This window comes from Gossypium raimondii, chromosome 6, assembly GCF_025698545.1.
Source record: "Gossypium raimondii isolate GPD5lz chromosome 6, ASM2569854v1, whole genome shotgun sequence".
In the NCBI taxonomy this organism is placed as follows: Eukaryota; Viridiplantae; Streptophyta; class Magnoliopsida; order Malvales; family Malvaceae; genus Gossypium; species Gossypium raimondii.
The window spans coordinates 2,565,045-2,637,133 of record NC_068570.1 but is presented as its reverse complement, the minus strand read 5'-3'; the positions used below and the strand labels follow the sequence as shown (position 1 = coordinate 2,637,133).

Below are 72,089 nucleotides of genomic sequence, written 5' to 3'. Positions count from 1 at the left end.
TCGTTGTACGTTAGATCTAAAGAGCAAATTGATCATTCTGTTAAATTTTTCATTCATTTCTACTACTAAAAACTGGTCTTTGCAAGTCAACATGCGGTATACGTGGCACACTACATGTCACTATCTTGCTATGCTGTCAGCCACGCTAATTTTTAATAATATAAATGGATGAATTTTTAACAGGAAAATATTAGTTTGTACAGAGACTAATTTACCCAATTTTTAAGTAAATGAGATAAAATGTAATTCGACTTACTAATGAACCTCCGTGATACTTTTACCTTGTCTTTCTTTTCAATTCTACATATTCTAATTTTTCACATGTCTAGTTTTAATATGATCTCTACGTTAAATCAGAGTTGACGTTTATAATTGGACCCGAAGTAACAATTAAGTTGATGGATGAAAATGATTAATAAGATCTTAATATATATATATTTTATTTCTCAGGGTATTTACTGGAGCGAGTTTAGTAACTAATCATCCGCATTTTATAGGCTCATTAAGGGTATAAATGCTGATTACGAGTTTTAAAACTATTTTATACCCAAAGCGAAGATCAAACCCTCGACTACTTATTAAAATAGGAAGATATTGATATTTGTAACATTCGAGTTAAAACACTTTATTTGAAGAATTTGGTACCACCATTATTTACTTTTTGGTTGTACCAAATTATTGATGATTCATTGTCAGTATTATAAAATCAATTCCTAAAATTGGCCTTTTCCTTTTAGTAAAAAGCCTTTTCTATTATATCATAAAAACGTCATTCCTTAGCTAAGATTTGAAATTTTGGCCTTTAATTTAACTTTTATAATTTTTTGAATTTTAAAATTTTAATTATGATTAAATAATATTCATTAAATTCATTAAAAATTTTATTCTCAAAATTTGATTAAAAAAACATATTATCGGATATATATAATGTTATGATAACTTACTATTTTTACATATTATTTACAAAAAATCGCTTAATGAATTTAACGATTATTGTTTCGCATTAAGATTAAAAGTTTGAAATTCGAGAAGTATAGGGTTTAAGAATAGGGCAAACCAAAAATAAATTGGTATTGAAATTTACATGTTTTTATGAGTTAAAATATAATTTCAACATTTGATTAGCTTATATCTTTATGCTTTTTAAAAGATTAAATTAAAATTTTATTATTTTTGAGATAAAGTATAATTCTACTATATATTAACTTATAATTTTATAAATTTTAAAGGATCAAATTGTAATTTCTCATTTGGAAGCCAAGAGCCTTGCTAACCTCCACCATCAGCCTTCTAAGGACTAAATCTAGAAATTTACACATAATATCGAAATTTAACTAAATTGATTTAACTGCTATCGTATAAATTAGAATTGAAGTTTCGAAATTTAAAAAGTAGATGGACTAATAGTAAGATTTAACCAAAATTTAACACAGAATTCATTTCATGCAATGTGAGTGTATAAACGACAAACACCCCCCCAAATAAGAAAACAAAACTGTACGATTACTATAATATTATTATTCAAGAACTGAATTTTGTTTTTTCAGTTGTGCAATATTATCGATTCATTGATTTAAAAATTGAAAGAAATGGTCAAAGAAAACCAAAAGCCGACAAAAGAATCTTACGTCACTTTGAAGTGAAAAAACAGAGCAGCTGCCGTGGCAAATTTGCTTGCCAGTGTGCCCTTCTGCCGGTCTGGTCTGTCACTGTGCCTGCCCTGTGCTATGTGGGGGCACTGTGTGACTCACTGGTTTCTCTCATTGTTTATCACTATCAGTTCATCAAAAGAGATCCCTTTTTTCATCGTGAATTTTATAGAAAAAAAAAGGGGGTTATTTGGGGTGTCTTTGAAAGAAAATTTAAAAAAAGAAAGGTACGAAAAAAGAAACGATTTTGAGGGACAAAAGGGTGAGTCTTTAAAGAAAGAAGAATATGATAAAAAGTTGAAACTTTGCAAATGGCTTTTCAGCTTTCACTCCCCAAAAAAAAGATGGTTGCTTTTTATTTACACCATTAGAATTCCCATTTTGGAAATGAATAGCCATTTTCTTTTCCTTCATCATCTACCCATGTTTTTTTGGCTTTAAAAAAAAACCAGACAACCTTAAACCCAGAAAGCAAAAAAAAAACCTTAAACCCATTACTGTAATGGCTGTTGATAGCTGTAATGTCCAACCTACCCTCGGTCTTCTTCACACCTTTTGTAAATCGAAGGTCGTTTTCGTGTTTTCACAGATTAGACTTGAGTACTGTATAGCTCTGTTTCTTCCTGTGTAAAAAAAAAATTCACTCCTTTCTCTTATTGCTTGCAAAAAGGCAGACAGGATGAAGCCAGGCAAATATAAACATATATTTTCTATATATAATTTCCTTTTTCGTTTTCCTTTTAATGAGATTCTAAAGGTGAAGGAGGAGGAGCAATGGAGCATATGGTTCATCCATCATCAATCATGGTCATTCATCATCATACATTGAAATGCAGTGGGAATGGATTGAAGAAGCATTTTTAATGATGTTATTATAATGCTACGCTTTATTTTAACTTGTATTAATGGCTATGATGATGGTGATGATGATGTATTTTCCCAACTTCCCATGGATTAACACTTTGCTTTCTATAAATATAAAGAGATGGTTGCTTTATCTTCATGCATTTTATGTATGTACTCCAATGCACTTTTAAAGCTCTGAAATGTTGAAGCCAATTGTCAGAATGGAATGATTCCATTTTGCCTTTAATGGAACTTAGAACTTTGTTTGTATATTTAGCTTCATTGTTGCATTTTGGCCCATGGAAAAGAATCATTTCATTTGTATGTGGTCCATGTAAGTAATAAGCCTAGTTTTTTTTTTTTTTTTTTTATGTATGCCAACTATGATGTTTAAGGATGCTAATTTGGTTGACTTTAAGCATTATTAGGATTTGAAACTTTGACTACCTTATTGTTCTACATTGCAACAATGATTTGAGTACCTTAATGAATGTTAATGTCTTAAGGTTTATGTATGCTATCTGTTTTGCTTATCCTTTGTTATATTGTATCATAATTCATACATTATGTCGTTTACGTCGATTCGATATATGCCTTACATGTTCATTGCAAGACAGAATCTGTTCCCCGTTTACTATTCGGTTTTGTTTGAAACATATTTGTACCATGGGGTTGCAACGAAGATTCTATTTTCGTGTTTAAACCGTTTGCAACAATGCTTTCATTAGAGCAAGTTTTCATGTCTGCTGATAGAGAACAATTTGTAATGCTTTCACTTGATGACTTGTTTACACCGTTGCTCGTACAAATCGTATATCGGTTTTATCTTATCATCTAGTATAGGTTTCAGCTTCTTCTATTGCAGCTTTCAGTTGCATGACCTTAGTCTAGGCCTATAGGGTTCTCACTTTTGTGGCATATTAGGCATGTTTTTTTCAATAGGCTGTTAATTTTCGAACCCGGATGAAGTTGGAAGCTATGAAGCTTTCTACATGTTCACTATGACACTGCACTATGGTCAGTTAGAACCCAATTCTGCTTCTTTGCTTGCTTTATATGCAGCTTGAAATCGCAATCAAGATTTTGCCGTAAAGTTGCACCATGGTCATTCTTGTAGAATCAAACCTCTGTTCAATAGGCCTAGATGATTATCCTTTGTTGCAATGTTAGTGTCTCAAGGTTTATGTATGCTATCTGGTTTGCTTATCCCATGCAAAAACATGGTCTTATTACATTTAGCAGCATGGGATTCACATTCTGTTGCTTGTTCATGGATTATACTACCTGTTTTTCAACCCTATTCTTATCATTTTTGTTCTTGCATCAATAATCAAATCAGTCTGTTAACATGCTCAGAACCCTTTCAATGCCACACTATGGGGTTGAAGCTAATGCATAGATATCTTAGCTTTTTGGCCAATTGGATGACATTTTCATATATAGAAGATGCATGTACACTAGAGAAGGCGGCATGGTGTATATTGTTTGTTCGTATACGGACCAACCAAGTAGATATTGTAGGAAACCGGAAAGTGATAGTGACATTTACGAGAAATCGATTTGTTGGAGCGGTAAGGGTCTGGCCTCGTTTATTCTGTAACTGCAGTTTAGAACCCATGGTGCTTTGGTCTTTGCTTGAACCTTTCTCTATATGGGAGGAGTTTATATTCATATTAATTTCTCATTAATAAATGGATCAATTTAATCCCTATACAAATAAAAAGAATCAAATAGGTCCAAATTATAATAGAGTTAGCATTTTCTATATAAAAAATGTCTTGAAACAATTGCATTTCAATTCTAAACAAAAGATTTCATTTATAGAACTATAAAAGCTTTAAAAATATAAACTCTATTAAGCAGTAAATATTAACTTTCTTCCAATTTGACTCATTTGAATAGCACAAGGACTAAATTGAACCATTTAATAATAAAGTAACTAAAAGGACCTCTTAACTACATTCATCATAAATATTCACTCAAGTATAAGATGTTAACTGAAAATATATCTATTATGCATCAATCATTTGTTGAATTCATTCCCATCACATACATACATCATTTCTCTATGGAGTTAAATTCCCTACTGGATTTCACATTGTTGCTAGTTTTACAGAGAATACATTCTACTGTATAAAAAGCTTGGCCCTCCTAACTCACCATTTTAGAAGTACACGCTTGGCGAACCGACATCGGTCCTCATTTTTAAGGGAGCTTTTTGGAAGATTCATCTTAAACCTGATAATATACAGCGGCTACCATCTTGATGCTCGGAATGTGTACCAGACAAGTATACAACTTAAAAACGATGGTTGGGAACTAGGAACGGAAATCACCGGCTCCCATAATAATTATTGAAATAGATCTGGAAATGACCACATTATGAACCGAGCAAAAATATCCGATTCCAAGAACTCTATATGAGCAGCTCTTCCAATTAATGTGTTCAAGTTCCTGCCATGAGAGGATGTGTCGAAGTTGATATCACAACGCACAAACACCCTATTCTCAGCTGTAGGAGCGCGTATCTGGTCCAAGCAGTTATTCAACATCTCTAGAAATGCTTTTCCCTTTTTGGAGTTGTCCATTGACGCTGCCCGGCATGACTCGATTCTGGCGGAATGATACGGAACATAACCATCCTGAGAGAGATGCTATCTGTCAATGGCCTTACGGTAGAAGGGAAAACATGAACAGCTAATCAACTTTTTAATGGGTAAACTGCACAGATAGTCGCCCAACTATAAGAAATTTTCATTTTAACCACCTAAAATAAAAGGCTTGCAATTTAAACACCCGGATTACAGTTCAATCATTTTGGTCACTCTTGTTAAAATCATAAACAGCAAGCTGATGTGAAAATAAAAAAAATAACAACAAATTTAGCCCTCAATTTTTATATATTATATCGATTTAGTCATAATTTTAAAAAATTAACCTTCAAAATTTACAAATATTTGATCCTAACTTTAAAAATTCAAAGAAATGTATAAAAGTACATAAATATTTTCAAAAGAATATAATTATAAATTTGAAAATATTTATGTATTTTTATATATTGAATTTTAGAATTAAGATCAAATTGAAAACATTGTAAATTTGAAGGTTAATTTTTAAAATTATGACTAAATCAATATAATATATCAAAGTTGAGAGCTAAATTTGTTATTATACTAATTTTTTAAATTGTCACGTCAGCTTACGAGAGTGACCAAAACGATCAAACTAAATAATGTGAATGCTTAAATTGTACATTTTTTATTTTGGGTGCCTAAAATGAAATTTTTCTATAATTGGGTGATGATCTTTGTAGTTTACCCTTTTTAATTATAACTTTAACGTCTTAATCACATAAAACTTCTAAATTAATTTTCATTAACCTTACTGCTTACAAACAAACAGCCGGATGATCCTAACAAGTTCGAGAAGAAAAAAATAATAATCAGCAAGGGCTGTGGTGGAATACCTGGGGTGAAGAAAGGAGGATTATATGCTTGAAATTTTCCAGAGATCTTTGCTGAAAGAAGGAAAGGAAAAGCATTATATGTTTCTGCCATGTCTTAAGCAAAACAGAGGGCACCAGATACGAAGAATGGCAGTAAAAGTACCATACAAGTCTGTATTAGGAGGCAAATTGCATTTTGCCTCCTTTACTAAAAAAAATAATAAGCAAATTAATCTTTGTACATTGGATCGAAAAGCAAAATTGGTATTGCTAAAATTTAATTCATTTCTATTGTTAAAAATTGAGCCCTGTACGTCAAAATGAGACTGTCCAGATGAAATTTTTAACAAAAAAAAAATTACTTTTTAATCTAACGTATAGGGACTAATTTGCCCTTTTTTTGAGTAAAATGGGAAAAATGTAATCTGACTCCTAGTACAGGAGCCCACATGATACTTTTACCGAACAACAGCAAACTCGAGACCATTTTGCATCTTTGTTCTCAATACCTCGCAAAGTTTGTAGAAGAATGTGTTACGAATATCAGGGTCGTCAGCAAAAGTGAGCTGATGAATGCATTGTGTCCCCTTGAGCTTCTTCAAAAGCCACAGTCCAGAATTGAATAAAGAATTTGAACTGTATAGATATCCCAAATGTGGACCAGATAGAGACACAAATGTATGGAGGAATCTCAGGTAAGGTTCCATAGCACTCTCTGCAAAATGAAATGAACATCTCTAACAGACATTTCAAAGTGGTGAAAATGGAAACACGGCTTTAAACAAAGATAACCGACCTGCTAATGCTGTTCTTATTATAACGTTTCCGATAGAATGCCCGACAAAACTAAGTTTGATATCTCTCAAGTGTCCAGATCTCGAAGCTTTATCCATTTTCTTTTTAACAAAAGAAATGACTTCATGCGCCAACCTTAGTCCCATTTCTCTAAAGTCTCCAGATGTTTTCTCTTCGTTTACTTCGGACATAAGAAACTCTATCTTGGGATCTATCAAAAGCCATTGGTTCCGAACAAGCCGCAAATCCAAATGATGCCCCTATCATGTTCAAGATAGGATCAGACACATTAACTCACGTGACAAACTGTCCGTAGCACAACACCAAAACCTAACAAGGCAACAAAAATTTAACCCAAGAAACAAGTGTGGGAGAGAAGAAACTTGCCTGAAAACCATGTACAAAGATGACAATCTTTAAATCACGGCCACTTTGCGCAGCACTTGCACTTGATAGCTTTTTCACAGCTTCAGAACTAGGAACAGTGCTTGTGGTAATTGAATCTCTTATGACCAAGTTCCTCATGTACAAGTTATCACTAGAAGTACGTTGAGGTGCATTCATTACATGCTCTATAATTACAATAGGAATTCCTGAAGGATCTCCAAATATTTGCATGTCTTGGATTGATCGGCTGTTCATCTGTGTGCAAACAATCATTAGCGGTAAACTAAGGCATATGTAAATAAAAACAATAAGCATTAAATATAAGGACTTACCCTCATTTGTGCAATACTTCGCCGATGAAGCTCAGCCCGCATAGCTGCCATCTGTGCAGGCTGCATTCCACAAGATGAATTTGAAATTGAAAAAAATTATTGTTGTTCATAGCCGATTATGTCAGCCAAGAAATAAAAACATAAATGAGTAATTACATCATCTGTTAATTTCCACAAACTTGAACCCCTCTTATGCACGATTTGGTGGGAAGACTCATCAAAACTGCCATTTATGTAACGATGAGGCATGTCAACTTTGGAGTACACCATCCATATTGACCATTCAGCTCTTCGATCTTTAGCCCATTCATCACGAAGGAAGTCCAATATCCGTGTTTTACTATCCCTGGAAAGAGACTTAAGTTTTAATAAGAGGGATACTGAACATAACAAGCCTACATTTAGGGGAGAAAATGTCTAACAGCAAGAACAGGAAGTGAAGATGTATGTGCTAACCTGTGGAAATTGAGGAAAGTGTTCCATAAATAAAACACTTGATCACCCGATAGATTAAATATTTTAAGTACATCATCCTTCGATAAATTATGGAGCAATCTATCACTTAGAAACTCTAATCTGCCATTTACTCTCTGTTAAGAGACAAAGGTGTTATAATTTTAATATATTAAAACAAAAAAATAAGAATAAGAGTACACTGTTCAATAACATAAAGCAAGGACCTCAAGACCATTTTGTGGCTTGCCTTGTGCTGAATCGTCAGCATCAGCAGCAGCCGGTTCTTGCAGAAAGGAATCAAATAACTTCATATCATTCATTTTGGAGGTAAATTCAGTCAAATCAACAGCATGGTTAATGGCATCACTAAGTTTTTGCAGCTCCGCAAGCAGTGTGTCACGAGCATTTAATAATGCCTTAACAAGCATGACCTGTTTCAGATCAGTAGAAGCCACTTGATCCAGTGCCTAGTCAACCATGTAGTCGAACTATTAGTGCATTAATATTGATTATCAAGGATAACACGAAGCTGCATTAAAGCAATACAAAATTTCCCTTATAACCCACATAACCCACAAGAAAAAGTTCCATAAACCCATACCACTTAAATTAAGAATTGGAAATGGATATATTAAACTCTTACAGCTTAAATAATCAAGCCTCATGAAATTCATACATTCTACTAACCATAACCCACAATTTCCACCAGTCCAATGAATAGACTAGATCCACAATAAGGTAATAAACTTTGTTCTCATGCACACACCTTGCACACTAGATTCTGAGATTATATTACAGCCATAGAACATTTATCCATGCCACATTCCAGTGGTGACACCAAAAATCTATTGAATGTAATGCCACAATCAAGCAGAAGCACAAATGGGAAAGCTATGGTTAAGGGTAGTTATTGCATTTCAATTTTAAAAGTTTAGAACAAACCTGAGTAGATCCATCAATGCTTTCACCAGAAACATCATTAGTTGTAGAATAAGCAATGCTGAAATGATTCAACAGGTCAAGTTACTTCAACATATCATCAAAGCACAATTTTACTTTAATAAATGAAACCACCCCTCTCCGTTTATCTCATTCCCCCCAAACAACCACCCCCGCCACCACCCTGAAAAAGGGTTCGGAAGAGGAGATGAGAGGAATATGGTTGGTGAGAAGGTTAGTCATCATTGTTTCTAGATCTGAGACAAACCTGGGTACCTTCGTGTGGACCTTGCAAGAAACAGTTTTTAGCAGAGTCGTGTGAACACTTACATCCACAAGAACAGCATGAAATGCATCAAAGTAAACAGGGCAATAAGAATGAAGTCCTAAAAGAGCTTTAGGAGGGATTCGGAATTCATGGATGGCAGCCGGGCAATAATCAGGAGAAGCCTGAAAATCAGAACTGATTGAATGCATCCCAATCAATTATGGGCAGTTTTAACTTAGAAAAATAATTGATGAGAGAAATGAAACACATTAGCACAAGGAATATAAGTATAAACTTTAAATTTTAACCATTCATACATAAATAGGAGTTCTCAACTTACCCATTCACCAATACAGGAGCATATAGAAGCTCAAACTTCAAGATGACAGCTGATGAGGGAAGACCCTGTCGGATAATGCTACATCAGTGCCAAAATGAGAAACAAAAATTGACTTTCATGGCTAGACAATAGCCAAACAGAATCAAAGAAGAAAGACTTCTATACATTTCCTTTCTGAGTAGCAAAATTAGATTGAAAGAAAACCCTGTTGACTTTCAGGAAGATCCAATATCATTTCTATTTTCATATGGTTGGAGTAGAGATTTTAGCATCTGTTAGCTTAGAGGCATCAGAAGGCAGAGAAAGGTTTCTGGTTGGTAACGTATTTGGTGTGCTTCCCTGTTCAAGGGAATGCAGAGATACACAAGAAAGAGATTGGCTACCTCATTTTCAGGAATAGGTAGATCAAAGGCAACCATGATAGATAGATAAACATCCTGTCTCGCATATTTGATTCGAAAAGGCTGTGTTGCAAAACTGTTGTCCGTATCATCAATCCTCCATACTCCAAATACTTCATCAGAAACAAGACTTGGGGCTGCAACATTTTCTAATCTTATTAACAAAGAACTGCTCTCTAAAACACTACTGCATTAAGCTTTCAGAGTGAAGTATAAAACTCATTAAATAAGTAGGAGAAAACAACAAATAGTTCAAAAAATAATTCACCATTCAACAAAATGAAAACCAATTGTCAGTTTTAATTAAGAATATAAAGGACATTATAACTATTTGCTTCAACTGCATCAAAATCAGTCGATCAGCTAATATAGCATATTTAAATATAAGTTCAAAATAACTTGATTTCTAATCTTATGACGAAGTGGAAGCATTAGAAGAAAAAACAACAATTTCACCAAATTACCTTCGTATTGGACGACTCTCGCAGGTGTTCCTACAGGAGCATACTCATCATTGTCCCATCTAACAGTTAGCTTCAGTTGATACCATCTAAGCCACACAAGAACCAGAAGGCAATTCATATGTATAAAACTCGAAAATAAACAGAAAAATGCAAAAAAAAAAAGAAGAAGCCATACCCTTGCTGGAAAAGATCAAGGTTATGAAACCTATGGATGTAAATTGCAATCTCCTGGACACTATCCAACATTACCACCGGCTGTACTTCAGCCGGGTGAGGCTTTGCATCTGGTAACTTCTTTGCTTGTACACTTCTATTATTCAAACCGATTAACCACCCAAGACGTCGTAACATATGTAATCAAGTATCCACAAATCTCGCATTCCCTCTTCGTTTCTCACTCTTGCATCATCCTCAAAACTGAATCGATACGTGTCTCATAGAAATCATCAAAAGAACAAAGCAACCACACAAACACTTTATTGATCCGTGTCTTCAATTCTCTTGGTACCAAACAAATGCAAACAGCTGCAAACAAGGAACTATAGTCTAAATAACATAGTTTTTAAAAGGGAAACAACCATTCCAAAAATAGTAAAGGCATAGTCTCTCATCATAACTTCAAAGTAGAATTGCAATATGATAATGCTAAAACTGCTACTAAAACACAATTATTTGCTCTAAAGGCTGCTATTTACTAACAACATTAGCATTCAAAGTTCAAATCCTATGAAAAAGAACAAAGAAACAACATATTTGAAATTATAAACAAAATCAAACTACTTTGTCCGGTATAAAACTGTGCAATTGATGATCAAAAGACAATCATGAGCAAAAAGAAAAGCAAGTACAAGAAACAAAACAGAAGAAGGACAAAACCTGGAGGGTCAGATCTGCAAGGTTTTGCTACATTTTTTGTGAGACAAAACCCATAGCTAGGGTTTGCAGCAATTTTTTGGGTGTTGAAAATTATTAAAAATAATAAATGGCAAATGAAAATAATGGAGATCTCTCGTGGAATACTATGCAGTAATGTTTTTACTTTTTAGTGACTTTTTATGGTCTGGTTGTGGAATTTTACGATGATGTCCTTCCTCTATCTGCGCGCCTGTCTTCTCCTGTCTTTTTTTTTTTTTTTTTTGCGCCAAAATCTGTCGAACTAGTCCGGTCGATTATAATGAAAAACCGGATCAACGGCCCCTCTCGAGTCTCGCCGACCAATCCGGTTCGGTCTTGGTTCGGGTCTCCTATCCACCCATTTACCCGCCTTTGAGATTAGGAAGTTGGGCTTAAGGCCCATTATTAATGGGTTAACTAATTTATAAGTTGATTAATTGATAAGATATAATTTTTTAAATATTAATATTTATATATTTTACAGTTAAATTTAAATATTTTCATTTTAAAATTAAGTTTCAGTTTTTTTAAGTTTTATAATTTGAAAAAATTTAGATTCAGTTATTGTGTGTATAATACCATATATGATTTGATTGAAAATAAAGATGATAAATTGATAATTTTGATAGAAAATACTAATAATATAGATGATTGAATTATGATTTTAAATTATAAACAAACATATTTTTTTCTTTTAAAATTTTTAATCATTTTATTTTTCTCATAAGTTAATATCTTTTATTTTTATGCAACTAATTTTTTTAAAGTTTCTAGGTAGTGGATTTTTTTCTTTTCAATTTCAATTTATTTTTATTTCATATTATATATTTTTAAAAGTAAAATTATATTGCATTGAATATTCAACAACAAGAATTCTGTAAAAAAATTGAAGAAAGAATTGTGTAAATTTTAAAGTTTCTATGTTATTTATTTTTTAATTACTTATTATTTTAAAAAATTAGAGTTGGAGAATTAGTTGAATATCGATGGATATATGATAATAATTATGTGTCTTTAAAATTTGATGAGGTGCCAAAATTTTATTGGAGCCTAAAACCTAATTTTGAAGATCATCCTAATTTAAGGTTTCTCATAATATATTATTCAAGAACTGAAATTTGTTTTTCAATTATACAATATTTTAGTTAAGCAAATATGTCGATTTTAAAAGGAAATTAGGGTTTTAGGCTATTCTTTCCCAAAATTTAGGAAATAGTATTTTATATATAAAACATTAAAAAATAAAAATTTATAAAAATTCATAGAAAATCATAAAATGCATTTTTAATGATTTTATATATATAATATTTGTTTTTTCCACATGGAACCATCCTAGTGTGCCATGGGGTAAAACCTACCTAGAAAAAACCTGCACCCTTGGCTTGCGTTCAAAGATTCTAAAAATATAAAGAAATTTTTTAACATAAAAAAGAGTGAGTTGAAATATAAGTGTCAACGGAATAGGTCTAGCAAGTTTACATATATTAAAAGATATTTTGTAAAAATATTGCCCGTATTTGGGCTAGAAAAACGGATAGAAATAGCTATAAAAACATTTACAAAAAAAACCCGATTAAATGTTTGTTCATTACGGGTAAGGGTTCCAATTGTCGAGTAAAATTTTTACCCAATTTAGATGCACTAGAGAGCAATATGGATGACTACATTGAAGAGCTTATAAAATTGATCCACGTCATCATCAATTACCCATTCGGATTTGATGTGCCAAATTATAATCGTGCCAAATTGTTTGTTGAACTGAAAGTTTTTCTTCATTATCTCGATTCTATTTTTTTGTTAATTATTTGATTTTTCGCATCTTTATTTTAATTTCATAGTTTTTTAGGTTTATGTACATGTTTATATCCACACTAACATGAAATACATGAGTCCCATTTATTTGGGAAGACACTGATAAGTGTTGTTTGCTTATAAATTTAGATTATCTCATAAATAGATGCATGTTTAATTTTGATTATTTTGATCGTGATTTATCTAGAGTTACTAATTTGGGTGGGTGAGTAAATGTTTTGTGTCACAATTAGGTGCTTTGTAATGTATATAAGTATAATCGAAATAGTTACGATCACTTGGCTACTTCTGTTGTAGGATACTGCTCGGATGTTTTCCGCCAATTTAGTAAAGCATAAAACTAATCATGCTTAGTTTATGTAATGGTGGAAGATGAAAATGGGAAGTAACTTGGAAACAATTCAGCCAAAATATTGAGATGGAAATAAAAGTTCTAAAAACATATATTTCACTCAATCCAAAAATGAATTGAATACTTGGAAGGACTGATTGATCCAGATTACAAGGATGTTGTGGGCAATATTGTTATCTACTGCTTCTGAAACCATCCTTTTTTGCTTAATTTATGGAAACACACCTAATAAGGAAGGGATGATTTCTGGAACTTTAGTAACTTTATCAAGAATGTTGTCACATTGTGTACCGGATCCGGTGATGCATGTTGCAAGGCAGGTGTGATCGTGGTGAGAAATCATCATCCCTTTTTGATTTGGTTTAGCACTGTTGTGTTCGCTCATTGAAGATTGCAGACTCGTTTTCTCCTTAGCTTATTTCTGAAATTTTGACTTATGTAATACAAATCATAAAGTGCATCTTGATTTGTTTTTACCAATTGTATACATTTAATGTTGGATTTTGTAAGTATCTAAATCTGGTTTCGGTGGTGAAAATGGTAAAGGATTGTTTTCACCACTAAGTACTGAAATTTGTTTTCAATATTTGGAGTAAAAAAATTATATCAAATTGAATATCAAAATCAAGTACTTAATTGAGATAAAACAAAACTTGAGTATCAAATTGAAACCTGAACATTTAAAATTCAAAGGAATCCAATCCAAAATTCAAAACATAGATTGAAATAAATCCAGATTTTCTTGTGGGGAGGCTAAGTTGAGAGGCAGCGACTCTACCTAGAACTGAGAGATGATTAGGAAACCTAAGCCACTTGGAGAGCTAGGTATGATAATCTACCAAGCCCACATCATCAAAAATTAGGCTAAACCACCTACCCACTATTTACATGAAATAAAATATTAGATTTTCCTTTCTAAATATAATTTTTACAAAATCAAAAACCTAATCAACCCTTAAATGTCTCTAAATTTCTAATTCGACCCCTCTTCTATTGCTCATGCTCCAATTTAATCATTTTCTACTTGTCTTTGAATTAATGCATCCGAATTTCGTTCCTGACAAGATTTAAACATAAAATTCACCAATTAACAAGAATTAATTCAAGAATAAATTGATTTGAACACGTAAAATATACCAAATAAACATGCTATCAGAAGTAAATATCAAAATCCTTTGTTTAAATGTAAAAGTGAGAAAACAATAACAACATTATGAATAGAAGACCCAAACTGATCCAAAGACTTCAAAAAAAAAAAAGAGAGAGAGAGAGCAAACACCAGAGATCTATATAAACAGAAATTACATCAATAAAATTACATCAATAACATGACAAGAAACGACCAATAATCCAAAGCAACTAACATTACACTACAAATTAAATTCATAGGCTCCAACAAGAATTTCATTATGCATTTAGGCACAATAAAACATATTTGCGATTTGGGTATAAACCAAAACTTTAAAAAACAAAACAAACAAGAAGTCAGTCATATATATTGACAAAATTCATACAAAAACAAAACAAACAATAGGTCAGAATTCTCCCCCACTTTCATATTTTCGTATGTATACATTGAGAATCGGAAAAAAAAAGAGACAAGGAACAGAAGTAGAGGTGCCCATGGGTCGAGCGGCCTGGCTCGGCCCGACGGCTCGCCCGAAATATGGGAGTGTTCGGGTAAAAATATAGGCCCAAAATATAGGTTTGGCCAAAAAAACTAGGCCCGTTTAGAAAACGGGCCGGGCCTCGGGCACCACTTTTTTGGCCCGGCCCGAATATAACAAATATATTTTTAAATTTTTTAATTTTAAAATATTTTAAAATACTTTTTTTAATTTTTTTAAAAATAAATTTTTGGTGTTTATTAAAAAATGGGCTAGGTCGAGCCGGGCTCGGGCTTAGGATTTTTTTTGGGCGGGCCGAAATTTTTTTTGAGCCCGACTCAAACCCAGCCCATGGACACCTCTAAACAGAAGTCAAAGCAGAATTCTTCTAAATCGGTCTACCTAACAGTGAAAACATAATCATGCACTGCATATGCATACAACGTGATAACACCTTGTACCATAAATGTGAAATTGTACATGCACACTATGTATGAGCTTACACAATATTGAGGCATCTTTAAAACTTGTACATTTTGTAGTTTTAACTTACTTTTCTCTGCTTTGTCAATGTGTCAGTATCGATATTCAGAAGCCAAAGGTTTGCGAAAAGCTCGTTTCTTATGTCAAAATATTAATATAACATTATTCATTCAATATGAATTACAAAAATAAATTTACAATAATTATAAAAAGTTTATATATTCCTTAGTACACTGCTTCATGCACGTTGGGTTTATATAACTCTTCCAAACAGTATGCATGATTGACACAACCGTCAAATAGATCCACAAAAAAATTTGGTAGGGCCTCGCTCAACTTTCTCACGATCCTAATCTTGCCAATCTACAAAAATAAACAATTTAAGTAGAATTTAGTAACAAAACTAAATAGAATATTATCAGAAATATCGAAATCTTACTTTTATTTCCCCGCATTCATTTGCATATTCATTGTAATGCCGGAGAACATTTGAGCAGAATCGTACAACAGCAGCAGCGCTCAAGAGTTCGTAACTCTTTCGGCTATAGTCATATACTTTATACAGCATCGGTTTGCCATACAAAGAATGTACCCAGTTACTCAAATTTCTATCTAAACTCATCTAAAGAATAATTAAAATTGTTAAGCTCAAATACTCCTCTCTTTAGGAGATAATCCAGATTGATAAGAAACCGACACTTATCAACGTCTTCCCAAATAAAAGGCGAATCAAGTAAGCACCTAGGGCTCATGTAATCCCTGTCAATGTGGACATAAACATGCAAGTAAACCCCAAAAAAACTATGAAATTAAAATAAAAATACAATAATCAATCAACTTACAAAAATTTAGACTTAAGATAACGAAAAAAAACTCAGTTCAAAAGACAAATTGAAACAATCATAATCTGGCTTATCTGACCCAAACGGGTAATTTATGATGTCGTCCATCAATTTTTTAAGTTCTTCACTGTCATCATCCATCTTGCTCCTTGGTCCATCTAAATTAGGTAAAACTTTTACCCGACATTCAAAACCATTCCTCGTAATAAACAAACATTTAATTGGGTTTTCCGTACAAATGCTTTTACATCTACTTTTATCAGTTTTTCTAGCCCAAATACGGGCAGCATCTAGAAATATATTTACAAAATCCCTCCTAATATAACTAAACCAGCTAGCCCTATTCCTCTGTGAACGCCTATGTTTCCAGTCACTCTTCTGTTTTTCAAAAAATTCCATTATATTTAAATAATATTCAAACGCAAGCAGATATTTCTTTTCATGACATACGATTTGATAACAACTGAGTAAGTCGTCATCATTGGCATGTTTAACCAAGAACTTGTACATTCTAAGAGCTCTGTCTTATCTTCATAAGTCAGAAAAGTTGAAGGAATTTCTTTATTTAAAAATTTTAAGACACCCTTATACGTATCTAAATTATAATCATTGATAACACAATGTGGTACATCCATAGCTGTGGGCCTACAGCAAACTAGAAACAAAAATGACTATAGAGAAGTGGAGAAGCTATGTTCAATGGAATTGTTTTCAACCAGGAAAAAAAGAAAGGGTATCAAAGCAAGTTGGCCATTTATATAAGAATCAAAATATAAACATCAGGCACAAAAAAATCAGTATATATATTCATTCAAATCAATACATGAACTGTTCTAAAAAATTTAGATTCTAAAAGAGTAAAAAGTACCTACTGATGAATTTTTTTACTGAATCATATAGTTTACCAACAAGAACATACTAATTAGCAAGCAATAAAACTGTTTGACTGAATAAATAAAATGTATCATAGATGCTCAATTGATTATGTTATAATCAATATATGAGTATGACATTACGACGAGACTATAATGTAAATAGATGTAACCATCTAAATTAAAATAAAACTAAGTCCTGATTAAAATAAAACAAAGATTGTACTGATTAACAAGAAAGAAGGTTTTGCAATAGGCCTGGGCGTGCTCATGGGTAGTGCAAATAGGGACGGAGATGTGAGTGTCAAAAATAATTATTGAGGGCGATACATAATCGGTAATAAAGAAAAGCAACAAAGAAAAACCAAATAAATCAGAGATTGGAGTGTATTTGGGATATCAAGCCACATATAAACAGATTCAGACTCTTGAGATACAAATATACGAGTCTACCGGCAAATCAACTCACCCATTTCCTAGCTACTGAAAGTTTTAAATGAAGGGAAACGGTTTACTTGGAAGATTCGATTCTAACTTCGTTGTGCAAAAAATGAAGAAGTTGGCGAGGAAGCCGAACTGAGTGAGACGACGATACTCTAGAAGAAAGAACGACAATGGGAATTTCTTAAGGTTTTTGAATTTTTTCGGAGATTGGGTATCAGGCTTTGACTGTCTGGGCTCTTTCAGTGAGTTTCTTGGTTTAATTTTTATTATCTATGCGCAGCCCGTTTTGACTTTTTTGGGCTGACCTTTATTTGTTTTCTTTAGTTTATTTCTTAATAAAGCCCAGTTGGTTTATTAAAAAAAATCAAGATAATTAAAAAAGTAAAAAAGACATAAAATATTTTTAAATTTCAATATAATTAAAAATTTAAATTTAAATTAAATATATAAATTATTTAAATGCATGATCAGTTTTTGAATATTAACTTCTTTATACAATATTATCTTGATTTACATAAAATAATTTACAAAGATTGATGTAAATTTGAATATTTTCTCGATTAAAATTTATTACTTTTAATCATAACTTTTTATTATTAAGAAAAAAAGTATTTAAAGAAAAAATATATAAACATTTAGAAACCAAAATCAATTCTATTAATTAATGGATGTAAGTCGATTGAGTATTATTGTCAATGCAGGGAGCATGATCGGGAATAGACATCCATATGAGGTGACTTTTTTTTAAGAAAATATTATTATTAATAGTAATTATGGACAATGATAGAACGAAGACATAATATATAGTACAAACAATAAATAAATCACCACAAACCAATATCCAATTACATAAACAAGATCAAAGTTTCAACAAAGATAATTGACAGTGTCTTCAAAGTTTTTCCTTCACCATCAACATGGATTATAACTCAACTCTATACCCCGATGTGTTCCAGCTAAAGCTTAAGGGAAAATTACCAATAAAAGCCCCTTTTATTTTTAAATCTATCGAAATGGGCTAGGTCCTAAATTAATTACCGAAATTTGCCAATTTCTCCCAAAACGCGTCCACGTCAGCGCGTTACCAGGGGATAAAACAGGAAAACCCTTCCTCAAGGAAGTGTTTTTCCCGTGTCTGCTACAGTACCAACGGGTTAACTCCCCAACGGTAAAAAAAACTATAAAACCCCCATTTTATTTTTTTTACATTTAAATCCTTTCCATCTTCTTTCAAAGCTCTCTTTAATTTTTTTCGAAAAAGCTCTAATTTTATTTTTTGATAGTGTTAGCAATGGCTAGAGAATTAATTCGTCTCGATAATAAACACATATTCATCGAATAAATTAAAATGGTAAATGTTAAATTTAATTTTTAAATATTATTTAAGATTTTTTTCATTTATGAAATTTTTAATAATTTTTATTTCTTATAAAAGTCTTTAGATCGGATATTGTAATGCTATATCCGTAATATGCCTGGTCCTCCATCACCGTTGATAGAAAATTACCTGCAGGAAGCGGGTTTTTGGCACGTGGCGACGATAGGCCGGGGATGAAAATTGGACCCGAAACTCATTAGTGCGTTGATAGAGAGGTGGAGACCCGAGATGCACACATTTCATCTTCCATGTGAAAAGTGTACTATCACTTTGGAAGACGTGAATTTGCAATTGGGATTATCGGTGGACGGGTACGCAGTCACCGGGTCCGTTCAATCTGGTGATTAGGGAACGGTATGCTACGAGCTTTTGGGTGCTATTCCGAATAATATTAACGGAGGTCGAATCGAGATGAGCTGGTTATTAGACACATTCCCAGAGCTGGATGATTATTCTACTAAACTAACAAGAATACGATATGCTCGGGCATATATTCTTAAGATAATTAGAGGTTATCTAATGCCGGACTTGTCACGAAACCTTGTACATTTGAGATAGCTACTGAAACTCGTTGATTTTAGAGCAACTAGTGAATTTAGAGGGATCTACCGTGTTGGCAACATTGTACCGGGAGATGTGCGGGGCGACACGAACGAACAAATCGAAAATCAAAGGTTGCCTATCATTACTGCAATCATGGGCACGGTTTCGCTTTTCATTTTTACGTAATGGAGTGGACCACCCATATACATTCCCACTAGTAATCATGGCCACGTCGTTCGGGTTAGAGAAGCCAGAGTATGATCGTTTCAATTTGTCTCCTGAACTGAGATGTTTCCTTTGTTATCTCAAGTCTAAATTTTTGTAAGTTGATTGATTTTTTGTATCTTCATTTTAAGTTCATAGTTTTTTTTAGGCTTACTTACATGTTTATGTCCACATTGACAGGGATTACATGAGCCCCAGGTGCTTACTTGATTCGCCTTTTATTTAGGGAGACGATAATAAATGTCGTTTTCTTATCAATCTGGATTATATCCTGAAAAGAGGAGTATTTGAGCTTAACAATTTTAATTATTCTTTAGATAAGTGTTTAGATGGAAATTTAAGTAACTGGGTACATAATTTGTTTACTTACATGTTTAGACGTTGATAACTGGATTACATTGTACCGCATGTCCAAATGGAACGACGCAGCCATGGTTATGAGTGGAAATGTATATGGGTGGTCCACTCGAGAACGTAAAAATGAAAAGTGAAATCTTGCCCATGATTGCAGTAGTGATAGGCAACCTCTAATTTTCGCTTTATTCGGTCGCGTCGTCCCGCAAATCTCCCGGTACAATGTTGACAACACGGCAGACCCCTAACTAAATTTACCAGCTGCTCTAAAATCAACGAGTTTCAACAGTCACCTCAGATGTATAAAGTTTCGTGCCAAGTCTGGTATCAAATAACCTACAATTATCTCAAAGAATGTATGCCCGAGCATATCATATTCTTTCTAATTCAGTAGAATCATCATCCGGCTCTGGGAATGTGTCTCGTAACCAGCTCATATCGATCTGACCTCTATTAATATTATCCGGTATAGCACCCAAAAGCTCATAGCATACCGCTCCCCAATCACCAAATTGAATGGACTCGGTGATTACGTACCCGTCCACCGGCAATTCCAATTGCAAATTCACGTCTTCTAAAGTGATAGTACACTCTCCACATGGAAGATAGAATGTGTGCGTCTCGAGTCTCCACCTCTTTATCAATGCACTAATGAGTTTTGGGTCCAACTTGCACCCCCGGCCTCTCGTCGCCACGTGCCAAAAACCTACTTCTCGCAGGTAATTCTCTATCAACGGTGATGGAGGACCAGGTATATTACGGATATAATATTACAATATCCGATCTACATACTTTTATAAGAAATAATAAAATAAAAATTATTTAAAATTACATAAATGAAAAAAATCTTAAATAGTATTTAAAAATTAAATTTAACACTTACCATTTTCAGTTGTTCGACGAAAATGTGTTTATCATCGAGACGAATTAATTCTCCGGCCATTGTTAACACAATCAATTTTTTTGATTTAAAAAAATAAATTCAAAAAAATAAAATTAGAGCTTTTTCGAAAAAAATTAAAGAGAGCTTTGAGAGAAATTTGAGAGAATATTGAAAGATTGAAGATGAAAATGATTTAAGTGTGAAAAAAATGAAAGGGACATTTTATAGTTTTTTTACCGTTGAAGGGTTACCAGCGGTAAAAAAATAGCCGTTGGTACTGTAGTAGACACGGGAAAAATGCTTCCTCAAGGAAGCATTTTTCTGCTTTATCCCCTGACAACGCGCTAAGGTGGACGCATTTTGAGAGAAATTGGTCCATTCCGATAATTAATTTAAGAACTGACTCATTTTGATAATTTTGAAAATAAAAAGGAGCTTTTATTGATAATTTCCCCTTAAGCTTCAATCGGAACGCATTGGGGTATAGAGTTGAGTTATAACCCATGTTGATGGTGAAGGAAAAACTTTGAAGACACTGTCTATTATCATTGTTGAAACTTTGAACTTGTTTATGTAATTGGATATTGGTTTGTGGTGATTTATTTATTGTTTGTGCTATATCATATGTCTTCGTTCTATCGTTGTCTATGATTACTATTAATAATAATATTTTCTTAAAAAAAATTAACCTTATATGGATGTATGTTCCGATCATGCTCCTGCATTGACAATAATACTCAATCGACTTACATCCATTAATTAATAGAATTGATTTTGGTTTCTAAATGTTTATATTTTTTTCTTTAAACACTTTTTTCTTAATAATAAAAAGTTATAAATAAAAGTAATAAATTTTAATCGAGAAAATATTCAAATTTACATCAATCTTTATAAATTATTTTATGTAAATCAAGATAATATAGCATAAAGAAGTCAATATTCAAAACCGGTCATGCATTTATTATATAAATATTGAATTGATTATATTTTATTTGTAGAACTTCCACTTTCTAATACTAACAACTTTAAATAATTTATATATTTAATTAAAATTTAAATTTTAATTATATTAAAATTTAAAACATTTTATCTTTTTTTACTTTCTTAATTATCTTGATTTTTTTTAATAAACCAACTGGGCTTTATTAAGAAATAAACTAAAGAAAACAAATAAATGACAACCCAAAAAAGTCAAAACGGGCTGCGCATAGACAATAAAAATTAAACCAATAAACCCACTGAAAAAGCCCAGTCAGTCACAGCCTGACACCCACTCTCCGAAAAAATCCAAAAACCTTAAGAAATTCCCCTTGTCGTTCTTTCTTCCAGAGTATTGTCGTCTTACTCAGTTCGGCTTCCATGCCAACTTCTCCATTTTTTGCACAACGAAGTTAGAATCGAATCTTCCGGGTAAAACGTTTCTTTTCGCTGAAAACTTTCAGTAGCTAAGAAATGGGTGAGTTGATTTGACGATAGACTCGTATATTTGTATCTCAAGAGTCTAAATCTGTTTATATATGGCTTGATATCCCAAATACACTCCAATCTCTGATTTATTTGGTTTTTCTATGTTGCATTTCTTTATTACCGATTATGTATCGCCCTCAATAATCATTTTTGACACTCACATCTCTATCCCTATTTGCACTGCCCATGAGCATGCTCAGGCCTGTTGCAAAACCTTCTTTCTTGTTGATTAGTACAATATTTGTTTTATTTTAATCAGGACTTAATTTTATTTTGATTTAGATGGTTACATCTATTTACATTGTGATCTCATTTATTGAGTCGTATTGTCATACTCATATATTAATTATAACATTATCAATTGAGCATCTTTGGTATATTTTATTTATTCAGTCAAACAGTTTTATTGCTTGCTAATTAGTACGTTCTTGCTGATAAACTATCTGATTCAGTAAAATATTTCACTATTAGGTACTTTTTACTCTTTTAAAATCTAGGCTTTTTAGAACAGTTCGTGTACGAATTTGAATGAATATATATACTTTTTTTTGTGCCTGATGTTTATCTTTTGATTATTATATAAATGGCCAAGCTTGCTTTGTTACCTTTTCTTTTTTTTTTCTTGGTTGAAAATAATTCCATTGAACATAGCTTCTCCACTTCTCTATAGTCATTTTTGTTTCTGGTTTGCTGTAGGCCCACAGCTATGGATGTACCACATTGTGTTATCAATTATTATAATTCAGATACGTATAAGGGTGTCTTAAAGTTTTTAAATAAAGAAATTCCTTCAACTTTTCTGACTTATGAAGATAAGACAGCAGCTCTTAGATTGTACAAGTTCTTAGTTAAACATGCCAATGATGATAACTTACTCAGGTGTCATCAAATCGTATGTCATGAAAAGAAATGCCTGCTTGCGTTTGAATATTGTTTAAATATAATGGAATTTTTTGAAAAACAGAAGAGTGACTGGAAACATAGGCGTTCACAGAGGAGTAGAGTTAGCTGGTTTAGTTATATTATGAGGGATTTTGTAAAGATATTTCAAGATACTGCCCGTATTTGGGCTAGAAAAACTGATAAAAGTATATGTAAAAGCATTTATACGAAAAAACCCAATTAAATGTTTATTTATTACGAGGAATGATTTTGAATGTCAGGTAAAAGTTTTACCTAATTTAGATGGACCAAAGAGCAAGATGAATTATGTCATTGAAGAACTTAAAAAATTGATGGATGTCATTATAAATTACCCGTTTGGGTCAGATAAGCAAGATTATGATCGTTTCAATTTGTCTCCTGAACTGAGATATTTTCTTCGTTATCTCAAGTCTGAATTTTTGTAAGTTGATTGATTTTTTATATCTTTATTTTAATTTCTTAGTTTTTTTGGGGTTTACTTGCATATTTATGTCCCCTGACAACGAGCTGACGTAGATGCATTTTAAGGAAATTGGCCCATTCCGATAATTAATTTAGGACCTGGCCCATTTCAATAATTTTGAAAATAAAGAGGTTTTTATTAGTAATTTCCCCAAACCTTAAGAAAAGAGAAAGTCAGCTCTGATACCAAGCGGGGGTGGAAGGAAGGGTTTATAGAGTATGAGTGGAAGGGAATATAAACTCTTTGATTACAAAAGGAAAGTTTACAAAAGAGAAAACTAAAAAGTAAGGTAGTTAGAAATTTATAAGATGTTATACAATTGAGCTTTCCTCCCTATTTATAGAGGAATTCTAAAAATTCTATACAATTGTATTTTGAATCCCGTACAGTGTTTCTGATAAGGACTCGGCTTCTTTGTGGATGTGGTTGCTTCCACGTCTCCATCTTTTTGCATGGCTATTTTTTATCTTCCATAATTAACTATTCCTAAAAATTGTGAAAGATGTTTTTTATCTTCTATTTTTTCAGGAAATTCTTTTATTTTTACAAATCGAGTGTCAGTTTAAAGATAAAACTTGTGATCATATTACGCATATAGACTCTAGAAATGAAACAACATTTCATCTCTGAGTAAGGGTATTAATAGTCTTGTTCATATAACTTCTTTTTATTTTGGTAGGTTATTTAGTAAAGTACATTCTGTAGAAGAAAAATAAATAACTTAGGAAATATAAAAGATTTAGACTTAAATCATGAGTCTAAAGAAATATTAACTAGTGTTAATAATAAATTAGATCAAGTTTTAATAATAACAATAAAGAAATATTTTATTATTGTAAAAATAAAAGAATTTCTGAAAAATAGAAGATAAAAACATCTTTCATAATTTTTAGGAATAGTTAATTATGGAAGAACCTTTTTCCAAAATTAGCTGAAAAATAGGAGGATTATATGATAAATTAAAAAGAATATTTGTTTTTGTTGGACTAAACAAGACGAAGAAGTTGCAAAAATATAAAATGAAATTACTTATAACCCAAAGGTTTATTTACCTAAAAAGGAGATAAACTAATTTTAGAAACCGATGCATCACAATATTATTGGGGATGTATTCGAAAGCCAAAATAGCTAATAATAATGAAGAACTAATATGTGGATATAGCTCAGAAAATTTAAACCTAATGAGGTTAATTATATTATTTATGAAAAAGAATTGCTAGCTATTAAAAAAGGGATAAAAACTTTCCTTATTTATTTAGCACCTGAAAAGTTTATTATAAGAACTGATAATCAGACAGTCAAACAGTTTTTAACTAACAATAGTTTAGAAACTGTTCCTAGAAGAATTAGGTGGTATAATGATTTATGTACTTTTAATTTTGAAGTTTTTTATATTAAAAGTGATGAAAATCTACTTGCTGATTTTTTGAGCAGGCCTTATGGATAGAGGTAAACAACCTCTAATAGTTGGTGAATGGACAACCGTTCACAAAAAACCCAATAAAGGGAAAGCAGAATCAAACTCCAAAAAAGGATTTGTACCTGCACAAAAACTATTTTATCCTAACCAAGGATATTATGTGTCTTATCCAATGGTAAACCAACCACTTGGAACAAATATTTTAAATTACCCTATGGTAAATCAACCAATGAGAAATACTTTTTCATTAACCCCAAACACGGTGAGTCAATTAAATTGGTCCCAAAATCCGAATTCAGTATCACAAACAAGTTATGCTGAAGTCATTAAGGGAGCTGAAAATTTGTTGAATCAACAACAAATTCAAGATTTAAAAGATCTTTCAAAAATTAAAGATTTTTATAATCCTGGTTTATCACCAGAATTTTATGATTTTATAAATGAGATATGGAAAACTCATATTTCAAACCAAAGAGCTGATTTCCGAAGAGCTCTTACCAAATTTTCATCTTTCTTAGTTGAAAAAATAACTAAAGAAAATGAAGCTGAAGATTTATTATTAAAATCTATTTTATATACAGAATGGGATGAATTCCAGTTAGAATTCATTGATATTAAGGAGATAAACAATCTTCTTGATATTATTCAATATTTTATTCATAAAGGAAAAACAATTCTATTATGAATAAAGTATTTAGAATATGTATGTATAATAAAGCTAGGAAATTATTACCAGAGAAATATTCATAAAATAAATAAAGAAATTTGCGACAACAAATTCAATTTCAAAAGCTTTTTTCGAATATTTTCTACAAGCATATGTTTTTACCGATTATTTAGATAATGAATTTCCTACTTTAAAATACGACTTGATCATGAACCATTTGATATAACCAATATTGAATGGGGTTTTACTAAAGAAATAGTTGTGCAAAATCTCTCTTTTCATCTCTTAAAAGATTTTCCAGCCATTGTAAAGTCTGTCTTACAAAACATCATAAACAATGATGATTTTTATTACTATTTTCATATTGAAATTAGTAGTCTAATTGGTATAGCTGAACAAGAAAAATTTTATCAGCCATATCAAATTTGGATAATTAAAAAGATGGTTGGAACACCCCAATTATCTCTTTCAGAATGAAGATAAAAACATTTGTCAAAAACAATTGATAAATGTTATACTAAATTTGAAGATTATCAAGTCCAAACAGGATTAGATTTATTATCACAAGCCCATTATCTTCTCCATGATGAAATCTACAAACTATGGACGGATGGCAGAAGAATATTGGCATTTCCAAATGGAAACATCCAGGAGGAAAGAAACGAAGAATCTGTGAAGCTGTTAAAAAAGATTGCTGAAATGGAGATAGAAGAATTTCCATCTCACATCACAGAAAAAGTCAAATATACATGGGAGACGTGGAACTCACCACCAAGACTCTCATCAGATTCTTTACATTTAGATGAAATTGAAGAAATGAATCTCAATAATATGCAAGAAGGTTGATGTCAACAAAGATAGCAACATAGATTGATGATGCAAGCAAGATGGAAGTAGCCATTAATGCTTGATGAAGACATCTAGATTAAGACATCTAGATATTATAATTTTTCTTTTTATGTCTATGATGAGTATTAGGTTTTACTCCTAACCATCCTAGTGAATTTTTATTAGTATAATTTCTTATATTTTTAGAGTTTTTCTCATCAATAGTTAGATTTTTTATATTACTATTTAACATACTGATTATACATTGAACTTTATTTAAATTATTAATCAAATAATTATCTGTTTGACTATCTGACTCTATTTTTCTTTTCCTATATGGATCTGGTGGTTCAGTATCCATGGGTTCTGGAACATCTATATTTTCATCTTCAGATGAAGTGGTTTCTTCATCGGAATTATAAGTTGAGACTTTTATATCTTCATCCCGATCATTGAAGTTTTTATTCATCGATTATTTCTTATATAATTCTTTTTTTCGAATTACTTGAACTACTACTATCATCATATTTTAACATATAATGATAATTGAACATCTTGAAAAGATCTTTATGTTTTCATAAAGTTCTTCTATTAATTTTAAATATTCAACTCTTTCAAGTTGATCATTACTATTAGTAAATTTTTCTTTCCAATGTTCTATAAGTGTTTTATAGGATTGGAAATCATATTCTTTTGTTTTCCATCTTTTTACGTTTTTTATAATTTTTAACATAGATGACGACTCATCGATGAAGTGTTTTCTTCATCGATAAAACAAAAATATGATCTTGACCATTACCATAATATAAAGGACCTAAAGTACTCTTATTGGGGAGGAAGGGTCTATTAAGAAGATAATAGAAATTTACATCACAATAAGAGTACTTATTTGAATATAGAAATAATAGAAAAAGTCATCGTTTTTATGATGGTTTGTAATAAAGATTTTACTACATTGAAAAATCTTTTAAAAGATGAAAAGAAAAATTTTTACTACTATTTCTCTAACAAAACCCCATTCGATACTTGTTATATCAAGCGGTTCATGATCTAGTCTAAATTTTATAGTTGGGTATTCTTTGCTTATAAAATTTTTAAAAACATAAGATTGTAGAAAATATTAGAAAATGATTTTGAAATTGAATTATCTGCTGATTTGAGATAGTTCCATTAATATTGTTGAATATTTCCATAGGTAAAATCTGTCTAGATTTGTTATATAAATGATTCTAAATACTTTATTCATAATAAAATTGTTTTTCCTTTTGAATAAAATATTGAATTATATCAAGAAGATTGTTTATCTCCTTAATATCCATGAATTCTAACTGAATTCATCCCATTCTCTATATAAAATAGATTTTAATAAGAAATTTTCAGCTTCATCTTCTTTAGTTGTTTTTTCAACTAAGAATGATGAAAATCTAGTAAGAGCTCTTCGGAAATTAGCTCTTTGATTTGAAATATGGGCTTTCCATATTTCGTTTATAAAATCATAAAATTCTGGTGATAAACCAGGGTTATAAAAATCTTTAATTTTTGAAAGATGTTTTAATTCTTGAATTTGTTGTTGATTCAACAAATTTTCAACTCCCTTGATGACTTCAGCATAACTTGTTTGTGATACTGAATTCGGATTTTGGGACCATTGTAATTGACTCACCGTGTTTGGGGTCAATGAAAAAGTATTTCCCATTGGTTGGTTTACCATAGGGTAATTTAAAGCATTTGATCCAAATGGTTGGTTTACCATTGGATAAGACACATAATATTCTTGGTTAGAATAAAATGGTTTTTGTGCAGGTACAAATCCTTTTTTGGAGTTTGATTCTGCTTTCCCTTTATTGGGTTTTTTGTGAACGGTTGTTCATTCACCAACTATTAGAGGTTGTTTACCTCTATCCATGAGGCCTGCTCAAGAAATCAGCAAATATTAGTAATAAATTATAGATATTAACTAATTGAGTTTAATAGGTGTAAATTTTTTATTACACATTCTTTTATTATTATCTTCAAGTGGTATTTCCACAAAATCCTCTTTTATTGATAACCAAATAGATTGTTTATCAATAGTAAAGGGTAAATATTTACATATAAAATTATTTCCTAATAATAAATCAGTCTTCATTTTTGGAAAACAAACTATTTTAGGAATCATAAATTTAACATTGTTTATGTAAATTGGTATATTTTTAGCTTTGTATTTTATAACATTTTTACTTCCATCTATTCCTAATATTTTTATGGGTTTTTTCATTAATAAAGGTAAACAACCTCTAATAGTTGGTGAATGGATAACCGTTCACAAAAAACCCAATAAAGGGAAAGCAGAATCAAACTCCAAAAAAGGATTTGTACCTGCACAAAAACCATTTTATCCTAACCAAGGATATTATGTGTCTTATCCAATGGTAAACCAACCACTTGGAACAAATATTTTAAATTACCCTATGGTAAATCAACCAATGGGAAATACTTTTTCATTAACCCCAAACACGGTGAGTCAATTAAATTGGTCCTAAAATCCGAATTCAGTATCACAAACAAGTTATGCTGAAGTCATTAAGGGAGCTGAAAATTTGTTGAATCAACAACAAATTCAAGATTTAAAAGATCTTTCAAAAATTAAAGATTTTTATAATCCTGGTTTATCACCAGAATTTTATGATTTTATAAATGAGATATGGAAAACCCATATTTCAAACCAAAGAGCTAATTTCCGAAGAGCTCTTACCAGATTTTCATATTTCTTAGTTGAAAAAATAACAAAAGAAAATGAAGCTGAATATTTATTATTAAAATCTATTTTATATAGAGAATGAGATGAATTCCAAATGGAATTTATGGAAAAGAGGAGATAAACAATCTTCTTAATATTTTCAATATCTTATTTATAAAGGAAAAATACTCCTATTATAAATAAAATATTTAGAATTTGTTTATATAATAAATCTAGACAAATTTTACCAAGAGAAATATTCAACAAAATTAATGAAACTATCTGTAACCAGCAGATAATTCAATTTCAAAAATCATTTTCTGAACATTTTCTACAATCTTATGTTTTTACAAATTTTATAAGCAAAGAATATCCAGCTATAAAATTTAGACTGGATCATGAACCGTTTGATATAACAAGTATCAAATGGGGTTTTGTTAGAGAAATAGTAGTACAAAATTTTTCTTTTCATCTTTTAAAAGATTTTCCAGCTGTAGTAAAATCTTTATTACAAACCATCGTAAAAAACGATGACTTTTTCTATTATTTCTATATTCAAATAAGTACTCTTATTGGTATTTCTGAAAAAGAAAATTTTTTTCAGCCATATTAAATATGGAAAATCCACAGAATGCTCGGAAGCCCCCGACTATCTGCTGTAGATGAAGACAAAGATTACTTGGCAAAAACAATTGACAAGTGTCAAGATAATTTAAGCTATTATCAAATCCAAGCCGGTTTTGATTTAATGGCTAAGGCTAAATATCTTCTTCAAGAAAGAAATTATCAATTCAGAACTGATGGAAGAAGAATATTAGCATATCATTCATATCTCATTAAAGAAAATAATGATGGTATCAATCTGCTACAAAAAAATAGCAGCCATGGACATTGAAGATTTTCCATCCAACATTCTGCAACAAATCAGAAGTGCATGGGAAATTGTCATCAAGACATATCTACTATCCATCATTTTGAAGGATAAATAAATAAGACAAAAAGTCTTAATCAAGTCTTAATCATCATTAAAACAATGATGATGTAAGAGATGACATAAAGCAGCTGTGACACAAGCAGTGACAACAGCGGTCATAAATGCAAGCATGACACATGGAAGCAACCATAGCCATACAAAAAGATGGAGACGTGGAAGCAACCATATCCGCAAAGAAGCCGAGTCCTTATCAGAAACACTGTACGAGATTCAAAATACAATTCTATAGAAGCAACATTGACAGATGCATAATCAATCACTTTCCAAGGATAGAAATAATTAAGATGTGAACGGGGCTCTAACCTTTATTTAGGGCAACAATATTATAAAAATAAAAGTAACTATTTGGGGTAAAGCAAGCCTTTGCTTAAAATTCTCGTCCTAAAGCTAACGGAACTTGAGTTCTAGTTCCCTAAAGGTGCTAGAAGCCTCGTACCAATTCAAAACAAGAAGCAAAGCACGCCACATAGTCCTAACAAAACTAAGTCCACTCATTCATCTAGGAAAAAGGAACACATTTTCACACAACACAAATAAGATGCCTGATTCGACTTTTGCACCTTAGAATTACCCAAAAGTTCAATGCTCATTATCAGCTTCTTAATGAAAACAAGAGCCAACAAGAGCAAACAAAATGCAATGACAAGCAGTACTGGCAAATGAAAAATCAGTCAATTTACAAGGATAGGATTAATTATGAGGGCACCAACCTTCATTCAGAGCAAACCAAATATAATGACAGAGCAAATGCTTAATCAGTCACTTTCCAATGATAGAAATAATTATGATGTGAAGGGGGCTTTAACATTCATTTAGGGCAACAATATATCATCAAAATAGAACCCAAAGCTAATGGATCTTGAGTTCTAGTTCCCTAAAGGTGCTAGGAGCCTCGTACCCATTCAAAACAACAAGAAGAGCACGTCACATAGTCCTAACAAAACTGAGTCCACTCATTCATCTTGGAAAAAAAAAGACATTTTCACACATCGACCCGACTTCTTTGTACCCTACCACTACTCAAGTTTTATACAGGAGGCTCTAACCTTCATTTAGGGCAACAATATATCATCAAAATAGAAGCAACTATTTGGGGTAAAACAAGCCTTTGGTTAAAATTCTCTGCCCAAAGCTAACGAACTTCAGTTCTAGTTCCCTAAAGGTGCTAGGAGCCTCATACCCATTCAAAACAACAAGAAAAGCACGACACATAGTCCTAACAAAACTGAGTCCACTCATTCATCTTGGAAAAAGGAAGACATTTTCACACAACGACTTGACTTCTTTGTACCTTAGCATTACTCAAGTTTTATACAGGTAGTTCAAGGCTCATTATCAGCTTCTTAGTGACAACAAGAGCAAACAAAATGCAATGACAAGCATTACTGGCAAATGAAAAATCAGTGAATTTACAAGGATAGGAATAATTATGATGGCACTAACCTTCATTTAGAGCAAACCAAATATAATGACAAGCAACATTGGCAAATGCATAATCAGTCACTTTCCAAGGATAAAATAATTACCATGTGAAGGGGGCTCTAACCTTCATTTAGGGCAACAATATATCATCAAAATAGAAGCAACTATTTGGGGTAAAGCAAGCCTTTGGTTAAAATTCTCTGCCCAAAGCTAACAAACTTCAATTCTAGTTCCCTAAAGGTGCTAGGAGATTCGTACCCATTCAAAACAACAAGCAGAGCACGACACACAGTCCTAACAAAACTGAGTCCACTCATTCATCTTGGAAAAAGGAAGACATTTACACATGACTCGACTTCTTTGTACCTTAGCATTACTCAAGTTCTATACAAGAAGTTCAAGGCTCATTATCAGCTTCTTAGTGACAACAAGAGCAAACAAAATGCAATGACAACCAGTACAAGCAAATGAAAAGTAAGTCAATTTACAAGGGTAGGAATAATTATGATAGCACTAACCTTCATTTAGAGCAAACCAAATATAATGACAAGCAGCATTGGAAAATGCATAATCAGTCACTTTCCAAGGATAGAAATAATTATGATGTGAAGGGGGGTTCTAACCTTCATTTAGGGCATCAATATTGTAGGATTAACAGATCCAAATGAAGCAGAGGTTCTATATCCACCCAATGCAGCTGCATAAATCCCTTCATGCCCGTTGCGCCACATTCTGAATATAAGGTACTCAAAACAATTAAGCGTACAGCTGTGCCAAACCATACACCACTTGTCATTGCCCAAATGAATTAGAGGGGGACCCACAGGAGCAGTGAAGAATAGGAAGTGAAGTTGTATGTGCTAACCTGCGGAAATTCAGGAAAGTGTTCCATAAATAAAACACTTGATCTCCCGATAGATTAAATATTTTAAGTACATCATCCTTCGATAAATTATGGACCAATCTATCACTTTGAAACTCTAATCTGCCATTTACTCTCTGTTAAGAGACAAAGGTGTTATCATTTTAATATATTAAAACACAAAAATAAGAATAAGAGTACACTGTTCGATAACATAAAGCAAGGACCTCAAGACCATTTCGTGCCTTGCCTTGTGCTGAATCTTCAGCATCAGCACCAACCGGTTCTTGCAGAAAGGAATCAAATAACTTCATATCGTTCATTTTGGAGGTCAATTCAGTCAAATCAACAGCATGGTTAATGGCATCACTAAGTTTTTGCAGCTCCGCAAGCAGTGTGTCATGAGCATTTAATAATGCCTTAACAAGCATGACCTGTTTCATATCAGTAGAAACCACTTGATCCAGTGCCTGGTCAACCACATAGGCAAACTATTAGTGCATTAATATTGATTATCAAGGATAACAAGAAGCTGAATTAAAGCAATACAATGAATTTCCCTTATTACCCACATAACCCACAAGAAAAGTTCCATTAAACCCATACCACTTAAATTAAGAATTGGAAATGGATATATTAAACTCTTACAGCTTAAATAATCAAGCCTCATGAAATTCATACATTCTACTAACCATAACCTACAATTTCCACCAGTCCAATGAATAGACTAGTTCCACAATAAGGTAATAAACTTTTTTCTCATGCACACACCTTGCACACTAGATTCTGAGATTATATTACAGCCATAAAACATTTATCCATGCCACATTCCAGTAGTGGCACCAAAAATCTATTGAATGTAATGACACAATCAAGCAGAAGCACAAATGGGAAAGCTATGGTTAAGGGTAGTTATTGCATTTCAATTTTAAAAGTTTAGAACAAACCTGAGTAGATCCGTCAATGCTTTCACCAGAAACATCATTAGTTGTAGAATATGCAATGCTGAAATGATTCAACAGGTCAAGTTACTTCAACATATCATCAAAGCACAATTTTACTTTAATAAATAAAACCACCCCTCTCCCTTTATCTCATTTCTATCCAAATGTATTGGATTTTTTTAAAATAATAAATAAATAAATAACATAAAACTAATGTCTTCACTATTTGCTAATTAATACAATCTGGAAGCACATAATACTATTTAAGATGCACAACTTTGCTTTAGAGCTAATCCTATTCTACTAAATTTCTCACTCATAATAATTTACTTTAACATATATAAATTTATAAATAAAGCTCACAAACGTTATGAGTAACTTCATAATAAGTATTAGACATGCGCACATGTATTAAACGTACCTAAGTTAAGCCTAGAAAATAAAGTTATGGAATAACATAATACAAGATTTAATAATTAGTTATTTTCTTTTTGGTTCTGGGGTCTGTAAGTACTAAATTTAAAATGCTTCATACTCAAAATGAAAATTGACCTTAAAAAAGTGATCCGTCCATTAGGGGAAGATAATGACAAATTTGTTTATCTTGTGGACTATTCTGTAAAAAGACCACAATCCCTTAAAGTCCAAAACCTATCTCAAACATTTCCACCATCTCCTCCAAAAGCAGACCCCGATCAAAAATGGTTAGCTAAGCCTCTAAAGCAGCCATGTTACAAACGAATCAATAAGTGGGTCCAGAAAAATAGTCAGTTTATGACATGCAGCCAAGAACAAGAAACGAAAGTTCCAGTCCCCGTTCAGGCATCTCCAGAAGTTCACATGTACACAGCAACTTCTTCTTATGATCAAGAATTTCCTCCACTTGAAGAATTCACAAAAAAATGAATATCTTCATATGCCAAAAATCTCTTCAAAACTTCAGACAGATGCAGAAGGAAAACAAATCAAGATAGCAGCAGTAGAAGCCACCCTGAACTGGCAGTCAAAAAATGCTGTAGCCCAGAATGCTGCAATCAAAAAGATTGATCATAAAGTCTGTCAGATTGATAATAAAGTCTCAAAGATCGAGAAAACGACAGATGAAAATTCAGAAATGAGCAAGAATCTTATAAAGCTTTTTCAAAAAAGGCTTAAAGAAGTTGCTTATGAGCCAGCAGCCCCAGGCAAGGATTTATTCTCTCATCTTGCACAAAGAGAAAAAGAAATCCAGAACCTTAAAGAGCAGATAAAGTATCTGAAAGAAAATGGAAAGCTGCCACCACGACAACCGGAGAAAAATGGGATTGAACTTTTCCCATCCATAAGACAGACAGATAGTCCTCGACAAAGGCGAACACACCAATCATTTTTCCTCCACTAGAGCCAAAAAAGAAGGCCACAGTCTATGAATTGTGTCAACAAATCAAGGCACAAAAGGAGGAAGAAAAAAGAAAAACTGCAGAAGGAAAAAGAAAAAGAGAAAAGGCTAGAGGCAAAAGACCAGTGGAGAAACAGGAAGATGAAGAAAGCCAATTCTCTTCACCACCAACATCTCCACCACCAAAACTGATGTCAAAGTCTCTTATGATGCAAAATGATAAAAATCATTCTAATCCCTTAACAGGGCTTTTAAAGGATTACAGTCATAAGATACTACCAAAGATATCTGTAGCTGAACGACATAAATCAGAAACAACCCCAGTTCCAGATTGGGAACAAATCCCAAAAGAAGATGATTCAGTATCTTTTTCAGGGGAATCAGAAAGATCAGCAAATCCTTATGATTCAGAATCAATTGGAGAAACCAATAATTCCTCAGAAGAAGGAATTGAGGATTTGCCAGAAGTAATGGCCACACCTGGTGTGAAAGTTGAAGAACCATCAGATGAAGAGATGACTGAAGCCGGATCAATTTACTATGAAAGGACATATTATTTACTAAGAATTGTGTCAACAAATCAAGGCACAAAAGGAGGAAGAAAAAAGAAAAGCTGCAGAAGAAAAAAGAAAAAGAGAAAAGGCTAGAGGCAAAAGACCAGTGGAGAAACAAGAAGATGAAGAAAGCTAATTCTCTTCACCACCAACATCTCTACCACCAAAACTGATGTTAAAGTCTCTTATGATGCAAAATTATAAAATCCTTCTAATCCCTTAACAAGGTTTTAAAGGATTACATCATAAGATACTACCAAAGATATCTCAGAATGAACGACATGAATCAGAAACAACCCCAATTCCAGATTTGGAACAAATCCTAGAATAAGATGATTCAGTATCATTTTCAGGGAAATCAGAAAGATCAGCAAATTCTTATGATTCAGAATCAATTGGAGAAACCAATAATTTCTCAGAAGAAGGAATTGAGGATTTGCCAGAAGTAATGGCCACACCTGGTGTGAAAGTTGAAGAACCATCAGATGAAGAGATGACTGAAGCCGGAGAACCATCAAATGCAAGATCAGCACCACATGTCTCTACAACAAAGATGGTCTTCACGTTGGATGATATTCCAATCAACAGATGGCCTGAAAGATTACAAGAGTTCCATGCGTGGCTCGACACTAGAAGGCTAATAGAAGAAAGCCATTATAACATCCTGTATGAATTTGTTTCAAGATTCACAAGAATGTTGAAAGATTGGTGGAACTCGCCACTCAAAGGATCAATTACAATTTTGGTGTTAATGATTTTGCTCAAGCCATAAGGATTATCCATAGTTATTTTATTGGTAATCCTGATGATCTCCTGACACTCAAAAGACGAGAATTCTTCAAAAGGAAATGTTGCTCTTATCAGAAAAAAGATTTATCTAAGCATTTTTATGCTATGATGAAGCTTTTCTATGCTCTTGGATCAGAACTAAGTCTGAAGCAAGCTGTTGTTGTGTCTCTTCCAGACCCTATTCAAGTCGCGATTAATCAAAATCTTTACAGGCAAAACAAGAATATCCTTAATTTAACCATGGGGGAAATCCAGCAAGAAACGAATGTTCCAGTCCCCATTTAGGCATTTCCAGAAGTTCACATGTACACGGCAACTTCTTCTTATGATTAAGAATTTCCTCCGCTGGAAGAATTCACAAAAAAATGAATATCTTCATATGCCAAAAATCTCTTCAAAACTTCGATGATGCGTAGGAAAACAAATCAAGATAGCAAAGAAGAAGCCACCTGAACCGGCAAATGAAAATGTCAGAGCCAGATTGTCGCAATCAAAAGATTGATCATAAAGTCTGTCAGATTGATAATAAAGTCTCAAAGATCGAGAAAACGACAGATGAAAATTCAAAAATGAGCAAGAATCTTATAAAACTTTTTCAAAAAAGGCTTAAAGAAGTTGCTTATGAGCCAGCAGCCCCAGGCAAGGATTTATTCTCTCATCTTGCACAAAGAGAAAAAGAAATCCAGAACCTTAAAGAGCAGATAAAGTATCTGAAAGAAAATGGAAAGCTGCCACCACGACAACCGGAGAAAAATGGGATTGAACTTTTCCCATCCATAAGACAGACAGATAGTCCTCGACAAGGCGGAACACAGCCAATCATTTTTCCTCCACTAGAGCCAAAAAAGAAGGCCACAGTCTATGAATTGTGTCAACAAATCAAGGCACAAAAGGAGGAAGAAAAAAGAAAAACTGCAGAAGGAAAAAGAAAAAGAGAAAAGGCTAGAGGCAAAAGACCAGTGGAGAAACAGGAAGATGAAGAAAGCCAATTCTCTTCACCACCAACATCTCCACCACCAAAACTGATGTCAAAGTCTCTTATGATGTAAAATGATAAAAATCATTCTAATCCCTTAACAGGGCTTTTAAAGGATTACAGTCATAAGATACTACCAAAGATATCTGTAGCTGAACGACATAAATCAGAAACAACCCCAGTTCCAGATTGGGAACAAATCCCAAAAGAAGATGATTCAAGATCTTTTCGGGAATCAGAAAGATCAGCAAATCCTTATGATTCAGAATCAATTGGAGAAACCAATAATTCCTCGTAAGAAGGAATTGAGGATTTGCCAGAAGTAATGGCCACACCTGGTGTGAAAGTTGAAGAACCATCAGATGAAGAGATGACTGAAGCCGGATCAATTTACTATGAAAGGACATATTATTTACTAAGAATTGTGTCAACAAATCAAGGCACAAAAGGAGGAAGAAAAAAGAAAAGCTGCAGAAGAAAAAAGAAAAAGAGAAAAGGTTAGAGGCAAAAGACCAGTGGAGAAACAAGAAGATGAAGAAAGCTAATTCTCTTCACCACCAACATCTCTACCACCAAAACTGATGTTAAAGTCTCTTATGATGCAAAATTATAAAAATCCTTCTAATCCCTTAACAAGGTTTTTAAAGGATTACAGTCATAAGATACTACCAAAGATATCTGTAGCTGAACGACATGAATCAGAAACAACCCCAATTCCAGATTTGGAACAAATCCCAGAATAAGATGATTCAGTATCATTTTCAGGGAAATCAGAAAGATCAGCAAATTCTTATGATTCAGAATCAATTGGAGAAACCAATAATTTCTCAGAAGAAGGAATTGAGGATTTGCCAGAAGTAATGGCCACACCTGGTGTGAAAGTTGAAGAACCATCAGATGAAGAGATGACTGAAGCCGGAGAACCATCAAATGCAAGATCAGCACCACATGTCTCTACAACAAAGATGGTCTTCACGTTGGATGATATTCCAATCAACAGATGGCCTGAAAGATTACAAGAGTTCCATGCGTGGCTCGACACTAGAAGGCTAACAGAAGAAAGCCATTATAACATCCTGTATGAATTTGTTTCAAGATTCACAGAATGTTGAAAGATTGGTGGAACTCAGTTACTCAGGCGGATCAATTACAATTTTTGGTGTTAACAGATTTTGCTCAAGCCATAAGGATTATCCATAGTTATTTTATTGGTAATCCTGATGATCTGCTGACACTCAAAAGACGAGAATTCTTCAAAAGGAAATGTTGCTCTTATCAGAAAAAAGATTTATCTAAGCATTTTTATGCTATGATGAAGCTTTGCTATGCTCTTGGATCAGAACTAAGTCTGAAGCAAGCTGTTGTTGTGTCTCTTCCAGACCCTATTCAAGTCGCGATTAATCAAAATCTTTACAGGCAAAACAAGAATATCCTTAATTTAACCATGGGGGAAATCCAGCAAGAAACGAATGTTCCAGTCCCCATTTAGGCATTTCCAGAAGTTCACATGTACACGGCAACTTCTTCTTATGATTAAGAATTTCCTCCGCTTGAAGAATTCACAAAAAAATGAATATCTTCATATGCCAAAAATCTCTTCAAAACTTCGATGATGATGCGTAGGAAAATAAATCAAGATAGCAAGAAGAAAGCCACCCCGAATCGGCAATGAAAAATGTCAGTAGTCCGAATGTCGCAATAAAAAGATTGATCATAAAGTCTGTCAGATTGATAATAAAGTCTTAAAGATCGAGAAAACGATGATGAAAATTCGAAATGAGCAAGAATCTTATAAAGCTTTTTCAAAAAGGCTTAAAGAAGTTGCTCATGAGCCAAGAAATTCAGTGCCGGGATTTATTCTCTCATCTTGCACAAAGAGAAAAAGAAATCCAGAACCTTAAAGAGCAGATAAAGTATCTGAAAGAAAATGGGAAGCTGCCACCACGACAACCGGAGAAAAATGGGATTGAACTTTTCCCATCCATAAGACAGACAGATAGTCCTCGACAAGGCGGAACACAGCCAATCATTTTTCCTCCACCAGAGCCAAAAAACAAGGATATCATCAATGTAGATCAAGGCTTGATCCATGATAGGTTAGAAGATTCTGACCATGGCCTTTTGAAATTTTGAAGGGCCGTTTTGAGTCCAAAAGGCATTACAGTCCACTGGTAATGTTTGTTTGGAATACAAAAACCAGTTTTGGGCCTGTCTTCAGGATCTATACCCAATTGCCAAAATCCTGCTTTTAAGTCAAATTTTGAAAAAATCTGAGCTTTCGCAAGACTTGAAAATAGGCAATTTCTATTGGGTAAAGGGAATTTATCATCTTGGAGAAAATGATTGAGAGGTTGGTAATTAATTACCAATCTTAGCTTTCCACGAACTTACTCAGATCTCTTGTTGACATAGAATGCTTCACATGCCCATTGTGAATCTGAGGCTTCTATCAATCCTTCTGTCTGTAATTGTTGAAATTATTGTTCAGCTAATTTGAGATGATCTGGATTCATCCCAACATGACTAGCATTAGTAGGATTGATATCTTCATTTTTCTTGAAAGGAAGTTTGATGAAGAATTCTAAATTTTTCCATAAAGGATGGTTGCATTTTTTAGAAAATCTGAATAAAAGTCTGCACATGCCTTTTGTCTCAGTTCTTCAACAGCTTCTTGGATTTTGTCAGCATCAATTGAGAATAACCTGGGAATTGATACATAAGGCTTGAACATTTGCTTGTACCTTATAACATCTGGGAGAATTCTTAATTGTTTGGCTTTAAGATATAAATCAAAACCAACAATAAGATCTTTTCCAGGAAGCTTCGATCCCAGTATTGTAGTGGTAATGGAACAAGTGGGAAAGAACTGGATCTTGACAGGCTTGCTTCTCAGGTTTGTTGTGAAAACCTTTCTTAATGCTGAGCTAAAATATCTGGTATGGGGCTCCCAGTATTCTTCTGGCAGAATTTCTGGATTCATGATGGATTCTGCAGCTCCAGTATTAATGAAGGCAATTACAGTAATAGGTTTACTGTATTTGTTCATATAGATGGAAATTGGAATGTGAGGAGCTGTAATCTCTGTGGCGGCAACAACTTGAGGGATGACGGAGAGGGAGTAACAATTCCTTGATGGTTGTATCATCAATGATGAATCTGATAAAGAGAAATTACAGTCTTCTGAATCGCTGAATGCAAAACTTTGAATAGCACATATTGACTGATCATTTGGCTCATCATCAATAGAAAATAAGGACTCTATATCATCTTCATCAGTTATCTTGATTCCTGATCTTTGTTGGATTTGTCTGATCATCTTTGCTCCTTTCTTGTTCTTGGCTGCATGTCATAAACTGACTGTTTTTCTGGACCCACTTATTGATTCGTTTGTAACATGGCTGCTTTAGAGGCTTAGCTAACCATTTTTTATCGGGGTCTGCTTTTGGAGGAGATGGTAGAGATGTTTGAGATAGGTTTTGGACTTTAGGGGATTGTGGTCTTTTTACAGAATAGTCCACAAGATAAAACAGATTTGCCATTATCTTCCCCTAATAGACCAATATCTAGATCTCCATTCATCCATTTTTCATAAAAGCTTGATTGTGTTAATTTTCTACCAGACTTCTTTTTTCTGGTGCGTTTAATATCTTCATCAAGTTCTTCAAAGACAGCATCTCTGCACCCTTTACAGGAACAATTGATATCCCAAGGACAATGTCTTGAGGGATCTTTGAAGTAATATAAGGGCATTCCATCAGTCTGGAAGCTCTGAATTAATGTTGCTTCTGGTCCTGGTACTGTTTCTTCAGGAATTACCGGTTGTAACATCATCTGTGTTGTAAAAACAGGAGGAGTTGGGAGTTGTTTCAAGTGACTGTGATCAAATCTGATCTCACTGGTTCCATCAGCCTTGGTGATAATCTGGCTTTTGGTAAATTTGATCGGCTGGTTGTGTTGATAGATCTGCTCATAATTTGTTACCCATTTTTCTAGAAGAAGCTTCAAAAGTTCTTGTTTGAGTATCTGTTTGGGCACATAAATACAATAAGGTTCTTATCTTGTATTGACAGAGATTAAAAGAGAATCATCAGATCCTTGATTGGCTAGTTTGAAAGCATGATCTTGAACTCTATACACTATTTGATAGTGTAGAGTTGCTGTAACTGCAGATTCAACCATTTTAGTGCCAACGATCTAGATTTGTACCTTTAGGGCATCCATCAGATTGGGGTCTTGCAAGGACATGGTGAAATTTAGAAATAAAGTTACCATTGCCATACCCGAGCTTAGTGTTGCTTCAACAGTTCCAATACAAGCATCTTGATAACGCTTGTATCTAGAATCTAAAAGGGCTATCCTGGAAACAACAGGTTTCCCTGATGTTCCATGATAATTGAGCGCCAAATGAACTGCTCCAAAATGGATATGAGAATATCCATGTTGACACCATTCTTGAGGAAAATGAGACGGGATTTCTAACGTAACAAACTGTTCTTCTTGTTCTCCATAGATAAGATGTTTATCAAATTTAGAGGACTGGACATTCTTTGACGGCTTTTCTTCTGGTAGTAATAAGAGACTTAATACTTTTTATGGGAGAGAATGAAGGTTTTTGATAGGTAGAATATGGATTTACAAGAGGAAGATTAGTAGCTTGTACTTTCTCTTCTTCAGTAAAATATTCTACTTCATAAAGAGAAATCTTTCTAGCAGAGTGAGAGCGAAACGTGGATTCAGGTAATGAGAGAGGTGCTTTTGTGGTGGATAATCTAGAGGATTCCATGATTCTAAACTCTCTTCTTACTAGATTGTAGTATTTCTAATGAAAGAAAATCTGGAGTTAATACTTTTTATGGGAGAGAATGAAGGTTTTTGATAGGTAGAATATGGATTTACAAGAGGAAGATTAGTAGCTTGTACTTTCTCTTCTTCAGTAAAATATTCTTCATAAAGAGAAGAAATCTTTCTAGCAGAGTGAGAGCAAAATGGGGATTCAGGTAATGAGAGAGGTACTTTTGTGGTAGATAATCTAGAGGATTCCATGATTCTAAACTCTCTTCTTACTAGATCGTAGTCTTTCTAATGAAAGAAAATTTAGAGTTACTAGCTCTGATACCAATGGAGGGCAGGTGAGTAAGACGTAAGAGATCAGCAATTAACGATTTATAACAGCAGGTATGCTATGACAAAACAGAGGCCTTTCATCTCTTTTTTGGCCATCAACAAGGCACTGCCTTTTAGCTGTTAATCATCTTTAATCATTGAACTCCTTCTTCAAACTCAACTGAACTTAATAGTATCTTTTATCATGTTTAATTTCTGATGTGCAAGATCCATAAGTATGGCAAGCACAGAGCATACTTTTAAACTCATGAGAGATTTTCTTCCATAGAAATTTTATTTTCAAGTAAGAAGAGATGAGAGAGGTTTAGAAAGCCATAGATTTACAAAACTAGTCTGGATTTTATTTCAAAGCTGGTTCTTATTTTACAACTGACACTTCTCCATCCTTATATAGAGGAGGAGGATTGAGATAAGCAGATAAGGAGGAATCTACTTTTACACCACTCATTAAAGCAAACAACATGACTCAGCATATTTTACAAAAGTAAAGAGACACAATAATTTTAAGCAGATAAGAAGGAATCTGCTTTTACACTATTGACACGTCTATATCTGTGTCAATATTAGATGTAATATTTAATTCTTCTATCTTCTGTCTTTTCTTTTCACGGGCTTTGTAACATCTGAGTTCTAGCCTTTCAATCCTTCTTTCCAGGTCATCTGGTGGTATCACATCATCATTGTTGCTTCTAGGGAGTAGTGGGGCTTTTGAAACACTTGGTCCCTCTTCATGTATATCCTTCCAGATATGTGTGTCTTGAATTATCTGGCTGCAATGCATGGGATAATCTTGAGACCATTCTTTTGGATCTGGTATGTTGGACCAATATTCATTCAGGGCTTCTTTCAACTGGTTTTGATAAGGTGTCGGTGGATTCCTTTGAACATCCCAAGGTGCTGATGACTCTCTCGAAGGCTATATTTCTGAAGGAATTATCTTATTGATCTGACACAAGTATTTCTGTAGCTTTTTGAGACCAAAAAGATTCTCATAAACCTCTTCAAAATATGTTTTATGGATCCAGGAGCTAGGAAGGGAGGCTAATTGTGTTGCTGGTCCATTTTGTATGAAGTATTGAGGTTTATAAAAGATGATTACTATCTATTGGACACGGGTATTTTTGAGAAATTCAAACATGAGCATATCTACCTAATATTCTAAAGGATAGAACCATTTTAAAAATGTGGCCAAGTTTTTCATCTCAGGAGTTTCTTCATTGCGGACTGCCATTGTTAGGAAGTGTTGAAGATCAGGCATAAAAAACTCAATCCCTATATGAAAGAGATGGGTTAAATACCAGAACATCCATTTCAATTCTTCAGGAAACTCACCAAACTGGAACTTGATTGGGTTTATAAATGGGTAAACAGGATGAAGACCTAAGGGCTTAAGACATAATCCTCCAAAATTCCTAAAGACATCTAACTGATAAGAGAGCATCATGTTCATGGCTTCTTTATGGAATTTTTTTCTCTAGGATTAGGCTTAAGACTTCTGGAGGGTGATCTAGATGGGATTTTGGTTTACAGGGAAGGGAAAAAGGTGAGGTGTTTGTTGAAATTGTTTCTTTTTTCCTTTTGAGGAAGAAGGTTGAAACATGAAAACTTCAATGGGTTTTGGAGTTTGGATTTGGGTTGCATTTTCAGGTAATCTAGTAAGGATATCTGCAAGAACATTATCCTTGCCTTTAATGTGTACAACATCAAAGGAAAATCTGGAAAACCATTCTGCCCATTTGAGAAGTTGAGAATGTGGAACTCCTTCTGTTTGAATTTAAAATTTTTTGGAAAAGATGACATATCCATCTCACCAAGGAAATGATATCCTGTTAAATGAAACTGGAATTTAGTGATTCCATATTTCACAGCAAGAATTTCCTTGAAGGTAGAGTGGTAATGAATTTCTGCATCTGTGAATCTCCCACTCTTATATCCACAAAATCGCCTTTTCCCATTTTTTTCTTCAAAGAGTATTGCTCCCCAATATTTATCACTTGTATCAGTCTGCAAAATTCTTTTGTCACTGAACGGGATCTGTAGTGGTGGCAAACATGTTATTTTCTCCTTAATCTGTTGGACAGCTTTGGTTTGTTTGGACTTCCAAGGAGGTGGATCTTTTTTTAGCATCTTTCTCAAAGGATTTGTTAATTTGGCTATTTTGGGAACAAAATCCCTAAGATAATTAACTATCTCGAGAAATTGTTGAACTTGTTTCTGAGTGAGGTTTTTGTCAGAAAACTTTTTCAGCTCTTCTGCAATGTTTGAACTTGGCTGATATCTTCCATCTTTAATGATCATTCCAAGAAATTCAATTTCCTGCTTGTTGATCTGCATCTTCTTTTCAGAAAGCATTATTCCAAAATTGAGAATTATCTACTTGAATTTGTTGAGGAGAATAACATGATCTTGCTCATCAGGGCTGTAAAGAAGGATATCATCAATGTAGATCAAGGCTTGATCCGTGATAGGTTGGAAGATTCTGATCATGGCCTTTTGAAATTTTGAAGAGGCCGTTTTGAGTCCAAAAGGCATTTCAGTCCACTGGTAATGTTTGTTTGGAATACAAACATTACCACTCTACCTTCAAGGAAATTCTTGCTGTGAAATATGGAATCACCAAATTCCAGTTTCATTTAACAGGATATCATTTCCTTGTTGAGATGGATATGCCATCTTTTCCAAAAATGCTCAAATTCAAACAGAAGGAAGTTCCACATTCTCAACTTCTCAGATTTGCAGAATGGTTTTCCAGATTTTCCTTTGATGTTGTACACATTAAAGGCAAGGATAATGTTCTTACAGATATCCTTACTAGATTACCTGAAAATGCAACCCAAATCCAAACTCCAAAACCCATTAAAATTTTCATGTTTCAACCTTCTTCTTCCTCAAAAGGAAAAAAGAAACAATTTCAACAAACACCCTAACCTTTTTCACTTCCCTGTAAACCAAATTTCTATCTAGATCACCCTCCAGAAGTCTTAAGCCTAATCCTAGAGAAAAAATTCTATAAAGAAGCCATGAACATGATGCTCTCTTATCAGTTAGATGTCTTTAGGAATTTTGGAGGATTATTTCTTAAGCCCTTAGGTCTTCATCCTGATTACCCATTTATAAACCCAATCAAGTTCCAGTTTGGTGAGTTTCCTGAAGAATTGAAATGGATGTTCTGGTATTTAACCCATCTCTTTCATATAGGGATTGAGTTCTTTATGCCTGATCTCCAACACTTCTTAACAATGGCAGTCTGCAATGAAGAAGCTCCTGAGATGAAAAACTTGGCCAAAATTTTAAAATGGTTCTATCCTTTAGAATATTGGGTAGATATGCTCATGTTTGAGTTTCTCAAAAATACCCGTGTCCAATGGATAGTAATCATCTTTTATAAACCTCAATACTTCATGCAAAATGGACCAGCAACACAATTAGCCTCCCTTCCTAGCTCTTGGATCCATAAAACATATTTTGAAGAGGTTTATGAGAATCTTTTTGATCTCAAAAAGCTACAGAAATACTTGTGTCAGATCAATAAGATAATTCCTTCAGAAATATGGCCTTCGGGAGAGTCATCAGCACCTTGGGATGTTCAAAGGAATCCACCGACACCTTATCAAAACCAGTTGAAAGAAGCCCTGAATGAGTATTGGTCCAACATACCAGATCCAAAAGAATGGTCTCAAGATTATCCCATGCATTGCAGCCAGATAATTCAAGACACATATCTGGAAGGATATACATGAAGAGGACCAAGTGTTTCAAAAGCCCCACTACTCCCCAGAAGCAATAATGATGATGTGATACCACTAGTTGACCTAAAAAGAAGGATTGAAAGGCTAGAACTCAGATGTTACAAAGCCCGTGAAAAGAAAAGACAGAAGATAGAAGAATTAAATATTACCTCTGATATTGACACAGATTATGACATAGATACAGACGTGTCAATAGTGTAAAAACAGATTCCTTCTTATCTGCTTAAAATTATTGTGTCTCTTTACTTTTGCAAAATATGCTGAGTCATGTTGTTTGCTTTAATGAGTGGTGTAAAAGCAAATTCCTCCTTATCTGCTTATCTCAATCCTCCTCCTCTATATAAGGATGGAGAAGTGTCAGTTGTAAAATAAGAACCAGCTTTGAAATAAAATCCAGACGAGTTTTGTAATTCTATGGCTTTCTAAACCTCTCTCATCTCTTCTTACTTGAAAATAGAATTTCTATGGAAGAAAATTTCTCATGAGTTTAAAAGTATGCTCTGTGCTTGCCATACTTATAGATCCTGCACATCAGAAATTAAACATGATAAAAGATACTATTAAGTTCAGTTGAGTAATACTAAATGATGGGATCATGATATTGCTTTGTCTGCCGTGTTATTGAGCTGAGCTGGCTTTCCTTAAGTATTTTTAAGAATATAATAAGGCAACAGGAGTAATTTAATTGGCGCTTTTACCCAAAAATTAAAACGGGGTCAAGGTGGCCTTGATGCGATATTTTAGGCACTATAGTTCATAAATGTACTTGGATACGCGTTTGAAAGTTATTGGTTTACTTGCTAAAAAAGTCAAAATCTCAAACATGTTTTGACCTTAGTAGCCCGAGCCAATCCCCCAGATCTACCGTAAATCATAGCAAAAAACAACGAAATGAATCTACAGTCGATTGGGGCCCCCATCATTTTGAGCTCGTTTCGCCCGTTCCATCACTCTCGAATATCCAAAAACAAATAAGGAAACATTTTTTTCCTTTTAACGGAGGACGTACCTGACGGCGGAATGGTTGAGAGGTTGACGTTGACGGAGGACATGAAGGTCGCCGCCTGCACAAAACTCCGTCAACAGACAGAACCATTTAGGGGAATTGATAACGGCGTAAAGCGAAGGTAAAAAAGGATGGTCTAAAAATTCGAGTATTTCCATCTCGGTCCTAGCTCTCCCTTCCTTACTCCTCGACGCTAGCTCTTTATTGTCCATCACTTTGGCTGCAAAAACGACATCGCTTTTGTTGCCTTTGTTATTGTTGTTGTTAGCATCGGCGGCATTGGTGTTGGGAGGCGGGGGTCGAGACTTGAGTTCGGCTAAGTAGACGGAGCCTATATCACCAGATCCGAGGCGGATGAAGCAGAAGTCGGATAGGGAGAAAGAGCCGTGAGCGGAGGGAGCAAGAGAGGAAGAGAGGAAGAGCCGGAGTTGGAGGCAGACCCTGAGCTGGTGCTGCGGTTAATTGTAGCAGTGGAAGTAGAGGTGAAGCTTAAGCTCTGTAGATCGTCGACTAAGTCGTGGAGAAACGACTCCATTGATAACAGCGAGAGAAGAGAAAAAAGAGAGAGATGGGTGAAAGAGAGTGTATTTGATATTTGAAGGGGATGATGGATGGATCGAGTTTGGTGTTCGGGCCCATATTTTTCTTTATTTGCACCGTGACAATTAATATACATATAAAAGGAAACAAATAAAAGGACTGAATTTATGTTGTGTTGGGTGTATCCGTGAAGTTTAATTATAATATAGCCAAAGTATTGAAAGATTCAACCTCTACAATCATAGTAGGCACATATGGTTACTTAGCCCCTGGTAAGACACGTCATGCTATTTCTTATGTTTTTTCATTTTGTTGTTGTTGAACTTAATGTGATTGTTGGTTATGACAGAATATGCATATTCGAATAAAGCGACAACGAAGTGCGATGTTTATAGTTTTGGGGTGGTGTTGATGGAACTAATAACAGGGAAGAAACCAGTGGATGCCGATTTCGGAGAGTATAAGAACATTGTATATTGGGTTACAACAAAGCTGGATACAAAGGAAGGGGTAATGGAGGTCATAGACAAGAACTTGTTGGGGTCATTTAAGGATGAGATGATTCAAGTTCTTAGAATTTCAATGTGTTGTACATGTAAGAATCCATCTCAACGTCCAACAATGAATGAGGTTGTTCAATTGTTGATTCAGACAGACCCTTGCTTAACAGATCCTTACAAGTTTTCAACAAAGACCAGAGAAGCATCAAATGTCACAGAGAACAAATCAGAAGAGGTAGAATCATAACAACTTAAAGCTTTTTCTCTTTTGATTAAATTATGCTGATTAGTGGCTTGTAGATTCTCTCTTTCCGTTTTCTTCTCTTGTGAGGACCTAAGGAATTTAGATCACTATAAACTGCTTTATGGCAACACACAGCATGTATATGAAATCATTGCATAGCTTCCAATAGCTTTGTTTTCTCTGTATGTATGTATGTATGAATTACATAACATCATCCTCCGATCTTTTGCACTTTATCATCCTTCAATGCCTCCTTTTATCTCATTAAAAGCAACACTAAGATTTAGAAGGTACTATATGTTTAGATGCTAAGAATTTTATAATAGGAGTCTGAACACGATGCCCGATTTTTTCAAATTTAGACCAATTGATATGCCTCATGATGGATGGTACCTCATCCTCTATAGCCTTACATAGTCTATACTGCCACCATAACTTAGGAAAGCAACGTAAACATTTTTTATGTTCTTCTACTTTATGTTCCAAAATCTCCACATTTTTTAGGACATTTGTTGCATCAGTCAGCCAATCTTCTACATATTTCTCGATTACTTGAGTCTGAGTATGCCTTTTAGCCGCTTCAACAGTATTTTGCACTCGAGGTTATTTTGTGATCAGACTTTGTCGTCGATCATTGAGGTCTTGAACAATTTTACGGAAACGAAACAAATGTCGAGCACCCCGGTCAACTTGCGTCACCAAGTAGTTTACTATCACTATTCCCAGATTATTAGAAGTAGTAACGAGACAAAAAGATGCAGCCATCTGAAAACGCAAATCAATAAGACATTTAATTCAATTATTCCAAACAAAGTCCATATTAAATATTGAGCTGGAAAAATAAATGAGGGAGGGAGAGATTATACCAAAGCCCAAAGCAATGTTGCTGTTGGGCTTACCTGAAAAGGCTCTTTTTTTTTTTGGTTTCTCATTCATCCTACAAGCAAAACAGAAATTAAGCCCCGCCACAAATAGAGCGAGTAGAGTGGTGGTGCTGGTATTTGGTGATGGAGGCTGAGGGCAATGGTGATGGGTTTAATAATGGGTGGAGCTTCGAAAAATGATTGTAATGAGCGTGTTGATTTTCGTAAGGTAATGGGTGAATGGCTATGGTGATGGTGTAAGACCGTGAAGGGTTTTTTAGAATTTGCAGAGAGTTGAAAATGAAGAGTTCTCACACACACACACACACACTCTCTCTCCCTCTTTTCTATGATTTTTCTGTGTTTTTTTTTTGAAGGAAAAAGCTAATTCGTTGCATTGCAGGTACATGCTAGTCTGTTGTCATTCAGGTACAGATGATTCATTATACAAGCCAAGGCAGGGACAAAAGGCAAAGGCAATGAGACACAATGGGCTTAACCAAAAAAGAAATGTTAAGGTTTGGTATCAATTTCTTCAATGACTTCAGCGTTGGCGTGAGCAATAGGTTGAACTAGACACCGTTGCATTCAAGGATTCTTTAATCTATTGCATCCAAACTTGAATTATTATTATCTGTTTTAAACCTAGTTTGACCAATTGAAGTCTGTTTCTATTGTAAAACAAATGGTAGACAACCATCCTGTGAGCAAACTTTGTATTTGGATTGGAATATTGCATTCCCAATAATTATTTGTAAGTAACTTTACACTCAGTTATTTAATTACATTTAATCAATTCAAAGAAATTTAGCTCAACAAGACATCAAGCTTTATTGCGACATTACTAGTGAAGATTCAAGCTTGTTGGTGTATGAATACTTGCCAAATGGCAGGGATCGTCTACATATACGTAGGAAAACGGAGTTTGATTGGGATACTAGGTACGAGATTGCAACCGGAACAGCTAAAAAATTTGAATAACTTCATCACAGATGTGGAAAGTTGGTGCTCCACCGCCATGTAAAATCAAGTAAAATGTTGTTAGATGAATATTTGAATCCAAAGATTTCAGATTTCCGACTTGCCAAGATTGTTCAAGCCAGTTGTGGCATCAGTATGACTCCACCCACCCGGTAGGTCCATTTCAACTATTCACTTTCCAAGACTAAATTACTAAAGCAAAGTTGTTTTTTCTTAGAAAACGGCTACACCTACAAAGTCAACGAGAAGAGCAATGTATGTCAGTTGTTCATACCCAAATATGTCACCTTAAACCTTAAATAAAACCTCAAAAATAAGAGAAAATAATATTATACTTCCAAATGTTAGATAATCAACCATTAAGCACTCTCGTACAAAGTTACAATACTTGAAAACAAGGGTAAAAAAATTTAACCCACAAGTGTGTACAAAAAAATGTTTAGTAAAAGATTAAGAAAGACTGGAAAATGGAGTTCTTGGAAATTAGGCACTTGTTTCTCGTCTTTCTTCACTTCAACAGGAAATCTTGACATTATATTTAAGTCCTCTAACAACCTTTTAAACATTTATAGCCATTAGAAGCAAAATAGTCCGTGCAAACACAAAAACCAACATTAAATGTAGTCTGCAGCTTCGTTGTATCAGTAGAAGCCTTTTCAAAATATGATTGTTGAACTCATTCTATCGATAGAAATTCTCTTGTACTGGTAGAACTCTAAGTGTTTCATTTGATATCGATAAAAGTCCAACGAATACTGAATTTTGACTTCTGTCATGACTTGTTTCGGTAAAAATCCATTAAATTCTTAGAATCACTAAACACAAGTAATTATTTATTTTCATGGCACATGAGTTAATAACACCTGAGTAAGTCATCGTCTTCTTAACAAAGAATTAATACATACAGAAAGCTGTTGTCTTTTTTGTATAAGCAAGAAAAGTTAAATTATTTTCTTCACTTAAAACTTTAAAAAACACCCTAATATTTATATGAATTAGGGTCCTTGATAATACATTGCGATACCTACATAGTTGTGGGCATGCAACAAACCAAAAATAAAAATAGCTATAGTATAATGTAAATTGATTGCAATATTATAGTAATTGTGTGCCTATTAGACTGAATAAATAAGATTTTATTATAAATGCTCAATTAATTATGTTATAATCACATTTGAGTAATGTCGAAACCATTTTCTTGAAAACAAGAATTGGAGTCGCCACCGATCCTTGATGGAGGTGTGATCAGCTCACCTTAAAAACGATTTTGGTTTACGAAACTTGAGAAAACAGGTTCGGGAGCCAGTTACGCCCGAGGAAGGGGTTAGCACCCTCGTAATGCCCAAAATCGGTACCAAATTGATCGTTTAATGTCTTGGTGTCGAAAATTTGAAAAGATTTTAAGAGAAAACTTTTTATTTTGAATGAATTAAAAATTAAGACATTCTTATTTCAAAGAATTTTAAACATCACACCCAGTAAGTTGGGGCGCAACATTTTTTAATCTTCAAAATTAAATGTCTTTTGATTTTTAAAACTCATGCGCTTAAACCTAAGAATGATATTCGGTTATTTAGGTAAAATGAAGAAAATCGAAACCAGTAAGTTAGGGCACAATTTCTCAAAATTCCAAATTCCAAATACTGAATATTGTCTTTATTTATTTATTTTTAGAAATTCTTATTTCGAGATGACAAAATGTCATATCCAGTGAGTTAGGACCTAACATTTTTAAATTCCCGAGAATAAGCTTTTATTTGAATTCGTGTTATTTTATTGCAAAATAAATACTTGGCTCTCTAAATTCATCGAAAGAATTGAAGCCAAGTAAGTTAGGACACGATCCTTCTCGAAAAACGTGAATGCCAAATATTTTAAAATTTAAGAAATAAAATGATTTTCATGCTTCAATAAAAAACGAACATTTTTAAAAACAAATACAAACATATTTTAAAATGCTAAAGAGAATATCACGAGCACAATCCAATAAAAGATAAAATAAAATAAAGTAACATAAAATAAAAACGAGTCAACTAATGTAAAAAAACCAAAAAAAAATGAGTTGAATTAAAACTTTTGTAATTAAATGGGTATAAAAGATTGATATTTTATAAACAACAAAACCATAAAATGCATGAAAATTCAATATACATATGTATGTGTATGTACATAAAATATGAGGAATATATGTAGGTATATATATTTTAAAATTATGAAACAAAAATATGTGTAAGTAAGTATATTTATTAATACGGTTACAAAAATTATGATATTTAGAAGTATATAAAAGTATGTGTATTTTAAGGGCAAATAACCAAAAAAAGCCCTTTTTTCAAAATTTACCGAAATAGGCCATTTTTTGATTATTTACCGGAATAGGCCATTTTTCGGATATGTCAAAAAATCGGCCAATTTCGATAAATTTTGAAAAAAGGGCTTTTTTGGTCATTTACCCGTATTTTAAGATATATATATCTACAAAATATATAAAAATGTATAAGTATAATATATAAATAAACTACGAAAACATGTATATATATGTGTAAAAATACGTATGTATATATATAAAATATAGAAAATGTATACGTATTATAAAATATATATGCATTTATATGATATAGTGTATACGCGTATAAATATATGGCTATAATAATAATACCATACTAATAATAATAATAATTTAAAATAAAAAAAATAATAGTAGTGTAAAAAAACCAGAAGGTCTATTTGTAATTCAAACAAAAATTTAAAAGCAAATTTGAAATAAACATAAATGCCCGAGCCCCATTGAACACACACACAACAAATGGGGACCAAAAGGGAAATTAATCCATTCTCCCAAAACGCTACGTTTCAGTAAGGACCAAAGTGAAACAAACATAAAACAGATGGTTAAAATTGTAAATATAAAAAATAAACTGCATTGAAAGCAACCCATAAGCAGAGGGACCAATTCACAAATGGCCCATTTTTAAAAAATACGCGGATCCTCCTCGGGTCGTTTTGGGTATAGGCTACACGGCGTCATTTTGGGGCCACTGAAACAGGCCCCAAACGACGTCGTTTTAAGCCCTATAAAAAACCAATTTTAAAAACCCTAAATCATTTCCCTTCTGCCATTTGAGGTTGCGCCGTTATTCCTTTTCTCTGCTGCTCCAAATTGTTCTCCCAACCGCCACAATGACGACAAGACCGCCACCTAGAAGAACTCGTCCCCTTTTTATTTTGTTTATTTGTTTTAAAAAAACAAGAAAGAAAAATCAAAAGGAACAAAACAGTAAACAGAAGAGGGAAGGCAAAAAAAAAAACCGATTCACCACCTTCAAAAGTTGTTTCTTATTATCCCTTGTTTCTGTGTTTTTTTGGATCTCCGATCGTGTAACCCTTTTTACAAGAAATATTTGGCTTTTTATCGCCCAAATCTTTTTTTTTAATTTGCTGTATGTATCGTCCTATTAATGTTGTTCGTGGTTTGCAGGTGTACTGGATTAAAGTACGTGGTCAAAGTGAGGGTGACGTCTTGACATGCGTGGTCAAATTGTTGTGCTGGAGACAGTTCTTCATGGCTTCTAACGCTGGGAAGAAGACTGCTGCTAGGGTTCTTTCTGCCTCTGTTTTGTATTTTGGACTAGTGCTAGGGTTACTAGTTTTGGGCCATTAGGCCAAATGTATCAAACCTTTATTTGGGCTGCGTAAATGGACTGGGTATTTTGTCATTATTTGGCTTTTATTTGATTTTTTTAATCAGGCCAAAATTGGCCTATTACAAGTAAAACATTACTACTGAATAAATAAAAATATCATAGATGCAACAATCTAAATAAAAAAGAAAACTACTAACAAAACAAGAACGTACTAATTAGCAAGCAGTAAAACTGTTTGACTGAATAAATAAAATGTACCATAGATGCTCAATTAATTATGTTATAATCAACATATGAGTATGACATTACGATTGAATAAATCAAACTATCCCCAATATAAATTGATGCAACCATCTAAATTAAAATAAAACTATGACCAAAATAAAACAAAAACTGTACTGACTAACAAGAAAGAAGGTTTTGCAACAGAGGCCTATGCGTGCTCATGGACAGTGCAAATAGGGATAGAGATGTGAGTGTCAAACGATTATTAAAAGGGATTCATTATCGGTAATCAAGAAATGCAACACAGACAAACCAAATAAATCAGAGATCGAAGTGTATTTGGGACATCAAGCTGCATATAACCAAATCCAGACTCTTGAGATTCAAATATACGAGTCTATCGGCAAATCAACTCACCTATTTCCTATCTACTGAAAGTTTTAAGCGAAGAGAATCGTTTTACCAGGAAGATTCGATTCTAACTTCATCGTGCGAAAAATGGAGAAGTGGGTGAGGAAGCCGGATTGAGTGAGACGACAATGGCCTGAACTCCGGAAGAAAGGACGACAATGAATGATCTTTCGAAGATAAGAATGAACAGAAAAGGGAATAAATGAAGGGAGTGCTTTGAGAAAGTAAAACCCTGAAAAAGAAAATGAAGGGAGTGCTTGGTTGTTTTGTATTTTATTTAGTTTTTGGCCTATTTTGTTTATTTTTTAACAAGCCCTGTAGCTTTTTTTATTCTTTAAACTTTATTTGCTTTTGTTAAATAAAATCTATTCCATTTTATAATAAAAAAGTGACTTTAAGTTTAAAAATTAAATCACTTCTATAACATTTTTAATTATTTAAATTTTGTATTAAATAAATATATAATTTTAAGGTAAATGTATAGATCTTTTTGTAATTATAAAAGTTATAATTTTATGATTAATGTCGAAAAATTTAATTATGTTATTAAAAGTATGTAGATTTAATATTATATTACTATTGTTAAGTAAAATAATATTATTATAATAAATTTTGTTAAATAACCTACAACAACAATACAAATATATCTAATTTATAATTATTTTTATTAAAAACTTGAATAATGATTAAAAAAATTGACATGATGCATTTAGAAAAATCGAAAAGACTAAACAATGCCTAAAACCTTCATAAAAGTTTTGAAATCATATATTTCGCTCAATCCAAAAATGAATTGAATACTTGGAAGGATTGATTGATCTAGATTGCAAGGATGTTGTGGGCAATATTGTTATCTACTGCTTTCTGGAATCACACCTAGTAAGGAATGGATGATTTCTGAAACTTTATCAAGAATGTTGTCACATTGTGGGGCTAAGTTGATAGGCAACGACTCTACCTAGAACTGGGAGATGATTAGGAAACCTAAGCCACTTGGAGAGCTAGGTATGATAATCTACCAAGCCCACATCATCAAAATTTAGGCTAAACCACCTACCCACTATTTACAGGAAATAAAATATTACACTTTCCTTTCTAAATATAATTTTACAAAATCTAAAACCTAATCAACCATTAAAGTCTCTAAATTTCTAATTCGACCCCTCATCTATTGCTCATGCTCCAATTTAATCATTTTCTACTTGTCTTTAATTAATGCATCCGAGTTTCGTTCCTGACAAGATTTAAACATAAAATTCACCAATTAATAAGAATTAATTCAAGAATAAATTGATTTGAATATGAAAATATACCAAATAAACATGCTATCAGAAGTAAATATCAAAATCCTTTGCTTAAATGTAAAAGTGAAAACAATAACAACATTAAGAAAAGAAGACCCAAACTGATCCACAAACTTAAAAAAAATTAGCAAACACGAGAGATCTACAAAAACAGAATTACATCAATAACATGACAGGAAACGACCAGTAACCCAAAGCAAATAACATTACACTACAAATTAAATTCATATGCTCCAACAAGAATTTCATTATGCATTTAGGCACAATAAAACATATTTGCGATTTGGGTATAAACCACAACTTTAAAAAACAAAACAAACAAGAAGCCAGTTATATATATTGACAAATTTCATAAAAAAAAACAAAACAAACAATAGGCCAGAATTCTCTCCCATTTCTATATTTTCGTACGCATACATTGAGAATTTGAAAAAAAGAAGAAGACAAGGAACAGAAGTCAAAGCTGAATTCTTCTAAATCGGTCTACCTAACAGTGAAAACATAATCATGCACTGCATATGCATACAACATGATAACACCTTGTACCATAAATGTGAAATTGTACATGCACACTATGTATGAGCTTACACAATATTGAGGCATCTTTAAAACTTGTACCTTTTGTAGTTTTAACTTATTTTTCTCTGCTTTCTCAATGTGTCAGTCTCGGTATTCAGAAGCCAAAGGTTTACGAAAAGCTCGTTTCCCATGTCAAAACATTAATATAACATTATTCATTTAATATGAATTACAAAAATAAATTTACAATAACTATAAAAATTTTATATATTCCTTAGTACACTGCTTCATACACGTCGGGTTCATACAACTCTTTCAAGTAGTATGCATGATTGATACAACCGTCAAATAGACCCACAAATAAATTTGGCAAGGCCTCGCTCAACTTTCTCACGATCCTAATCTTGCCAATCTACAAAAATAAGCAATTTACGTAGAATTTAGTAACAAAACTAAATGGAATATCATCAGAAATATCGAAATCTTACTTTTTTTTCCCCGCATTCATCTACATATTCATTGTAATGCCGGAAAACATTTGAGCAGAATCGTACAACAGCAGCGCTCAAGAGTTCGTAACTCTTTCGACTATAGTCATATACTTTATACAGCACCGATTTGTTATACAAAGCATGTACCCAGTTACTCAAATTTCCATCTAAACACTCATCTAAAGAATAAATAAAATTATTAAGCTCAAATACTCCTCTCTTCAGTATATAATCCACATTGATAAGAAACCGACACTTATCAGCGTCTGCCCAAATAAAAGGCAAATCAAGTAAGCACTTGGGGCTCATGTAATCCGTGTCAATGTGGACATAAACATGTATGTAAACCCCCAAAAAACTATGAAATTAAAATAAAGATACAAAAAATCAATCAACTTACAAAAATTCAGACTTGAGATAACGAATAAAACATCTTAGTTCAGGAGACAAATTGAAACGATCATAATCTAGCTTATCTGACCCGAACGGGTAATTTATGATGACGTCCATCAATTTTTTAAGTTCTTCAATGTCATCATTCGTCTTGCTCCTTGGTCTATCTAAATTAGGTAAAACTTTTACCCGACATTCAAAACCATTCCTCGTAATAAATAAACATTTAATTGGATTTTCCGTATAAATGCTTTTACATCTATGTTTATAAGTTTTTCAAGCCCAAATACGGGCAGCATCTTGAAATAACTTTACAAAATCCCTCATAATATAACTAAACCAGCTAGCCCTACTTCTCTGTGAACGCCTATGTTTCCAGTCACTCTTCTGTTTTTAAAAAAATTTCATTATATTTAAACAATATTCAAACGCAAGTAAACATTTCTTTTCATGACATGATTTGATGACAACTGAGTAAGTCATCATCATTGGCATGTATAATTAAGAACTTGTACATTTTAATAGCTACTGTCTTACCTTCATAAGTCAGAAAAGTTGAAGGAATTTTTTTTTAAAAAATTTTAAGACACCCTTATACGTATCTAAATTATAATCATTGATAACACAGTGCAGTACATCTATTGCTGTGGGCCTATAGAAAACCAGAAACAAAAATAACTATAGAGAAGTGAAGCTATGTTCAATGGAATTGTTTTCAACCAGAAAAAAAAAAGAAAGGGTATCAAATCAAGCTTGACCATTTCTATAAGAATCAAAAGAAAAAACATCAGGCACAAAAAAACAGTATATATATTCATTCAAATCGGTACATGAACTGTTCTAAAAAACCCAGATTCTAAAAAAATAAAAAGTACCTAATGATGTCTACCAACAAGAACGTACTAATTAGCAAGTAATAAAACTGTTTTACTGAATAAATAAAATGTACTATAAATGCTCAATTGATTATGTTATAATCAATATATGAGTATGACATTACGAGTCAATAAATGAGACAACAATGTAAATAGTTGCAACCATCTAAATTAAAATAAAACTAAGTCCTGATTAAAATAAAACAAAGATTGTACTGATTAACAATAAAGAAGGTTTTGCAACAGGCCTGAACGTGCTCATGGGCAGTACAAATAAGGATGGAGATGTGAGTGTCAAAAACGATTATTGCGGGCGATACATAATCAATAATAAAGAAATGCAACATAGAAAAACCAAATAAATCAGAGATTGGAGTGTATTTGGGATAGCAAGTCACATATAAATAGATTCAGACTCTTGAGATGCAAATATACGAGTCTATCGACAAATCAACTCACCCATTTCCTAGTTACTGAAAGTTTTAAGCGAAGAGAAACGTTTTACCTAGAAGATTCGATTCTAACTTCGTTGTGTAGAAAATGGAGTTGGCGAGAAAGCCGAACTGAGTGAGACGACGATACTCTGGAAGAAAGAACGAGAAGGGGAATTTCTTAAGGCTTTTGAATTTTTTCGGAGAGTGGGTGTCAAGCTGTGACTGATTGGGCTCTTTTAGTGGGTTTCTTGGTTTAATTTTTTTGTCTATGCGCAGCCTGTTTTGACTTTTTTGGGCTGACATTTATTTGTTTTCTTTACTTTATTTCTTAATAAAACCCAGTTGGTTTATTAAAAAAAATCAAGATAATTAAGAAAGTAAAAAAAGACAATATTTTTAAATTTTAATATAATTAAAATTAGAATTGAAGTTAGAATAGAATCTTTCAAGTAAAACGTTTCTCTTCGCTCAAAACTTTCAGTAGCTAGAAAATGGGTGAGTTGATTTGCCGATAGACTAATATATTTGTATTTCAAGAGTCTAAATCTGTTTATATGTAACTTGATATCCCAAATACACTCTAATCTCTGATTTATTTGGTTTTTCTATGTTGCATTTCTTTATTACTGATTATGTATCACCCTCAATAATCGTTTTTGACACTCACATCTCCATCCCTATTGCACTGCCCATGAGCACGCCCAGGCCTGTTGCAAAACCTTCTTTCTTGTTAATCAATACAATATTTGTTTTATTTTAATCAGGACTTAATTTTATTTTAATTTAGATGGTTGCATCTATTTACATTGTGGTCTCATTTATTGACTCGTAATGTCACTCATATTGATTATAACATAATCAATTGAGCATCTACGGTATATTTTATTTATTCAGTCAAATAGTTTTATTGATTGCTAATTAGTACGTTCTTGTTGGTAAACTATCTGATTCAGTAAAAAATTTCATCATTAGGTACTTTTTACTCTTTTAGAATTTGAGGTTTTTAGAACAGTTCATGTACTGATTTGAATAAATATATATACTTTTTTCTGTGCCTGATGTTTATCTTTTGATTCTTATATAAATGTCCAAGCTTGCTTTGATACCATTTCTTTTTTTCCTGATTGAAAACGATTCTATTGAACATAGTTTCTCCACTTATCTACAGTCATTTTTGTTTCTGGTTTGTTGTAGGCCCACAGCTATGGATGTACCACACTGTGTTATCAATGATTATAATTCAGATACGTATAAGGGTGTTTTAAAATTTTTAAATAAAGAAATTCCTTCAACTTTTCTGACTTATGAAGATAAGACAGCAGCTCTTAGAATGTACAAGTTCTTAGTTAAACATGCCAATGATGATGACTTACTCAGGTGTCATAAAATCGCATGCCGTGAAAAGAAATGTCTGATTGTGTTTGAATATTGTTTAAATATAATGAAATTTTTTGAAAAACAGAAGAGTTACTGGAAACATAGGCGTTCACAGAGGAATAGGGCTAGCTGGTTTAGTTATATTAGAAGGGATTTTGTAAATATATTTCTAGATGTCGCCAGATTTGGGCTAGAAAACTGATAAAAGTAGATGTAAAAGCATTTATACTGAAAACCCAATTAAATGTTTTTTTATTACGAGGAATGGTTTTGAATGTCGGCTAAAAGTTTTACCTAATTTAGATGGACCAAGGAGTAAGATGGATGATGACAGTGAAGAACTTAAAAAATTGATGGACGTCATCATAAATTACCCGTTTGGGTCAGATAAGCCAGATTATGATTGTTTCATTTTGTCTTTTGAACTGAGTTTTTTTTCGTTATCTCAAGTCTAAATTTTTGTAAGTTGATTGATTATTGTATTTTTATTTTAATTTCATAGTTTTTTGGGGGTTTACTTGCATGTTTATGTCCACATTGACAGGGATTACATAAGCCCTAGGTGCTTACTTGATTCGCCTTTTATTTGGGAAGACGTTGATAAGTATCGGTTTCTTATCAATGTGGATTATCTCCTGAAGAGAGGAGTATTTGAGCTTAACAATTTTAATTATTCTTTAGATAAATGTTTAGATGAAAATTTAAGTAACTAGGTACATGCTTTGTATAACATAGGCGTTCACAGAGGAGTAGGGCTAGCTGGTTTACTTATATTAGGAGGGATTTTGTAAAGATATTTCAAGATGCTGCCCGTATTTGGGCTAAAAAAAATTGATAAACATATATGTAAAAGTATTTATACAGAAAACCCAATTAAATGTTTGTTTATTACGAGGAATGGTTTTGAATGTCGGGTAAAAGTTTTACCTAATTTAGATGGACCAAGAAGCAAGATGAATGATGACATTGGAGAACTTAAAAAATTCATAGACGTCATCATAAATTACCTGTTCGGGTCAGATAAGCCAGATTATGATCGTTTCAATTTGTCTCTTGAACTGAGATGTTTTCTTCGTTATCTCAAGTTTGAATTTTCATAAGTTGATTGATTTTTTGTATCTTTATTTTAATTTCATAATTTTTTAGGGGTTTACATGCATGTTTATGTTCACATTGACAGGGATTACATGAGCCCCAAATGCTTACTTGATTCGCCTTTTATTTGGGGAGACACTGATAAGTGTCGGTTTCTTATCAATGTGGATTATCTCCTGAAGAGAGGAGTATTTGAGCTTAACAATTTTAATTATTCTTTAGATAAATGTTTAGATGAAAATTTAAGTAACTGGGTACATGCTTTGTATAACAAACCGGTGCTATATAAAGTAAATGACTATAGTCGAAAGAGTTACGAACTCTTGAGCGCTGCTGCTGTTGTACGATTCTGCTCAAATATTTTCCAGCATTACAATGAATATGCAGATGAATGCGGGGAAAGAAAAGTAAGATTTTGATATTTCTGATAATATTGTATTTAGTTTTGTTACTAAATTCTACTTAAATTGCTTATTTTTGTAGATTGGCAAGATTAGGATCGTGAGAAAGTTGAGCGAGGCCTTGCCAAATTTATTTGTGGATCTATTTGACGGTTATATCAATCATGCATACTGCTTGGAAGAGTTGTATGAACCCGACGTGCATGAAGCAGTGTACTAAGGAATATATAAAATTTTTATAATTATTGTAAATTTATTTTTGTAATTCATATTAATGAATAAAGTTATTTTAATGTTTTGACATAGAAAACGAGCTTTTCGCAAACCTTTGGCTTCTGAATACCGAGACTGACACATTGACAAAGCAGAGAAAAGTAAGTTAAAACTACAAAAGGTACAAGTTTTAAAGATGCCTCAAAGTTGTGTAAGCTCATACATAGTTTGCATGTACAATTTCACATTTATGGTAGAAGGTGTTATCATGTTGTATGCATATGCAGTGTATGATTATGTTTTCACTGTTAGGTAGACCGATTTAGAAGAACTCAGCTTTGACTTCTGTTCCTTGTCTTCTTTTTTTTTTTAAATTCTCATTGTATACGTACGAAAATATGAAAATGGGGAAGAATTCTGGCCTATTGGTTGTTTTGTTTTTTATGAATTTTGTCAATATATATGACTGGCTTTTTATTTGTTTTGTTTTTTTTAAATTTTGGTTTATACTCAAATTGCAAATATGTTTTATTGTACCTAAATGCATAATGAAATTCTTGTTGGAGCGTATGAATTTAATTTGTAGTGTAATGCTAGTTGCTTTAGGTTACTGGCTGTTTCCTGTCATGTTATTAATGTAATTTTTGTTTATGTAAATCTCTCGTGTTTGCTCATTTTTTTTAAGTCTGTGGATTAATTTGGGTCTTCTTTTAATAATGTTGTTATTGTTTTCACTTTTACATTTAAGCAAAGGGTTTTGATATTTACTTTTGATTGCATGTTTATTTGGTATATTTTACGTATTCAAATCAATTTATTCTTCTTGAATTAATTCCTATTAATTGGTGAATTTTATATTTAAATCTTGTCGAACTAAATTGAATGCATTAATTCAAAGACAAGTAGAAAATGATTAAATTGGAGCATGAGCAATAGAATAGGGGTCGAATTAGAAATTTAGAGACATTTAAGGGTTGATTAGGTTTTTGATTTTGTAAAATTATATTTAGAAAGGAAAATCTAATATTTTATTTCATGTAAATAGTAGGTAGGTGGTTTAGCCTAAATTTTGATGATGTAGGCTTGATAGATTATCATACCTAGCTCTCCAAGTGGTTTAGGTTTCCTAATCATCTCCTAGTTCTAGGTAGAGTCGTTGCTCTCAACTTAACCTCCTCACAAGAAAATCTGGATTTATTTCAATCTATTTTGAATTTTGGATTGGATTCCTTTGAATTTTAAATGTTCAGGTTTCAATTTGATACTCAAGTTTTGTTTTATCTCAATTAAGTACTTGATTTTGATATTGAATTTGATATGAATTTTTTACTCCAAATATTAAAAACAAATTTCAGTACTTAGTGGTGAAAACAATCTTTTACCATTTTCACCACCGAAACCAGATTTAGATACTTACAAAATCCAACATTAAATGTATACAATTGGTAAAAACAAATCAAAATGCACTTTACGATTTGTATTACATAAGTCAAAATTTCACGAATAAGCTAAGGAAAAAACGAGTCTGCAATCTTCAATCAGCGAACACAACAGTACTAAACCAAATCAAAAAGGGATGATTTCTCACCACGATCACGCCTAACTTGCAACATGCATCAGCCCACAATGTGACAACATTCTTGATAGAGTTACTAAAGTTGCAAAAAAGAATGATTTCAGAAGCAGTACATAACAATATTGCCCACAACATCCTTGAAATCTAGATCAATCAATCCTTCCAAGTATTCAATTCATTTTTCGATTGAGCGAAATATATGTTTTCAAAACTTTTATGAAGGTTTCAGGCATTGTTTAGTCATTTCGATTTTTCTAAATGCATCATGTCAATTTTTTTAATCATTATTCAAGTTTTTAATAAAAATAATTAGAAATTAGAGATATTTGTATTGTAGTTTTAGGTTATTTAACAAATTTTATTATAATAATATTATTTTACTTAACAATAGTAATATAATATTAAATCTACATACTTTTAATAACATAATTAAATTTTTCATAAATTACTCATAAAATTATAACTTTTTATAATTACAAAAAATTATATATACATTTACCCTAAAAATTATATATTTATTTAATACAAAATTTAAATAATTAAAAAATGTAATAGAAGTGATTTAATTTTTTAAACTTAAAGTCATTTTTTTATTATAAAAAGGACTAAATTTTATTTATCAAAAGCAAATAAAGTTTAAATAATAAAAAAAGCTACCAGGCTTGTTAAAAAAAACAAAATAGGCCCAAAAGCTAAATAAAATACAAAACAACCAAGCACTCCCTTCATTTTCTTTTTCAAGGTTTTAGTTTCTCAAAGCACTCCTCTTTCTGTTCACTCTTATCTTCGAAAGAACGCTCATTGTCGTCCTTTCTTCAAGAGTTCAGGCCATTGTCGTCTCACTCAATCCGGCTTCCTCACCCACTTCTCTATTTTTCGCACGACGAAGTTAGAATTGAATCTTCCAAGTAAAACGTTTCTCTTCACTTAACTTTCAGTAGCTAGGAAATGGGTGAGTTAATTTGCCGATAGACTCGTATATTTGAATCTCAAGAGTCTGAATCTGTTTATATACAACTTGATATCCCAAATACACTCCGATCTCTGATTTATTGTTTGTCTATGTTACATTTCTTGATTGTCAATAATGAATCCCCTTCAATAATAGTTTCTGACACTCACATCTCTATCCTTATTTGCACTACCCATGAACATGCACGGGCCTCTATTGCAAAATCTTTTTTCTTGTTAGTCAGTACAGTTTTTGTTTTATTTTGGTCATAGTTTTATTTTAATTTAGATGGTTACATCAATTTACATTGGGGATAGTTTGATTTATTCAATCGTAATGTCATACTCATATGTTGATTATAACATAATTAATAGAGCATCTATGGTACATTTTATTTATTCAGTCAAAGAGGTTTACTGCTTGCTAATTAGTACGTTCTTGTTTTATTAGTAGCTTTCTTTTTATTTAGATTGCTACATCTATGATATTTTATTTATTCAAGAGTAATGTTTTACTCAAATGTGATTACAACATAATTAATTAAGCATTTATAATAAAATCTTATTTATTCAGTCTAATAGGCACACAATTATTATAACATTGCAATCAATTTACATTATACTATAGTTATTTTTATTTCGGTTTGCTACATGCCCACAATTATGTAGGTATCGCAATTTGTTATCAAAGACCCTAATTCATATATGTATTAAGGTGTTTTCAAGTTTCAAGTGAAGAAAATAATTTAACTTTTCTTGCTTATACAAAAAAGACAACAGCTTTCTGTATGTATTAATTCTTTGTTAAGAAGACGATGACTTACTCAGGTGTTATTAACTCATGTGCCATGAAAATAAATAATTACTTGTTTTTAGTGATTCTAAGAATTTAATGGATTTTTACCAAAACAAGTCAAGACAGAAGTTAAAATTCAATATCCGTTGGACTTTAATCGATATCAAATGAAACACTTAGAGTTCTACCAGTACAAGAGAATTTCTATCGATAGAACGAGTTCAACAATCATATTTTGAAAAGACTTCTACTAATACAACGAAGCTGCAGACTACATTTAATGTTGGTTTTTGTGGTTGCAATGACTATTTCAATTCTAATGGCTACAAATGTTCAAAAGGTTGTTAGAGGACTTAAATACAATGTTAAGATTTCCTGTTGAAGTGAAGAAAGACGAGAAACAAGTGCCTAACTTCCAAAAACTCAATTTTCCAATCTTTCTTAATCTTTTACTAGACATTTTTTGTACACACTTGTAGGTTAAATTTTTTTACCATTCTTAGAATATACAAGTTCTTAGTTAAACATGCCAATGATGATGACTTAATCAGATGTCATCAAATCGTATGTCATGAAAAGAAATGTTTGCTTGCGCTTGAAGATTGTTTAAATATAACGAAATTTTTTGAAAAAGAGAAGAGTGACTGGAAACATAAGCATTCACAGAGGAGTAGGGCTAGCTGGTTTAGTTATATTATGAGGAATTTTGTAAAGATATTTCAAGATGCTACCCGTACTTGGGCTAGAAAAACTGATAAAAGTAGATGTAAAAATATTTATACGGAAAACCCAATTAAATGTTTGATTATTATGAGGAATGGTTTTGAATGTCGGGTAAAAATTTTACCTAATTTAGATGGACCAAGGAGCAAGATGAATGATGACATTGAAGAACTTAAAAAATTGATGGACGTCATCATAAATTACCCGTTCGGGTTAGATAAGCCAGATTATGATCGTTTCAATTTGTCTCCTGAACTAAGATATTTTCTTCGTTATCTCAAGTCTGAATTTTTGTAAGTTGATTAATTTTTTGTATCTTTATTTTAATTTCATAGCTTTTCTGGTATTTACTTGCATGTTTATGTCTACATTTAGAGCAAACCAAATATAATGACAAGCAGCATTGGCAAATACATAATCAGTCACTTTCCAATGATAGAAATAATTACCATGTGAAGGGGGCTCTTACCTTCATTTAGGGCAACAATACATCATCAAAATAGAAACAACTATTTGGGGTAAAGCAAGCCTTTGGTTAAAATTCTCTGCCCAAAGCTAACGAACTTCAGTTCTAGTTCCCTAAAGGTGCTAGGAGCCTCGTACCCATTCAAAACAACAAGTAGAGCATGACACATAGTCCTAACAAAACTGAGTCCACTCATTCATCTTGGAAAAAGGAAGACATTTTCACACAACGACTCGACTTCTTTGTACCTTAGTATTACTCAAGTTTTATACAAGAAGTTTAAGGCTCATTATCACCTTCTTAGTGACAACAAGAGCAAACACAATGCAATGACAAGCAGTATAAGCAAATGAAAAATAAGTCAATTTACAAGGATAGGAATAATTATGATAGCACTAACCTTCATTTAGAGCAAACCAATTATAATGACGAGCAGCATGGGAAAATGCATAATCAATCACTTTCCAATTATAGAAATAATTATGATGTGAAAAGGGGCTCTAACCTTCATTTAGGGCATCAATATTGTAAGATTTAACGGATCCAAATGAAGCAGAGGTTCTATATCCACCCACTGCAGCTGCATAAATCCCTCCATGCCCGTTGTGCCACATTCTGAATATAAGGTACATCATCCTTCGATAAATTATGGACCAATCTATCACTTTGACACTCTAATCTGCCATTTAATCTCTGTTAAGAGACAAAAGTGTTATCATTTTAATATATTAAGACATAAAAATAAGAACCAATATATAAATAAGATAAATGTATTTAAAGCATGAACATAAAAAATGTAATAGAAATTATGTAACAAGAATAATAAACATATAATAAAAAGGGTAACATAATAATAATAATAATAATTATTATTATTATTATTATTATTATGAATTTTTAAAGTATAAAAGAGATATAAATAATAAATAATAAATAATAAAATGATATAATAAAATAACTATATAAATATAAAAATTTATAAAAGTAAATAAATAAAACTAAAAAATAATGCGACACTAATTAATAAAATAATATAATAATAACGAATAAATAAATAAAAGGAAAATAAAACTGATGATAAAATAATTAATGATAATAAGAGGACAAAAAAAGGATTTAGGCGATAGATTAGAAAAATAAAAAAGATAATAAAGTAATAAAGTAAATCGGCTGCCTTAGGTGAGTGTTTTTCTTCCCTATTTACTCTATTTTGTAGATAAAATAAATAAATAAAAATAAAAATAATAAAACTTAGACATAAAATTAAGAAGAAATCAAACAAATATCACCTTAAAAATAAAAGCTCAAATCTTTTTTTGTTTTTTTTATTCAATCTTCCAAAAGCCCCAAGAAGAAAAAATCTATTGTTCATTGTGGCTTTTTTATAGCCGTCTTACAATTTTTTGTTTCTATTTTCTTGCCGTTTTGCTATTTGACTTTTCTGCTATTGCGTGTGGCTTCGTTTTGCAGGTACCAGAGGCTGACGGTGGTGGCAGAGGTGGCGTGCGTGAGGGTGGCAGAGGCGGCAGTGGCTAGGGTTAGATTAGGATTTCAGTTGGCTGAAATTTTTTAAGTTTTGTGGGCTGTTGGGCTGTTATTATTTTGGGCTTGTAATCATAACAACTTAAAGCTTTTTCTCTTTTGATTAAATTATGCTGATTTAAATCACTATAAACTACTTTATGGCAACACACAGTGTAATAGCCCATTTTGCCCGGGCCCAATTAGAACCCAAATAAATAAAATAAAAAGTCAAAAACATCTAAATGCAGCCTAAATTGCAAAAATTAAACCCAATATAAAATCCAAAAGGCCCAAATTACAGCCCACGCTATTGAACAGTTTTAGAAAAAACCTAACCCTAGTAGCAGTTTCAGTGGCGCCGCAACCATCGGGCCATCACCGCGCTTATGTGCCAGCGGTTGTCACGCTCCCTGCACGTTCGTGCACGTTGCACCTACAATGGACCACGAATAGCAAGTGAGAGGTAGAGATAACAGGAAATATAGCAAAGATTCAGGAGATTTTTTTTCTCTAGGATTCGAATATAAAAAGGGAATTGATTTCTGTAATGGGGGTTAGACAAATTTTGTATTGAAAATTAAAGAAAAGAAAAAAGAAAAACAAAAAAAGCAAGGATTTTTGAAGGTGACGAATTTTGTTTTTTTCCCTCTGTTCTTTTTACTGTTTTTTACTTTATTTTGTTTTTCTTTTGTTTCTTAAAACAAAAAAAAAAAACCAAGGAAAGGGAGTAGAGGAGAAACTTACCGGCGTGGTATCGTTGAAGGCCCCTTCCATCGGAGCAGGGGGAAGTTTGAAACGGCAGAGGGCTACGGCGCATTTGTGGAGTGGCTGAAGAAGTAATTTTTAGGGTTTTAAAATTGGCTTTTATAGGGCATTAAACGACGTCGTTTAGAGCCTGTTTCAGTGGCCCCAAAACGGCGTCGTGTAGCCTATATCCAGGCGCAACCCGATCCGACCCGGAGAGGATCCGCGCATTTCTTCAAAATGGGCCATTTGCGCGATTGGTCCCTCTGTTTTTTGCAGTGTTTTTAAATTTTTTTTATTTCTTTTAAATTTTGCAAAATATTTTATTACTGTTTCAAATGGGTCCATTGCTGCGCAGCGTTTTGGGAGGTTTGGGTAAATTTCTTTTTCGGTCCTCCTCCTGTTGCGCGTGTTTTAATTTGATCCCTTTCTTGTTTTCTATTTTTTTGAATTTAGCTTTTAAATTCTGTTGATTTTCAATTTAATCCTTAATCTTTCATTTTAGGCTTTTTTTAGTTTATTTTATTAATATTGTTATTATTATTTTTTATTATTACTATTATTGTTATATTATATTTTTATTATTATCTTACATATATATGCGCGTATGCATGTTATTACATATATGTATATGTTCTAAACGTTTTAAATATATATACATATTATATGCATATTTTATTATTATTTTATTTTCATAGTTTTATATATATATATATGTATATACGTTTATATTTTATAATATTTATATGTTTTCCCGTACTATATAATTTATATATGTTTATACATTTTATATAATTTATACATATTTTGTAAACATATATACATATAATTTAAATTAGAGTGTTTATTTCATATTGTACATTTTTTTACCTTTTAGAAAATATATATTTTGATTTTAGCAAAACATTACAATTATTTTCTTTTGATTCAAAGGCTTTTTAAATTAAAGGGATATTCAAAGTTTGGGATTTTCGAGGAAATTGAGCCCTAACGTATTGGGTTCCGATTTTCTTTGTTAATCCTATATAACCGAGAATATTCTTTATTTAAAATGCATAAGTATAAAAATCATTTTCGGGAACTTAATTTGTGGTGTCCTAACGTATTGGGCATGACATATTGCTTTCTCGAAATGAAGATTTTCTTTAAAAACTAAAAAGCGATATTCAAAGTTCGGGGGTTTTGAGAAATTGTACCCTAAGGTATTGGGTCTCGATTTCTTTATCTAACTTGAACAATTGATTATCCTTTTCAAGTTTCATCATTTGAGTTTTAAAAAAAATCTTTTTAATCCTCGACATTAAGACATTAAATAATCAGTTTGGTATCGATTTTTTGGGCGTTACGAGAGTGCTAACCCTTCCTTGTGCGTAACTGACTCCCGAATCCATTTTCTCAAATTTCATAGACCAAAATAATTTTTAAGATGAGCTGATTATATCTCAATAAATGATCGGTGACGACTCCAGGTTTTTTTTGTTTTTAAAAGTCAACAGCTAATTTTTTGTTTTCAAAAATGGTTTCGGCACACAGCATGTATATGAAATCCCTGCATAGCTTCTAATAGCTTTGCTTTCTCTGTATGTGTGTATGTATGTATTACAAGGACCCGGCACCAAAGCAAACATCAAGAAGCACAAAACATGCTATTAAACTTTTTTCTCATATTTATCCAAGTTGGTGAGGAAGCCGAACTGAGTGAGACGACGATGGCCTGAACTCTGGAAGAAAGAACGACAATAAGTGTACTTTCGAAGATAAGAGTGAACAGAAAGGAGAAGAAATGAAAGGAGTCATTTGCGAAAGTTTATTTAGTTTTGAGCTTATTTTGTTTATTTTTTAACAGGCCTAGTGGCCTTTTTTATTTATTTATTTGAACTTTGTTTGATTTTAATAAATAAAATATAGTCCATTTTATAACAAAAAGTTAAACTTTTAAGTCGGAGATAGGGTGACAAAAAAAGAGTACATATATTCATTCAAATCAGTACACGAATTGTTATAAAAAATCTAGATTCTAAAAGAGTAAAAAGTACCTAATGATGAACTATTTGATTGAATCAGATTGTTTACCAACAAGAAGGAAGCAATGCTTGTTTTTCACAGTGATGGGTTCTCAAGTTGAGTTTCCCACTTTGTGCCTGAAATGATAAAAGCAGTGGTAGTAAATTGGTAAAAGTGGGTTAAACAATTCACAATAAGAATGTTCTAAAAAAATGTAGATGATGATGATGTTTCATGGTTGATTGAAACACTAAAAAGGCCACTCATATATAAGAACTTGAAGTCCTAATTTGTGTATATGCAGGGAGATGTATGACAAAACTTTGGCTATCACTCAACTTATTGAGACTTTGAAAAAACACCAGTTATATGTTGAAACTCTATTCTAGCATAATTGCAACCAAATTCAAAATATATGTAGAATATAATTAATTAGCAAACCAATTGGGTATAATAATTGCAACCAAAGTGATAAAGGAAAACATTTTTCCATTCACAGTACAACAAAACTCTCATTACAGGATTTATGTATAAAATGGTTAAAGGTTGGATACTTCTTTTCATCATGGCATAAGGAAAACAGTGTGTCAAGCTTCATCAGGACACAAGTGAACTAAGAAGGCAGCTTTACCATTATAACATCTTAACAAAAGAACATGATTCAAATTTCTGCTGGAATAAATCAGGCTCCTTCACTTCTGTCTGGAATTTTGGATAATTGCAGCTAGCAGCTTCAAATAATTAAGCTTTGGCCAAAACAATTAACAAGTTCAATTATCAAATCCTTTTACTTTTAGGCAAGGATCACTTGAACACACATCTAAAATAGAATAACAAAGAACTTTTTGGAGTTGTGAAAGAAATCGTACCTTCAATTGTACTCGCTTCTCCGCATTGTCAATCGAGCACAGTCAACAACTGTCATGACACTTTGCGAAATTCTGTGTACGATTCCATCGTCTCCTTTAAAGACTTGTGAAATTAGAAGGCAACCTCTTATCTCAATCCTCTGTAATTCAGGAAGACCCTGAGCCAAAGCAATTGGAAAAACATATTCTAGAACTGGGCATCCTTCCATCTTTAGAGCCTTTAACCTCGGCAAGCACAGTGACCTTTCCGTTGTTATACTTGACGATATTTCTTCATAAACTTCCGTATCTCCGATTATTTCCTCCAATTCCTTACAGTGGCGTATTACCAGTGCTTCTAAATTTCAGCTTATCACAACTCTTTAAGCGACTTACTGTTTTAAACATCAACATCCGCATCCACTTACTGTTTTGAACATGTTGCAGCTCAATGGAAGCGGATTCACAGCTTTGCTAACCAAGAAATGTAGCAAAAGAGAATGTGTTGAACTTAAGTGACTTCGAAATAAATACTCACCGCTGCATTCAAGAATTCTTTAATCTATTGCATCCAAACTTGAATTATTGTTCTTTCTTTCTTTTAAAGCTGGTTTGATCAATTGAAGTCTGTTTCTATTGTAAAACAAATG

The 72,089-nt window shown here is 32.7% G+C and overlaps 2 protein-coding genes and 1 long non-coding RNA gene across 16 annotated transcripts; 1 reads left to right on the top strand and 2 right to left on the bottom strand.

Moving 5' to 3' along the window:
- Positions 1 to 4,481: 4,481 nt before the first annotated feature.
- LOC105772507 (uncharacterized) lies at positions 4,482 to 11,467 on the bottom strand. Of its 3 annotated transcripts, none has more exons than XM_052632538.1 (16): positions 11,362 to 11,467; positions 10,498 to 10,847; positions 10,323 to 10,408; positions 9,841 to 9,995; positions 9,458 to 9,522; positions 9,118 to 9,312; positions 8,853 to 8,910; positions 8,135 to 8,377; positions 7,911 to 8,044; positions 7,611 to 7,800; positions 7,455 to 7,514; positions 7,123 to 7,377; positions 6,737 to 6,995; positions 6,450 to 6,655; positions 5,962 to 6,012; positions 4,482 to 5,137 (listed from the first exon to the last, which is right to left on the bottom strand). In XM_052632538.1, the coding sequence occupies exons 2-16, from the start codon at positions 10,671 to 10,673 to the stop codon at positions 4,847 to 4,849; spliced, it is 2,424 nt and encodes an 807-aa protein (XP_052488498.1). In that variant the 5' UTR covers positions 10,674 to 10,847; positions 11,362 to 11,467; the 3' UTR covers positions 4,482 to 4,846. The 3 variants fall into 3 exon arrangements, with proteins under 3 accessions (XP_052488498.1, XP_012449242.1, XP_052488499.1); XM_012593788.2 differs by having other exon boundaries at positions 11,199 to 11,454; XM_052632539.1 differs by having other exon boundaries at positions 5,100 to 5,216; positions 11,199 to 11,455.
- A 2,578-nt stretch (positions 11,468 to 14,045) lies between these two features.
- On the bottom strand, positions 14,046 to 68,681 carry LOC105772509 (uncharacterized). Of its 12 annotated transcripts, none has more exons than XM_012593799.2 (6): positions 47,301 to 47,509; positions 33,725 to 33,782; positions 33,005 to 33,247; positions 32,781 to 32,914; positions 32,539 to 32,683; positions 14,046 to 14,437 (listed from the first exon to the last, which is right to left on the bottom strand). In XM_012593799.2, the coding sequence occupies exons 1-5, from the start codon at positions 47,507 to 47,509 to the stop codon at positions 32,545 to 32,547; spliced, it is 783 nt and encodes a 260-aa protein (XP_012449253.2). In that variant the 3' UTR covers positions 14,046 to 14,437; positions 32,539 to 32,544. The 12 variants fall into 12 exon arrangements, 2 of the variants coding, with proteins under 2 accessions (XP_012449253.2, XP_052488528.1); XM_052632568.1 differs by lacking the exon at positions 14,046 to 14,437 and adding an exon at positions 15,590 to 15,833; XR_008196889.1 differs by lacking the exons at positions 14,046 to 14,437; positions 32,539 to 32,683; positions 32,781 to 32,914 and adding exons at positions 34,274 to 34,955; positions 39,315 to 46,815 and having other exon boundaries at positions 33,169 to 33,247; positions 47,301 to 47,428.
- Positions 47,923 to 50,147, top strand: LOC128041886 (uncharacterized). Its single transcript, XR_008196892.1, has 3 exons — positions 47,923 to 48,109; positions 48,187 to 48,572; positions 49,848 to 50,147. It is a non-coding gene; the product is annotated as an uncharacterized LOC128041886 (long non-coding RNA).
- Positions 68,682 to 72,089: the final 3,408 nt, after the last annotated feature.

What these genes read in the sequence shown, in the direction of transcription:
- LOC105772507 (XM_052632538.1), bottom strand. Translation starts at nt 10,673, where the DNA reads ATGTTACGACGTCTTGGGTGGTTAATCGGTTTGAATAATAGAAGTGTA. An exon ending in GAAGTATTGCACAAATGAGG is followed by an intron (nt 7,378 to 7,454) that starts GTAAGTCCTTAT and finishes GTTTGCACACAG; the next exon opens with ATGAACAGCCGATCAATCCA. An exon ending in TCTTTGTACATGGTTTTCAG is followed by an intron (nt 6,996 to 7,122) that starts GCAAGTTTCTTC and finishes TGAACATGATAG; the next exon opens with GGGCATCATTTGGATTTGCG.
- LOC105772509 (XM_012593799.2), bottom strand. Translation starts at nt 47,509, where the DNA reads ATGGACAATAAAGAGCTAGCGTCGAGGAGTAAGGAAGGGAGAGCTAGG. An exon ending in CTCAACCATTCCGCCGTCAG is followed by an intron (nt 33,783 to 47,300) that starts GTACGTCCTCCG and finishes GAATCATTTCAG; the next exon opens with CATTGCATATTCTACAACTA. An exon ending in ACTTTCCTGAATTTCCGCAG is followed by an intron (nt 32,684 to 32,780) that starts GTTAGCACATAC and finishes GGTTTGGCACAG; the next exon opens with CTGTACGCTTAATTGTTTTG.